At 42.4% G+C, this 72,089-nt stretch overlaps 3 protein-coding genes and 2 long non-coding RNA genes across 7 annotated transcripts; 2 read left to right on the top strand and 3 right to left on the bottom strand.

The window, feature by feature from the left end:
• On the top strand, positions 27,937-29,554 carry LOC8079751 (senescence-specific cysteine protease SAG39). The gene is made up of 2 exons (XM_002450398.2): positions 27,937-28,515; positions 28,638-29,554. Exons 1-2 carry the CDS (start codon positions 28,029-28,031, stop codon positions 29,204-29,206), a joined length of 1,056 nt encoding a protein of 351 aa, XP_002450443.1. The 5' UTR covers positions 27,937-28,028; the 3' UTR covers positions 29,207-29,554.
• LOC110435434 lies at positions 43,273-47,111 on the bottom strand. 3 transcript variants are annotated; one of them, XR_002453096.1, is made up of 5 exons: positions 46,700-47,107; positions 46,396-46,626; positions 46,160-46,327; positions 45,496-45,635; positions 43,273-44,394 (listed from the first exon to the last, which is right to left on the bottom strand). It is a non-coding gene; the product is annotated as an uncharacterized LOC110435434 (long non-coding RNA). The 3 variants fall into 3 exon arrangements; XR_002453097.1 differs by having other exon boundaries at positions 45,496-46,347; positions 46,520-46,626; positions 46,700-47,111; XR_002453095.1 differs by having other exon boundaries at positions 45,496-46,327; positions 46,700-47,110.
• LOC8079749 (probable methyltransferase PMT26) lies at positions 51,664-55,400 on the bottom strand. The gene is made up of 5 exons (XM_002449081.2): positions 55,113-55,400; positions 53,161-55,031; positions 52,906-53,080; positions 52,334-52,801; positions 51,664-52,234 (listed from the first exon to the last, which is right to left on the bottom strand). Exons 2-5 carry the CDS (start codon positions 54,986-54,988, stop codon positions 52,021-52,023), a joined length of 2,685 nt encoding a protein of 894 aa, XP_002449126.1. The 5' UTR covers positions 54,989-55,031; positions 55,113-55,400; the 3' UTR covers positions 51,664-52,020.
• LOC110435510 lies at positions 59,908-60,842 on the bottom strand. Its single transcript, XR_002453230.1, has 2 exons — positions 60,460-60,842; positions 59,908-60,173 (listed from the first exon to the last, which is right to left on the bottom strand). It is a non-coding gene; the product is annotated as an uncharacterized LOC110435510 (long non-coding RNA).
• On the top strand, positions 62,919-66,117 carry LOC8072785. The gene is made up of 4 exons (XM_021461930.1): positions 62,919-63,461; positions 63,530-63,886; positions 65,902-65,915; positions 66,030-66,117. Exons 1-4 carry the CDS (start codon positions 62,919-62,921, stop codon positions 66,115-66,117), a joined length of 1,002 nt encoding a protein of 333 aa, XP_021317605.1.

Raw genomic sequence — 72,089 nt, 5'->3', positions numbered from 1 at the left:
TTAGGTTCAACACACATGCAGTGTACATTTTTCTCAAAAAAGAAAACATGTAGTGCGCATGGACCCTAGATTAAAATTTAAAGCTCGGACGCGGGCTACGCTGAAACCTTCTCCATCATTGGGATGCTGTGGACCAAATTATGCTTCGTGGGAGCGAGCGACCCTCCGGCAGGCGGCCTGGTATGCGCCATGCAGCTTGGCCCACCGGGGAACGAGTCCCTCTACCAATTGGCCACGCCATGCGCCTACTTTTTTTTTTTCTTTTGCGGCAACTTATTCTTTTTTTGTTTTTTGTTTTTTGTTTTTGGTTTTTTCAGTTATTTGAGGTTTGGGTTTCATTATTTCAGTTTTTCCATTATTGTTTCTTATAGTTTGAGTTAAATGAGTTATGATTTTTCAATTTTTTTATTTTTAGTTTCCAGTTTTTTCTGGTATTTTTTCAGTTTCAATTTTCAGTAAATGTTTTTTAGTTTCATTATTTAGTCATCCTTTTAGGAAATACCTTTCAAAATCCTGCATATTAGTTACCCCCACCTACAATGCATAAGTTAATTATCACAAAAGGATAGCCATTTGTCACACCCAATTTCAAGGAAGAAATTAAATGCATAAACTTATGTGCGTCCAGAGATCAATCACACACATAAGTCACAAATTAAATACCATCATCGCAGTGTTTACAACAAACATAGTTATTACATCACAAAGTCTGGCATAACAGCGGAAATGTAAATATGATAATCTAAGATAACTATCTCATGGCCCTCACACAGGGAAGGTCGACTGGTGAAGCACAAGCCTAATAGTCCTCCGGGTAGTCCTCATAGCTACCACCATCTGTTACCCATCTGGGATTTTTATCCAAAGAAAAGAAATGTACAAGCGTGAGTACATCTCGTACTCCACAAGCATAGCATGAGGATTTATGAGGCTCAAACAGGCTAGACTAGGTTTACTGCATCAGCTTTTAGTAGGTCAGTGTTTTATCATTAATTATTATAGTTTATGCTTAAGCTCCCAAATATCCCATATGATCAGTTATTAGAACCATATTAAGTCATTAAGTCACATTAAAGCATAATTATACATCATCATATACCATATAGCCATCAGTAACCAGTTATTCTGTGAGTTTTCCTGGCCGCTCGTGACCGTGAGCACGGCTGTTATAACAGTTATACACTCTGCAGAGGTTGTGCACTTTCACCGTGAGTCGTGTTGCCCATATGCCCGGGGTCCGTCGACCCCCAAACACTACGAAGGTGAGCGGGCAGGGTACACTATGAAGCCTTCCATAGGCCTATTCTAACCAGTTAGGGCCGCGAGGTTTCCTCGGCAGGTAGATGTAGAAAACCCCCCTTTTCTATGGCACATTTCCATCGCGGCTATACTCATAGAAACAGGGGCAACACTACACCCAAAGTGGAAAGCCCCTCTTGCGCCCTTTCGGGTAACCTCTAACGAGTTAGAAAAGATCCTATTACTGAGCTAAAGTCAGAGCCATGTGACTCTCCCGGTTGCACTGTAAGTCTCAGCTTTTGCCGACAGATAAGTCCTTACGGAGGGTCTAGTACAACATGACCAACCATCATTTGTACCATAGCCCTATGTTTCATTTATCATAATCATGTTTAATCAATTAACCATGGTTCCATCACTGATTTCAGATCATATATAATTGGAGTTAGAGCACTAGCACTTCTACCCATATGCAATAAAAACCCTTGGGAACAAGGTAATTGTCATCAACAGCTAGGATGTCCTTATAGTTTGCAATATTATACACATGCAGGGTGAAATGCTTAAAAATGAGTAGGACAACAAGGTAGGCCCATGCTATACTTGCCTTGGTTCACGTACTCCTGCTGGTCTTGCTGGTCCCCAAAGAGCTCCGGACTCCCGAAATACTCCTCACCGTCTAGGCTCGATCAATACATCACAATCATCACGCATACCAAGACAAACATGCAAGAGAACAATTCCTAAAGTTAGAACAGTACACCAGCAGTAAATAAATTAAATAAAAGTTTTCCAAAATCATCTACGTGCTGCTACGATCACGTCAACGCGAAATTCACGAAAAACGGACTTACGACGCGAAAATTACGCTTTTGATGGGATTTCAACAGCAATCTACGGACTTGTAATTAACTAGGAAATCTAACAGTGGTAAACCTAAACAACAGTGGTACCAACGCGAAGCTTACGAAATTACAAAACTAACGCAACTTGAATGGATCGATTCGGAGTTCAAATGACGATTTTATAGCTAAAACAATGTGGTGGCAATTCTGTAAATAAAGCAGAGTTTAAACAAATTTAAATAAATAAATTAAATCCTGGAAATTCCTCTGGCCGAGGACTGCGCGCGCAAAAATGGGATTCCTAGGGGGCTCTTTAACAAAAATGCCCTCGAAGGGGTACGGGGCATTGTAGGCCGTTGGATCACAAATGAACGCGCTGGATTAAAAGAAAAATAAAGAAAATAAAAAAATAAAAAAATAAGAGAGAGAGAGAGGAAGTGGACGGCGCACAGGCCAGCTCCAGCAAGAACACGGTGGCCACCGGCCGGCCAGGAAGCTCGTCGGAGCAAGAGAATAAGGACCTACGGTGCATGGTTTTCGATTCCGAACGCACTGGGAGAAAGAGGAGAGCGATGCGAGTCCATTCCAACCCATAAACGCGGTCGAGGAGGCGGTTTTCGAGAAGGTTCACGGCGGCGCCATGAACGTCCCTGTCGGAGCTCGCGGAACAGGGACTCTGGGCCACGATTCACTCGGCAACAGGACGGGGAGGGAGCGGGGAAGAAGACGGAGCTCACCACAGCGCGAAATCGGGGCGAAAACGGCTCGGAACGGCGGCCTACGCGCGGCCGACGAAGAACTTCCCGGCGACGGTTCTCTGCGCAGAAACGAGCGGGGCACGGGCAAGGAGAAGAGAGAATGGGGGAGGGGGAGAGAAAACTCGGGCGCACGGGAGCTATCCAACTAAAAGACCGAGGCGCGGGGAGAATAGAGGGTATCGTGGGCGCGGGGCTTCGGCCTGGGCGGTTAGCAGAGAGAGGAGCTGGGGCTTCGGTTGGGGAAGGGGAAAGACCGACGGGTGGGCCCCACCCGTCAGCCGCCAGAGAGAGAGAGGGGGAGCCGGCTGGGCCGCGGGGTTTTGGGCCAAAATGGCCGAAAAGGGGAGAGAGAAAAGTTTTTCCTTTTTATTTTCCAACAAATTTTTCAAACTATTTTCCAAATGAATTTTTGAATTCAAATTCCTTTCTTCAAAACCACTCATCACATAAAAGAAATGCACCAGCATGTATGCAACAAAATATTAGCCTGACTTATATTTAATTTTAATTTCTCCAAATTTATTTATTTTCCTATATTGAAAATGCTCACAAAATTATTTAATAAAGTCAAATTCATCTATTTTTAAAAGAGCCAAATTTTGGGTGTTACAATTCTACCCCCCTTAAAAATAATCTCGTCCTCGAGATTGGGTGATGCTTACTCAAACAGTTGTGGATACGACTTTCTCAAATCCTCTTCTCTTTCCCAGGTGGCTTCATCTTCGGTATAACGGTTCCATTGTACTTTACACATCTTTATAGTTCTGCTTCTTGTAACTCTGTCTGCAGTTTCTAAGATCTTTATCGGGTACTCTTCATATGTGAGATCTTCTTTAACGGTCAACTCTTCTATAGGAATCTGCTCTTCAGGTACCCGCAAACACTTCTTCAACTGAGAAACATGGAATACATCATGTACACCTGACAAGCTCTCAGGAAGTTCTAACTGATAGGCTACTTCTCCACGTCTTGCAAGAATCCTGAAAGGTCCGACGTATCTCGGTGCTAGCTTACCCTTCACATTGAATCTCTTCACACTCCTCATTGGAGATACCTTCAGATATACAAAATCACCCTCTTTGAAGCTCAAATCCCTTCTTCGGGTGTCGACATAACTTTTCTGCCTCGACTGTGCCACTCTTAGATTGTCCCTAATCATCCTCACATGTTCTTCAGCACTTCTTAGGACGTCTGGTCCAAACACCTATGTCTCACCAGTTTGATTCCAGAATAAAGGTGTCCTACACTTGCGACCATACAAAGCTTCAAATGGTGCCATCTTGAGACTCTTCTGGTAGCTGTTGTTATAGGAAAACTCGGCATACGACAGACTTTTGTCCCAACTAGTGCCATACTGCAGAGCACAAGCTCTCAGCATGTCCTCCAAGATTTGATTAATTCTCTCTGTTTGTCCATCAGTCTGGGGATGATAAGCAGAACTGAAGTTCAGCTTAGTTCCCAAGGATCTATGTACTTTGTGCCAAAAGTGCAATGTAAACTGAGTTCCTCGGTCGGACACGATCTTCTTTGGAACTCCGTGTAAGCACACAATCCTTTCCATGTATAGCTCGGCTAACCTTGCCCTTTGTAGTTGGTTTTGACTGGTAAGAAATGTGCAACCTTAGTGAGTCGGTCTACTATTACCCAAATCGAGTCATACCCACGTTGAGTACGTGGCAACCCGGTAATGAAGTCCATACCGACTTCTTCCCATTTCCATTCAGGTATCTGCATTGGTTGCAACAACCCTGCAGGTCTTTGGTGCTCAGCTTTCACCCTCTGACAGGTGTCACATAAAGCAACATACTCTGCTACATCTCTTTTCAATCCATACCACCAATATCTCTCCTTTAGATCCAAATACATCTTGGTACTCCCAGGGTGTATTGAATAAGCAGAGTCATGCGCCTCACGCAGAATTGTGTCTCGGATAGCCTTCACTTCAGGCACACATATCCTTTTCCCAAACCATAGGGTACCATTCTCATCTATCCTGAAGCCTGGTGCCTTTCCAAGCACTACATTATCTGCTATCTCTTTTAATTTCTCATCCTCCAACTGACTCTTACGTATCTCTTGTTCCAATGTTGGCTCTACCTCTAGACCCATGGTATGATTCACAAAGCCTATGTTGAGGTGTTCTATTTCGGCTCGCAACTCAGCTGGAATAAATGTCAGCTGAAGTCTGTTGACATAGCTTTTCCTACTAAGTGCATCCGCAACTACATTTGCTTTCCCAGGGTGATAATGCACTTCCAGGTCGTAATCCTTGATCAGCTCTAACCAACGACGTTGCCTCAGATTCAGGTCTGACTGGGTGAAGATATACTTTAGGCTCTTATGGTCTGTGTAAATATCACACTTATGACCAATTAAGTAATGCCTCCAAATTTTTAAAGCATGGACCACTGTGGCTAGCTCCAGATCATGAGTAGGGTAATTCAACTCATGTTTCCTCAACTGCCTAGATGCATAGGCCACTACTCTTCCTTCTTGCATGAGCACACAACCTAAACCTAAGCGAGAAGCATCACAATAGATGGAGAAGCTCTTGCTTAAGTCAGGTAAGGTCAACACTGGAGCTGTGGTCAACCTCTTCTTTAACTCCTCAAAGTTAGTCTGGCATTTGTCTGACCAAACAAACTTAGCACTCTTCTCTAATAAGGCCGTCATGGGCTTAGCAAGTTTAGAGAATCCTTCAATGAATCTCCTATAATATCCGGCCAATCCCAGAAAGCTATGGATTTCACTCACATTGGTCGGGGGTTTCCAATTCAACACATCTTGCACCTTGCTGGGGTCCATGGCTATCCCTCCATTAGAGACCACGTGTCCCAGAAAGGAGACCTCCTTTAGCCAAAACTCACACTTGCTTCTTTTGGCATATAGCTTATGTTCTCTAAGCTTTTGCAAGACTAGCCTCAGATGCTCCGCATGTTCCTCTTTAGTTTTGGAAATGAGAGATAACTTCAGTCTAGTTTCCTCCACAAAAATTTCAGAGTTTTTGGACTTACCATTTCAGAGATAAAAGTTAAACATCACAGGCTGCTCCAGAAAAACAGCACAGCAACAGCAGAATATACCAACCCAACTAAGCATTCGATAATTAAACTTAAGGTAATGGAAGTTTGTAGATAAATCCACATCCTTCCAGCAGTCATTACAAAGATTCGAATCATGCAAATACATAAACAAATTCAACAGACACATCAATTGTTCACAAGCACTCCAAACTCAACTGACACAACGGGACTACGAAATAAAACAACTATGGCATCCTAGGCCTATGGTGCGTCGCCGGAGATGCTAGGAGGTGCGGTCTTCTTCTTGTAGAGCGGTAGCAACTCAAGCTGCTCTCTAAGGCTGTCAACCATCTCCTGGAAGCGATCTATGGAATCCTGCTGATCACGTAGCTCCTCCTGTAGATCATCATTGGCCATCTGCAGGACATGCATATGCCTAACAGTTGCATCCAATGGCGTGTCAACCTTTTGTGGGTTCTCAATAGACCAAGTACCAATAGTAGAATCATGGCGAGGGAGGAACTTGTACTGGTCTGCTCTCATGGCCTCATAGCGAAGGCCATGGTAGTGAGTGTAAGCCATCTGGGCGGCGTCCTCCATGTTGTCCTGTGCCTCAGCTCGCCTAGCAACGTGACCATGGATGCTTTCTACCATATAGCTGTCATGTGCCTCATTCCCCACTGTGATGGTAAGATCCGACCTCCAGTATGTGGCTTCATAGGGGTGTATGTACTCTGCACAGCAGTACCTGATGCCAATCTCCTTATCAGCATAGTAAGTATCCAACATCTCCCTAAGCAAGTTGTGGAAGTAGGCTGTCAGTGAAGGATACTTGTAGTGGATGGTGGTAGTCCATCCTGGGTTTTCTTCCTCAGGACCATCTGGAGACACCACCTCTGGTACAGCAGGAGCAGTAGGTGCAACTGGTGAAGCTGGTGGTGTAGGTGCAGCAGGTGCCATTGGAACAGCTGGTGGCGTGGGTGCAGTGGGTGGAACAGGTGCAGCTGGTACAGGAGAGTCCATCCAGTTCTCATCATCATCATCCACCTCTGTCATCATCGCCGGATCCTCTTCCTCTATAGGGACAGTCTCGTCGTCGGAGATGTCCACCACTGGCTGGGACGACTGGGGCGTGAACTGAGAGATGTAGCTCCTGGTGCTGGCGCGGCGAGACCTCGTGACAGGCGGCGTCTATAAATTTTTATTTTAAGATTAGATCAACATTTTGGCAATAGAATAAGTGATATAAGCATAATAAATTTTATAAAATAACAAAAAGTAAGATAGAAAGCATTAAATAAATAAAACAAAGACACTATATCGACCATTGCTACCTAGGCTTACGTCCTACAGTCAACACGGCTCTGATACCAATTTGTCACACCCAATTTTAAGGAAGAAATTGAATGCATAAACTTATGTTCACCCAGAGATCAATCACACACATAAGTCACAAATTAAATACCATCATCGTAGTGTTTACAACAAACGTAGTTATTACATCACAAAGTCTGGCATAACAGCGGAAATGTAAATATGATAATCTAAGATAACTATCTCATGGCCCTCACACAGGGAAGGTCGACTGGTGAAGCACAAGCCTAATAGTCCTCCGGGTAGTCCTCATAGCTACCACCATCTGTTACCCATCTGGGATTTTTATCCAAAGAAAAGAAATATACAAGCGTGAGTACATCTCGTACTCCACAAGCATAGCATGAGGATTTATGAGGCTCAAACAGGCTAGACTAGGTTTACTGCATCAGCTTTTAGTAGGTCAGTGTTTTATCATTAATTATTATAGTTTATGCTTAAGCTCCCAAATATCGCATATGATCAGTTATTAGAACCATATTAAGTCATTAAGTCACAGTAAAGCATAATTATACATCATCATGTACCATATAGCCATCAGTAACCAGTTATTCTGTGAGTTTTCCGGGCCGCTCGTGACCATGAGCACGGCTATTATAACAGTTATACACTCTGCAGAGGTTGTGCACTTTCACCGTGAGTCGTGTTGCCCATATGCTCGGGGTCCGTCGACCCCCAAACACTACCAAGGTGAGCGGGCAGGGTACACTATGAAGCCTTCCATAGGCCTATTCTAACCAGTTAGGGCCGCGTGGTTTCCTCGGCAGGCAGATGTAGAAAACCTCCCTTTTCTGTGGCACATTTCCATCGCGGCTATACTCATAGAAACAGGGGCAGCACTACACCCAAAGTGGCAAGACCCTCTTGCGCCCTTTCGGGTAACCTCTAATGAGTTAGAAAAGATCCTATTACTGAGCTAAAGTCAGAGCCATGTGACTCTCCCGGTTGCACTGTAAGTCTCAGCTTTTGCCGACAGATAAGTCCTTACGGAGGGTCTAGGACAACATGACCAACGATCATTTGTACCATAGCCCTATGTTCCATTTATCATAATCATGTTTAATCAATTAACCATGGTTCCATCACTGATTTCAGATCATATATAATTGGAGTTAGAGCACTAGCACTTCTACCCATATGCAATAAAAACCCTCGGGAACAAGGTAATTGTCAATCATCCACCCTAGGAATTACACAACTACCACAAGCATCACTTCACAACATAAGCACACTTTAATTCCCTAAGCACATTCAACCAAATTAAACTTGTTTTAAGTTGGTGCATCAAGTTGTGCTTAATCAATATTCTATGCAATGCTCATGATGACATGGTCCAGTTTTAGTAACCGTAACATCGGGGATGTTACAACCCTTCCCCCTTAAAGAAGTCTCGTCCCCGAGATTTAAAGCCTTAGGGTATGTAATGGAAAAGGAAATTTGTCAAACTATTTCATTTTCAACCTTTTCATAATACAAGAAGCTGGGGAAGACTACTTAATCATGAACACATATGTACATTAAGTACATTGTTTTGGCTACTCTTTTCCTTCACTAGAGTACACTTCCTATTTATCGGATGTTGTCTTGAAGAGAAGCATGGAGCTCCGGAAAATTCTCCATTAGATAATCTTCAGATTCCCATGTGGCTTCCTCTTCAGAGTGCTGGCTCCATTGCACCTTGTACCATTTGGTAGTTGTTCTTCGAGTAACTCTATTCCTTTGGTCCAACACTCGGATAGGATATTCCGCATAAGTCAGATCCGGTTCAAGTTCCACATCTTCAATATCTTGAACCTGGTCCGGTACTCGAAGACACTTTTTCAGTTGAGACACATGAAATATATTGTGTATCCCGGATAATCGTTCGGGTAGTTTAAGGCGGTAAGCTACCTGTCCACATCGGTCAATGATTGGAAATGGACCAATGTAACGGGGCGCTAACTTGCCTTTAACGCCAAAACGATTTACTCCTTTCATTGGGGATACTTTCAGATACACATGGTCACCCTTGGCGAACCTTAATGGTCGACGTCTTTTATCGGCATAGCTTTTCTGTCGGGACTGAGCAATCTTCAAGTTATTTTGGATTTGCCTAACTTTGTTCTTAGTTTCTTTCACTAAGTCAACCCCGAAGAACCATCTTTCTCTGGGTTCCGACCAGTGTAACGGAGTTCGACATCGACGGCCATACAGTGCCTCGAAGGGAGCCATCTTAATACTTTCTTGGTAGCTATTGTTGTAGGAAAACTCTAATAGAGGAAAGCAGTCATCCCACTTATCCGGAAAATTTAGGGCACAAGATCCTAATAGATCTTCTAGAGTTTGATTCACCCTTTCAGTTTGCCCACCTGTTTGAGGGTGGTAGGTTGTGCTGTATAAAAGCTTGGTGCCCAAGGATTCATGTAAACATTTCCAGAACTGGGAGACAAATTGTGTGCCTCTATCTGACACTATTGTCTTTGGCACCCCATGCAGACTTAGTATACGATCAAAATAAATCTTAGCATAAGTGGAGGCAGGATATAATATCTTTACAGGCAAGAAGTGTGCTGTTTTGGTGAGACGATCCATAATGACCCAAATAGAATCAAAGCCTTTGGCCGTCTTGGGCAATCCTACTATGAAATCCATGCTAATATCATCCCATTTCCATGCTGGAATAGGCAAAGGTTGCAACTCTCCAGCGGATTTGAGATGAATAGCTTTGACCTTTCGGCATGTGTCGCATTGGGCCACATAGCGAGCTATTTCTATCTTCATTTTCGTCCACCAAAACCTTTGCTTCAGGTCCTGATACATTTTATTGCTTCCCGGATGAATAGAATATCTCGTGGTATGAGCTTCATCCAGGATTTGCTGACGTAGCCCACGTATCTTTGGAACCACTAACCGGTTTTTGAACAAGATTACGCCTGCATCATCCACTTTAAAGTCTGTGGGTGCTCGGTTAGAAATTTTCTCTTTAAGATATTTCATGCCTTTGTCTTCTTTTTGTGCCTCTATGATTTGAGCTTCGAGATTAAAATCAATCGTTAGATTGGCAAGGCTTCCTTGGGAAATCATTTCTATTCCCATGTTCTCTAGCTCTTGGCACAAAGTTATATCTTTAGGCGTCACTGTTAAGCAATTACAGTGAGCCTTACGACTGAGGGCATCAGCTACTACATTCGCCTTGCCAGGGTGATAATGCACCTCAAGGTCGTAATCTTTGATTAATTCTAGCCACCTTCGCTGGCGCATATTCAGTTCAGCTTGAGTGAAGATGTACTTCAAGCTCTTGTGATCCGTGTATAGATGACAAGTGTTCCCCAACAGATAATGGCGCCAGATCTTTAATGCATGTACTACGGCGGCTAGTTCCAGATCATGGGTCGGGTAATTCTCTTCATGTGGTTTAAGCTGTCTGGAAGCATATGCAATTACTCGACCCTCCTGCATTAGCACACAGCCTATCCCTATTCCTGATGCGTCACAATACACATCAAAGGGTTTTTCAATATCTGGTTGGGCTAAGACAGGCGCAGTTGTCAATAACCTTTTCAGAGTCTGGAAGGCTTGCTCACATTGAGGTGACCAAACAAATTTTGTTTGACTCTTGAGCAAGGTCGTGATTAGTTTAGCGACTCTTGAAAAGTCTGGGATAAAGCGACGGTAATATCCCGCCATACCCAGAAAACTACGGACCTCATGTACCGTAGTTGGGGGCTTTCAATTTAAAACACCTTCTACTTTACCTGGGTCTACAGCGACTCCCTCCGCTGATAATACATGATCCAGGAAATGAACTTTGTCCAGCCAGAACTCACATTTGCTGAACTTGGCATATAGCTGATGCTCCCTGAGGTGGGTCAGCACAATTGTTAGATGTTCAGCATGTTCTTTCTTAGTTTTGGAATAGATCAAAATGTCATCAATGAAGACGACCACGAATTTGTCCAGCTCTGGCGTGAAGACAGAGTTCATCAAGTACATGAAATGGGCCGGTGCATTGGTCAACCCAAAAGACATCACCAAGTATTTATACAGCCCATAACGGGTTGTAAAAGCTGTCTTGGGTACATCTTCCGGCCTAATTTTAATTTGGTGGTACCCTGATCTCAAATCAATTTTTGAGAATACTTTGGCCCCGGCTAACTGGTCAAATAACAAGTCAACACGGGGCAATGGGTACTTGTTTTTAATCGTCACCTCATTCAGGGGACGATAATCGACACACAGCCTTAATGTTTGATCTTTCTTTTTCACAAATAAGGCTGGGCAACCCCATGGAGAGGAACTGGGCTGAATAAAACCTTTCTGCAACAACTCTTGTAGTTGGGTTTTTAATTCGGCCAGTTCTTTCGGTGCCATTCGGTAAGCCCTTCGAGATATTGGGGCTGTTCCTGGTTTCAATTCTATACTGAACTGGACATCCCGGTCCGGTGGCAGACCTGGTAGGTCTTCAGGAAATACATCCGGAAAATCCCGAACTACCGGGATATTTTTGACTGCAGACACATTAGTGGCATGAACTTGCCCAATTGCCCGTTTGGGAGTAATTAATTGGATTAAAAGATAAGAATTCTCATTGGGCAAGGGTATTTTAATGGTTCGATGCAAAGTGTCTAGCACAACCTCTCGTTGTGCTATCCAGTTCATGCCTAGTATGACGTCAATCTCCTGATCTTTAAGAACAATCATGCTAGTGGGAAAACTATGCCCACCAAACTCGATGGGTATCTGGTGAACCATTTCTTTAGAACTCAGCCATCCTCCTGGCGACTGTATATAAAAGTGATCTTGTGTTTCCCCAATAGGTATGCCATGCTTCACCACAAAGGTGCGGTTGATGAATGTATGAGATGCACCAGAATCGAAAAGCATTAAAGCAGGATGTTTCGCAACAGGAAACGTACCCATCATTACTGGTTCTCCCTCCGGTATTGTCTCTACCTCTGTATGGAAGACTTGTCCCACTTTCTTTGCTGGTTTACCCCTTTGCACATTTTGTCCTTTCTGAGCCCCAATTTTGAATTGGCTCGGCTGGGGTTGGCCAATGGGTGGCCTTTGGAAAGTGGGGTTGGTTTGGCGAGGGTAGGGGCACTCTTTAGAAAAGTGCCCAGGCTTACCACAATTGAAACAAGGATAATTGTGGTTGGGCGGAGCAGTGGGACGAACACCTGGGGCGTTCGGCTGGCGTGGTGCAGTAGCGATGGCAGTAGGTCGAGGATATACCTGCTGCCCTGGTCTATATTGTGGAGGGGGAAAAGGACCACGATAAGGTGGCGGCGCTGAAAAGCGTCCGTGTCCTTGTGGATGATAAATGATTCTCTGGCGCTTTTGACCGCGACCATAGAAGGAGGAAGAAGCGGCCTTCTTCTTGGCTTCTTTGTGTTTTCTATTCTTTTCTTCTGAGGCGATGGCAATATTTACCACCTCGTAGAAAGTCGCATTTTGACATGTGGTCATCATGGTTTGAAGTTTGGTATTGAGACCACGCATGAAACAGGCCTTCTTCTTTTTGTCCGTGTTCACATGGTCCGTGGCGTACTGAGAAAGATGATTAAATTTTGCCACGTATTCCATGACACTCTTATCACCTTGCTGCAAGGCGAGAAATTCCTCGGCCTTCATGGCCATAAGCCCTTCTGGAATATAGTGGGCGCGGAACGCGTCCTTAAATTCTGTCCAGGTGACCTGGTGTCCTGGACCTTGGATAGCTAGGAAGTTCTCCCACCAGGCACCCGCAGCTCCCCGAAGCTGTTGAGCTGCGAACAGGGGCTTCTGAGTTTCTGAACATCGGATCAGACTGAACTTGTGCTCCATTGTTCGGAGCCAGTCATCAGCTTCTAAACGCTCATTAGCCTTAGTGAATAGTGGGGGTCTTGTCTCGGTAAAGTCCACGTACCGAGTTTCTCTCTCCCCATTGTGCTGTGCTCTGAAGTTTGGGGCGGGGTGTGGTTGGCGTTGTGCTAACTCGCGCAGCAAGCGAGTATTGTCGGTAGTGGCACTCAAAAGAACAGCAATGGCATCTGCCAGGGAAGGTGGAGCAGGTGGAGGGTTGGGGATATCATCCCCTCCCTGAGAGGACCCGGCTCCATCAGATCCACGGGTGCGCATCGGCATCTGCTACAGAATCATATGTACTTTTTACCACATGGAATCCATAACTGAAAACATATCTTACATACTTCCATTTATTTATCAAACAGCAGTTCAGCACACTGGAAATAAACCAGTACAACTTTTAAAAGAAAAGACACTATACTACAAACCCGACCCCACTACGGTAGACTAGGAATCCTACAACGACGTTGCCCGCGACTTCACAGAACTAGTCGGTGTGGTCAGAGCCGTAGCCCGGGTCGTCATTGTCATCACCATGATTACCCCCCGGGTTATCGTCACCGGAGTCGGATTCCTCCTCGTCACTGAGGCCTTGGTCGGGCTCCCCATCATCCGCCAACTCTCCGTCCTTATCCATCTCCCCTTCACCTGGAGGTGGATGGAGCTGATGGTACAGGTCGAATGCAATATCACGGTACTGCATTGCCAAGTCGTTGACGGTGTCTAGATGATGTGCCAGCTCAAGCTTCTCCACCTGTAGCTGGTCCTCCCGCTGCCACGCGACATCCCTCTGCGCGGTGACAGTGGCCGCCATCTTCACGTACAGATCTTTAAGGTACTTGGTTTTATCTAGCTTTGCCTTCATTCTAGTCAGCTCATGCCTGTGTGCGCTCCTGGCCTCCTCTTCTCGGGCAATAGCGGCATTCCTTTCTTCCACCATACGGGACAGCATCGCCTTGCAGTTCTCGGTGGCTTGTTTTTGTTTTGATAGTTGAGCTTTAAGTTCGCCAATCTCCATGACGTTGTACATCCTTTCTCTCGTCACTTCGGTCAGCTCGGCGGATAACCTTTCCACCTCCTGCTGAGATGGAGAATGGCTACTGCTTGCTTGATCGCTTCGCGGGGCCAACTGGTGTCTGGGGACCCCTTTTGGACCAGTTCTCTTGCGCGGGGTCTGCTTCCAACGGCCAATCCTGTAGAGGGTAAGTTTGGATTAGTAAGGGAGACCTTGAAGGTTAGCAAGAATGGGATCGATTCTATACAACCCAACCCAAATAAAGAGGAAGGAATTTAACCAAGTGATATATCATGATGCATGCACGTACTTACGATTCCTACTAGCAATTCATAACGATATAACTTAAAATTTTTACAACATAGGGCAATACTTTATGTTGCTCCTCCACATGACCTCAAAAATTCTAGTAAAGCCTACAGACAAGGGTAAGATAGGACTAAAGCACTTGGACTCAAAGTAGACAAGTTTATAGTATTGGATCCAAATGAGTTTTGAAGTTTTTCAAAGGATACAGCAGTCATCTTAGCAACGAATGCTCCGATACCAGCAGTGGCAGAACCTCTTAAGTGTTTGGGCCCACCGACACCTGTCATTGTCCTAAGGACCTCTGACGGTGATGCCGGGGATCCTCCCACTCTAGAAGTCCGATGAGCATCGCTGGACGCTCATTCCACCGCTACCTGTGGCGTATCGGCAAGCTCGTCCTGACCACTAGTGATGGTCAATTAACAAGAACTTCTTCTTCTCGCCCTTACAGGATAGCAAGTGGCCACCTTAACACCAGGATCACTCGTTGCGAAGACATTGCAGTATCAAAAACGACATAAGACCAAAATAATGTTTCAGAGTAAAACAGCAGAAGTATTACATAACTTAATTTACAAAAGTAGTTCTTCCAAATAGTAGAGTGTTATTACAAGCCAGGTCCAACGGAGCAAGTTAAACTTTAGTACACAGATTACACATTTACAGACCCTGCCCATGGGTCACGCTCACTCTTCCTCGTCGTCAACCTCGACGACGGTCACACAACAGGGTCCGAAACATGTCGGCTCCTGAGCTTCACCTGCAACAGGGGTTATAAAACCCTGAGTACGGGAGTACTCAACAAGACTTACCCGGCGGAAAAAGAGGGGAAAGTAGGAATGCAGGCTTAGAGTAGACAAGGAGTGGCTGAGCAAGGAGTCAAAATGTTTTGCTAAAAGCTTACTAATAGTGCATCCTTACTTTCAAGTTTTACCCGCGAATTCCTCTCCTCAAGAGGCCGAGGAGTTCGATGACAGTCTATCTAGTTGCTTCTCACAGACAAGTCTGTAAGTTCCTAGTCCTTAATCAAAGTATTATCTATCCAACGGCCATAGCTTCATGTCACTCTGAGTCCGGGAATTGGGATCCGAACCTCATGAGACATTTCCCCCTTTCTCATTTTATCACTCAGTTGCATATTTATCTACGATGAGGGTCGAAGGAATTGAGTCTCCCAATCGGGGAGCAACGACGATTCGAACCGCTTAGCAATCCAGCTGGAGTTCCTAACCACCCGACATATGTAGAACCAAATCTTGCATATATCAACCCAAATCTAGCTCTCCCCAAATTTGACCGGGTTCGCGGCACCCGAGAGCACAGTACCCCACCATCCAGCCCATTTGCCACGAGGGTACACGCTACTCTCGCCATCGCTCCACGCCCAGTGCGCGAGTAGCCGTTCGCGTTGAGGGATCACAAGACCGGGCTTACCGAGGGCAAGTGGCTAGTACTATAAGTTCTCAACCCAGCAGGCCATCAACGGACCGGTCCTTAACCGACACAGTTGGAGACACTACTTTGAGACTCCATTCTTAAAGCAAGTCCACCGACCGGTCTCAAGTTGAAACATCATTGACCATAAGAGTATTCCACAACAACCCTTCAAACTTTCTTGTTTGAAAACCTATCTAGTAGCAGGGCTAAGCATCACTACGCAGTTTTAGAATAAAACAGGTGCCAAGGACAAGATAACAAATATCAAGGTAGTAAATGCAGCAAGTAGGTTAACCCAATTCTCAACTACCTAATGCAGCATTTTTCATTCATAAGTGATAAAAGATTTAAAACATTCAAGGAGGGGTTAATGCATCCGGGGCTTGCCTTGGTTGCAGAGCTGAGAGGGACCCTCGGAGACTTCCCAAGTCTCGGATCCTACTTCTTCGAACGGAGCACCGACCTCGGGGTTCGGTTCAACGGTCGCTCCTTCGGGCACGTGCACTATACGCAAAATGATGAATGCTCATGATATGCGTATGACAAACATTTAAGAAGGATCGAGTTAAGTACAAGTGGCCTTCTTGGTGTAACACAGACTAAACAATAATTAAGGTTGTTTATCATTTTAGTGTCTTTACCCAAGAGGTTGCATCAGTAAATTAAGATTCCTCTTAATTCATAATTATTCTTAATTAACTAACTATTAATCCTTTTATCTTAATTAACCCCTAATTAAGTATTAATGACAGTAATTAAACATTAATGCCAAACCATAATTAAATGCCAAAGGTCATTAAGGTTAAGGACCTTAGGTCATCACACAATTCCAAAATCACTCAAACCCTAATTTTGAGAATTTAAACTGATTATTATCTAATTATTCTAGAATTATTATTTAATTACTAATTAAGGGTTTAATAATATTTTATTCAAACACCATCCAAATGCCACCAAATTTTGTGTGAAGCCAGGGAATAATATTCAGAGACTCCCTAGAAATTTTGGTGATTTTTGGATATATAATTAAATTATTAAAATTCATGGAAGTTTCATTCACTAACTAAAAGAGGCAATTTTTATATACATGCAAACTACCAGAAAATAGCATCCAATATTTTTCCTGTGTTCTACTTAATTCATAGGACCTGCACAAAAATTTCCATGATTTTTGAATCAGTAAACAATTTTCTACATAATTTCACATATCAAGCATTTTTAAACAAAAAGGAAAAAGAAAAAGCGCACTGTGCTACGCAGCCGGCCCACTTGGTCACGGCCCAAGTCGGCCCGAGAGCCTCCCGCGTCGCGCGCGGGCGCTGCCCTCCTCACGCGGCCACTGACGGGCGGGTCCCGCCCGTCAGAAGCTTCTCCTTCCTCCCGCCACCACTCCGGTGAGCTCAAGCTCAGCGCCGGTGAGCCCTCGGCCTCCGCAGTAGGGTGGGCTAGCTTCCCCGACCCCACGCGCATCCACTAAGGCGTTCAAAGCACGTGCTACTCCCTCCTACTCTCCTGCCCGCGTCCATGGCGGACGGTGAGACTAACGACGCGAGCACCGGCCACTGCAAGCGGATAGAACGCGAACCAACCAGCGCATAAGCTTCAGGGGCTCACCGCGACTTCAACGAAACAAAGAGCGGCGGTGGAGAAGCTTGGAGAAGAGCTGGGCGCGGTGAGGCACCCACAGCGACGACTTCGGCCGGAATCGGAGGGAAACAGCTCGGTTGCGGGCTAGGACAGGTTAGAGCTTGCGCTCGAGGGCGCAAACGGTTGCGGGGTTCTTGGCGGAGTTGCTGGGGGTTCTCTGGTGGCTTGGAACGGAGCGAGGAGGACGAATTCGGGGAGCGTAGTGAGCTCGTCGGCGTCGGGGTTCAGAGGGAAAGGAGGTTTTCCACGGCGGCTCGGGGTTTATCCTCGCAGCGTCGTGCTTGCTGTGGATGAGGACGTACAAGCGAGGCCCAGCAAGCAAGCAGCTGCGTGGCCAGGCGCGTGGCGGCACTGGACGCAGCGGCTCTGCCCCGGCGGCAGAGCATCCCCCCTGCTCGGGCACTGTAGCGAGCTCTATCCAACCAATTTTGTGGTTTTGCAAAATTCGCCTAAATTTTGAACTGAAGACAAAATTCTGCCAGAACAAAAGTTATTCAGAATTTCAAAAGCTACAAAACATCTGTTGGTGACCAAAGCTAATTCTAAGTGGAAAATGGTGAATTTGACAAAACAGTTTGAAATTCAAATCTCAATTTAGGGAAATTCCAATTTTTGAATTGGGGCAGATCAGAATTTCCAAAATTACTTTTAATTTTCCATAACAACTTGAAAAACTCCCAACATGAAAGTTGTTCAAGTTTTTTAGCTCTACAACTTTCATGTTGGTCACTTTTCAAAATTCCAAATAGATTTTGAATTGGGGATTCAACTTGGAAAAGGGGACACTTTTTGGAAATCTGTATTTTCAAAATTACTTTGAATTTTGTATTGAAACTTCAAAAACTCAAAACACCAAAGTTGCACATCTTGACAAGATCTATAACTTTGCTTTTGAACTCAACCTCAAATTTTGCTTGGTTTTTAAATTGCACAAAAGGGGGCAAATCCAGGGTTTTAAAATCAGGGTTTCCCGCCCCCCCCCCAATTTCCTCGGAAATTATCCACCCTAGGAATTACACAACCACCACAAGCATCACTTCACAACATAACCACACTTTAATTCCCTAAGCACATTCAACCAAATTAAACTTGTTTTAAGTTGGTGCATCAAGTTGTGCTTAATCAATATGCTATGCAATGCTCATGATGACATGGTCCAGTTTTAGTAACCGTAACATCGGGGATGTTACAGCCGGCCGCAAGGAAGCTCGCCGGAGCAAGAGAATAAGGACCTACGGTGCATGGTTTTCGATTCTGAATGAACTGGGAGAAAGAGGAGAGCGATGCGAGTCCATTCCAACCCATAAACGCGGTCGAGGAGGCGGTTTCCGAGAAGGTTCACGGCGGCGCCATGAACGTCCCTGTCGGAGCTCGCGGAACAGGGACTCCGGGCCACGATTCACTCGGCAACAGGACGGGGAGGGAGCGGGGAAGAAGACGGAGCTCACCACAGCGCGAAATCGGGGCGAAAACGGCTCGGAACGGCGGCCTACGCGCGGCCGACGAAGAACTTCCCGGCGACGGTTCTCTGCGCAGAAACGAGCGGGGCACGGGCAAGGAGAAGAGAGAATGGGGGAGGGGGAGAGAAAACTCGGGCGCACGGGAGCTATCCAACTAAAAGACCGAGGCGCGGGGGGAATAGAGGGTATCGTGGGCGCGGGGCTTCGGCCTGGGCGGTTAGCAGAGAGAGGAGCTGGGGCTTCAGTTGGGGAAGGGGAAAGACCTGACGGGTGGGCCCCACCCGTCAGCCACCAGAGAGAGAGAGGGGGAGCCGGCTGGGCCGCGGGGTTTTGGGCCAAAATGGCCGAAAAGGGGAAAAGGGGAGAGAGAAAAGTTTTTCCTTTTTATTTTCCAACAAATTTTTCAAACTCTTTTCCAAATGAATTTTTGAATTCAAATTCCTTTCTTCAAAACCACTCATCACATAAAAGAAATGCACCAGCATGTACGCAACAAAATATTAGCCTGACTTATATTTAATTTTAATTTCTCCAAATTTATTTATTTTCCTATATTGAAAATGCTCACAAAATTATTTAATAATGTCAAATTCATCTATTTTTAAAAGAGCCAAATTTTGGGTGTTACACCATTGCACACATAAGTTATCACAAAAGAAAAGCACATACACATACAAAGGCAGATTAGGTAGGGATTTGGGGTCGCAACAAGTATTAGGATTAGAGGTTGCAACAAGTATTAGGATTAGTGTTGCAGATTGAGTTGTATATAACTTGTCCCCCAGTAATTTACCTCTCAACTTGTACAACTATAGTATTAATACATAGTAGCAACTTAGCATTACATAGAAGTAATTCTTTTTGATAGTTTGCCCTGAGGTTGCGCATCTATAAAACTCTTTAAATGTGGTGACCCGGCTCACTGTTCATCGCACACTATTCATCCCACTGTTTTAATCACCCAGTTCACTATTCATTCACAGTACCAACCTGTTAGACAACAGTAACGGGTCTGTCACCACAAAGTACCAACCCATTAACTAACAGTAATGGTCCATCACTGCACATTACTATCCGTTAGCCTGCACAGGACCCATTATAGAACGGTACCGGGTCCACTATTGTACAGTACCAAGTCCACTAATCTGCATTACCGGGTGGGTCATTGTCACACACACCCATATCCTATAGTACCGGATTCTAAAAAACCTGCCCGTGCGAAGCACGCGATCGAGTTTAGTATATACTATGTACGTTGAAGAATTGATTTAGGTTCAATTTCAGTTCCAGATTAGTTGGGTTTGACTATGGCATATAAATTGAAACATTTTCGCGACACGAATTCTAGACTTTGTTCATTTTAATATGTTGTATTGTAAAGCCTATTAGATTTTTCCGTATTGTATTTGGATAATTCTATACTTATATGTTGGCATCATGTTAATATGTTTGTAGCATAGCCTTGTATTATATATTTTTGGAGTAGCAACTTTTGTATTATATAGTATATAGTAACTCTTCTATAAATCTTCTACCATGTATTACATATAAATTGATATGAAAATAAAATTCTTCGAAACATATACATGTGGGTCTAATTTTGTTTGCCTCATCATATAGAATACATCGGAATTGAAAATAAATATACCATTAAAAAATTATGACAATTCAAAAAAAAAACTATTTTGCTTTTTTTCCCTTTGTGTCAGCTTGCATGCATTGGAAAAAGGAGCATGGGATCATGGATACATGAAGGAACACAAAAAAAAAGTACAGGCCAGGCAGTCTCAATGATAATCCACAATTACCAGGGAGCGCAACCAACACAGGAGAAAGAGCCAACGGAGGCCACCAACGGGCAGAGACTCCGATGCGAAAGTGCGCGAGTATCTTTTGTACAATTCGCATTTTTGCAAAATAATTTTCTGGATATAAATCTATGTATATATACTCTACTGCTCTCGCTGTTCCAAGTTTTTAGATTTAAATCTAGACTTTCATTAAGCTAGATATATTTCCATTTCTGCAAAGGTGAACCTTTTTCAGAAAGTGGTCTAGTCGGCTTTTAATTTGTTTTTTCTTTTCCAAACATCGGCCGACCAGCTACCTAATAACAATTAAAAGCAAGGTTATTATTGTGTTGTTCCCAGAAAAACAAGATTATTATTGTGTTTCCAAAAGCATTCCCCTATTCCTTTCTGTAGGCATTTGTTACGAATATTTGGAAAATAAAGCAAACAGTGTAAACCAAGTGTATCAGAGATAGTATGTTTGGATGGATAAATTAAATAATAAAAAATCATTTTGAACAAAGTTTGGGTTAAACATAGGGAATACAAATCATGAATAACTTTTAAGTTATTGGGTTTAGAAATGTGAAAACCATACGGGTAGTTTTGTCTTGAAAAATACTTTGACAAAAATATACATATATCAATTTTCTATAAATATTTTTATAGAAATAAGAGGTTAGAGTTATACTTTAGAGGCCCTGTCATTCTCTAAACTTCTTTTACCAACCTCAATGGAGTAATAAAATAATGTGTGCGTTCAAGGGATATCAAAATCCAGAAAAAAATTAAAATTATTATTCAATACAATGCCGTCTTATACGGAATATTTTTGGCGGAGACATTTCTAGTCTTAAAACTTTGAGGTTACCGTGTGGAAAGATCCAAATCCTCAGTCATCAACTAATCAATGCACGCGCTCGGAAGTAAAAGTCTCGACTCAATCTGGTCATGTATGTAGGCAACAGTCAACACGGCAAGACGCACACTGAAGGTTTCTTTATGAAAACTAGCAAATATACCCATGCGTTATAACGGAAGAAAAATATTAAATAAATATTATATATCTATATATATTTATTCTTTTTATAAAACCTAAAGTCTATAATTTATTTTATTGACCATGACATCTAGATAATTAATATTTACAATAATATATAGTCGAAGACATACTTATTTAATAATAAAAATAGAAATTAGTCAAACCTTATCTTACTCTAGAATACCTTAGTATTATATTAAAACATAAGAAGTTTGTTGCTAGCTTTAATTTTTATTTAGATTAGGATTCCTATAAAATATGATATATCAGTTAAATGTATGTAAATTATGAACACATGGGCTTTTAAAGTGTTCATATAACATAACAACATATTGTGTAAAGGTAGTGGAAGCATCCTCAAGCACAAAATTAGGTAAATTAGTAAATTAGTGAGATATGCATGAATGGTTCTAAAACTTATACGACAAATCAAGCATCACATTAAATAGGCTACCATAAAATTTTTATAATAATTGGAGCAGATAACTATTTTTGTTTACTACATGGATCTACATATGTGGAGCTGAACAAAATTTGTTTTGTAATTTGTAGATTTTTCTATGAATTACTACGCATTTATCAATTTTCAACAGATCAATTTTAGACTAAAAAGCATAGGCAAGTATCTCTAGCAAATTTGTGATATTTTTGTTTACTGCATGGATATACATATGTGGAGTTGAACAAAATTTATTTTATAATTTTTAGATTTTTTAATTACTATACATTTATCAATTTTCAACTGATCAATTTTACACTAAAAAGCATAGGCAAGCATCTCCAGCAAAAAAATGTATTAAAATTTGTGATATTTTTTGTTTAGTGCATGGATCTACATATGTGGAGCTTAACAAAGTTTGTTTTATAATTTTTAGATTTTTCTATGAATTACTACGTATTTATTAATTTTCAAACCATTTAAAGAATAAAAGAAAAGTAAACTAATATGACAAACACTTTGTACATAGGCTCCTATATTTTTCTTATTCTCAACGTGTTTTGATGCGTATAGAAGATTTTGCATTGGGAACTCTAGAAAAGTTTCTATTTTGTTTTCGTGGACCACCGGTTCTGGATTAACTCGACGGAGGCGGATTGGGACGGGAGGCGGATAGATTTTTGTGGACTAAAATTTTTATGATTAAGTATTAGGGAAAGATATAGGAATTGTTTTGGGTTTGGGCTCACACACACCCAATATTAAATAATAACAAAGTCAGTACATAAAATTGTGTTAAGTTAAACCTTTATATAATTATCAACTAGATTTATATAAAATAAAAAAGGAAAAACGTTTCTGACACCACACGCGCATATTATAAAAATATATTTTATGATATATTTAATGATACTAATTTGATTTTCTAAATAATTTTGACATTTTTTCTATAAGCTTATTAGTTGAAGTTAAGGTTTTAAGTTGTTGGCTGTGACATATTTAGCAGAAGCATCCTCCAGAAGATATAAAACAACTATAGCGGAACATATATATTGAAAGTTATTTCAATTAGCGATTATGTCAAAAACATTATTAAATATGCATTGAAACATGTTGTGAAAAAAAAATTGTGAACACAAGTGCGTGTACAAGGATATGGGAACATATTTCTAGCTCCGCATTATTTAACATTCATTATAATAATCAACGTACTCAGCTAATAATCAACATTCATACTCTTTCAAAACACTCAAAATAATTCAAAAATTATTCCCATTACATCATTATTAATTAGGGTAGCAATATAGATGCATAGATTATAGCCATCAAGAGCAAGGAATGAATAATACCTAGAACAATATCATTACTAGTGCTAAACATATTTTGATGCTAAGCCCAACAGCTATTTTTAGCAGAGCTCTAGTGTCATTAACTACAATAGTAGTAGAATAATTGGCGATATCATAGCGGTAGAGCCTATGAAAAAGCTATAGTAGTGTCAGGGGCGAATCTAGCCAGATTACTCATCGGCTCATCGGGGTCAGCATGAGAGAAGCTACCGCGATATGATGTTTTATTGAGAATTTTAATAGAACAAATCTAATATATAAAGGATTAGCTAAAAATTATCGCGGTCGGCGGAGTAGTGCTATAGTAGATCCGCCCCTGAGTAGTGCTATAGTAGGCTAGTTAGAACATTAGTTGAACTTAAAAAATTGACTTAAACCAACTCTAATAATTGCTTTATTCACGTACATAGAGAGTAGCACCTGCTATAGGCATACAAGAAAATTAGTAAAACTTGATTTGAAGGACAACATTTATTGAGCAATCCTCTACAAAATGAATGGCCTTCATCTCTCTGGAGCTCCGCTCGCTTGGATCAGTAAGCCCTTAAGTTTCTCACTGCACCCTGAAACATAATCAGCCAACGTGTGCTACGAATAAGTCATGCAAAATCTTTTTTGGTTGGCTTTTTAGTAGATACATGTACACAATTAGTTTCTTACGAGCCAAAATGCCCGATGGTGCCCCTTTCAATGTATATATATATATATATATATATATATATATATATATATATATATATATATATATATATATATATATATATATATATATATATGTGCTAGTTATGCTTCCTCTCCCTACCCTAACGGTTAAATAAATCATCAAGATTCATAAAAATAGCAAATTCTGAACACTATGCACGACACGCCATAAAAGTTTAGCATAGCTACAATTAAAAACAGGTGTCGTTTGATTATCTCTTGGCTATTACAAAAATAGCAAGTTTTGGTGCCACCACTACCAGGATCTTGTATTACCTTGAGTGTCAAAAATCACCAAGGAGAATGCCAAAAATGCGAAGAAAATAGTCCTTATTAGCTATTAAGCTTCAAGCAAATTTCCTCAAGGATATAAGATGTGGGAAATTGACTTCCTTGACAGTTCTATTTTGGTGGTTCTATTTTGGCTCTCAAGGAATTTCTTAGCACTCAAGGTAACTCAAAATTGTGGTAATGCACTCCGACTCATCTTAAAAACGTTGGTTTTACTTATGAAGATGACTCACCCCTTAATGTACCACATAACAAATCTTAATCTTTTCTAGCAACTTCATATGCCAAAATTTCTTGTGTATAATAATTGTAATTTGTAAAAGATGCCTTCTTATGCAAGTGCTCCTGTAATTTTATACCAACAATCCTCACAACTAGGTTGTACAATCTGAATCAACTTCTATATACACCCAGTCCTCTCATAAAGGACATATTAAGGTAAGTTGTACTGAATTTAGTGTTTAGTGTTTATTTGGACTATATCTACATCTAATGTTAAAAGCAGTAGTGATTCTTCCATACATCAGCCCTTGCGCCTAATAAACAGGTGGATCTGAGATACAATGTTAAAAGCAGTAGTAATAATAAAAGCAGTACTCCTGCGTCTCTCCCATAGTGAACCCTAACAACATTTTTAGATTTTAATTATGATCATGTATGTAGGATCAACTAATTGTTCATGCACATAGCATGCCTAGCTTAATAGACTAACTTTACTAAATAACTAAAACCACTACTTCTGTTAGCTGCAGTGACCGCTACTTGTTGGTCACTTTAGCTTTGCAGAAATGACATTTTTTTGAATGAAAAGAAGGAAAGATGTTCTTCCTGTGCATGTCGTCTATTTAGTTATACACTGGCTACATACATACATGGGCTGTTCTGCAGAAGGTGGCTAAGACTTGGTTGTGGTGGTCTCGCAATAGTTGTCATAGGTGATATTTTATCCTAGGCAGTCACTAGAATGTGTTGGTACGTCCTTGTAGTCTTCTGGGCTTGTAGACGTGGCTCTTGTATGCAGAGGTCGAAAGTATGTTTTCAAGGCCTTGTATCATCCTGATATCTCGAAGATTCCTTTAAAAAAAGATACACTTGTTGTGCCACAGAACTAGCTTTTTAGAAGGAAAATTTTTGCATTGTCAAGTAATTGATCTTCCAACTTGATGTACTGACGATCGACTCTTGACTGGCCTAACATTAACCGACGTATAATCTAGGACTTTGCTTGCATGCATCCTAACAACCTGCGCATCGAATGAAGAACACGTAACCATAAAAGTTGTTTAATTGTTTCTTGGCTATTACAAAAATAGCAAGCTTTGATGCCACTCCAATCCATCTTAGACGGCCACTCCTTAAAGTACCAAATTAAATTCTTATTCTTTTGTTGTAACATCTCATATGCCAAAATTTCTTGTATAAGAATAACTCTATTACTGAAAAGAAATCTATATGATGCTCCCTATGTCCATGAAAGAATCAATTTCTAGAGTTTTTATAAGTCAAAATTTTAAACTTTGACCAAATTTCTAGAAAAAATGCTAGGATTTATGGTATGAAATTAGTATCATTAGATTTATCATAGAATATATTTTTATAGGTTGTACATTTTATGTTATATATATTATTACTCTTTTCTATAAAGTTAGTCAAACTTAAAAATGTTTGACTCTCACAGATTCTAGGAATTGATTCTTCGTGGACGGAGGGAGTATGTAGAAATACGGTAAAAGAAGCCTTCTTATGTGAGCCTCCTATAAGTTTATATCAATAATGCTCACAATTAGGTTGTACACCTAATCAACTTAATATTTACACCCAATGTTATCCTAAAGGACATATTAAGAAAAAAAATCCATGGAAACCGAATAGGTACAAACACAAGCACTAGCTACTCCCTTTATCCCAAACTATAAGTCATTCCAAGAATCTTGGAGAGTCAAATCATATCAAATTTTAATAAATTTATAGGATAAGATAATAACATTTGTGATATCAACTAAGTATCGCTAGTTTTTTTTATTAATTCTATTTTCATAGTATATCTATTTGATGTCATAAATATTTCTAATTTTTTCTATAATTTTTGTAAAATTTGAGATACCTTGACTTTTCAAGATTCTTGTAATGACTTATAATTTGAGATAAAGGTAGTACAATAAAAACGACACTTGCATCAAGCCATAACCCCACCCTAGAGCATGAACTCAGATGACCTGCGCTTCAAACCCTGCCTTGCCCCATCGCTTGTGGCGCCAAAGGAAAGAGCTTGTGCATGGCCGCCACCTTCGAGGATGAGAGCAGCGATGTGCAAGTCTCCTAAAACTCGGCAAACGAAACGTTGTCCGCCACCTGAGTCTCCGCCGACAGGCCACAATATTTCATGAGCATATTAGGCCAGTCTCAATGGGATTTCATCAAAGTTTCATGAGCATTAAATATGCTGATGTGACATCATATTGATTAAGACACAGATGATAAGAGTTTTACGGTAGTAGAGATATAGTTTCATTAGGATGAAACTCGTCTGCACTGTTTTCAAAATATAGACGCGTTGGAAATTGACCTATAAAACTCTCATTGGGACTGGCATTATGTGCCTAGACCTCTGGTTTAGATGATTGAAAAAATAAAAAATATTATTCAATTAACGTCGTCATATATACGGAATATTTTTGGGGTAGAGGTTTAGTCCTAAAATTTGACGTTATTACCGTGTGCGAAGATCCAAGAATCCGTCATCAGCTAATCAATGCACGCGCTCCGAAGTATACTAGAAGTTAACAGTCAACACGGCTTGACCCATATGGAAGGAAAGCTTAGGCTCAATGTATAGTTTCATGACACAGTTACCAAAACTATAAACTAGGTAACCGAGCCACAGGAGTTTCATGAGGATGAAACTCCTCTCTCATCTGATGAAACTCCTTCATTTAATGACTCTGCCAAATCAGCAATTTTGCTTATGTGGCACCCTATTTAATGTGTATGACACTCTCATGAAACATGCATTGAGACTGGCCTTAATTATTTTTTTTCATGGAAATAATGGAATTGTTTTGGGCTTGGGTTTCACACACCCGTTATTAAATAACGAAGTCCGTACATAAATTGTTAACCGACGTATAATCTAGGACTTGCTTGCATGCATTGTCGATCGAGTGATTGCTCTTCCAGCTTGATGTACTGACGACTCTTGACTGGCCTAACATTAACCGACGTATAATCTAGGACTTGCTTGCATGCATCCTAACGACCAGCTGGGCATCGAATGAAGAACGTAACCCGTCCAACAATCTAGGGAGATCGAGAGGCTTTTCTTGACTCGTTACACGAGGCTGTCCTCTATATAGACCACCTGGCATGCATCCTGCTTAATGGACTCAGACCAAGAAGGCAAGAACACACAATCCAGCTACCTACCTTCATTTTACACACACACACACACAAACAAACAAACACATTCCACCACAGCAGCTACCATGGCGTCCTACATTGCCAACAACAAGCCTCTGATCACAGCGGCAGTAGCCCTGCTCACAGTCCTAGCCATTGCCAACTGCATCGGCTGTGCCGTCGCTGCCAGGGATCTGTCCAGCAGCACCGGCTATGGCGAGGAGGCAATGACGGCGAGGCATGAGAAATGGATGGTGGAGCACGGCCGCACCTACAAGGATGAGGCTGAGAAGGCACGCCGGTTCCAGGTATTCAAGGCGAACGCCGCCTTTGTTGACACGTCCAATGCCGCCGCAGGCGGCAAGAAGTACCACCTGGCCATCAACCGGTTCGCCGACATGACTCACGACGAGTTCATGGCGAGGTACACCGGGTTCAAGCCTTTGCCGGCCACGGGCAAGAAGATGCCTGGTTTTAAGTACGCGAATGTTACACTGTCGTCAGAGGACCAGCAGGCGGTTGACTGGAGGAAGAAAGGTGCCGTCACCGATGTCAAGAACCAGCAGAAATGCGGTAAGCAGATCATAATAAGGAATTGCTACACATGTCTGTCAACTGTCATCACATATTCATATTCACTAACTAGTAGACTTTTCTGAACATATGTGAAACACACCGTATTACTCACGTCACAGGTTGTTGCTGGGCGTTCTCGGCGGTGGCGGCCATCGAGGGTATGCACCAGATCAACACCGGCGAGCTAGTATCGCTGTCAGAGCAGCAACTGGTGGATTGCTCCACCAACGGGAACAACAACGGCTGCGGCGGCGGCACCATGGAGGACGCCTTCCAGTACGTCATCGGCAACAACGGCATCGCCACCGAGGCCGCCTACCCGTACACCGCCATGCAGGGCATGTGCCAGAACGTCCAGCCGGCGGTCGCCGTCAGAAGCTACCAGCAAGTGCCCAGAGACGACGAGGACGCGCTCGCCGCGGCTGTCGCCGGCCAGCCCGTGTCCGTGGCCGTCGACGCCAATAACTTCCAGTTCTACAAAGGCGGCGTCATGACCGCGGACAGCTGCGGCACCAATTTGAACCACGCGGTGACGGCGGTTGGGTACGGCACGGCGGAGGATGGCACCCCGTACTGGCTGCTCAAGAACCAGTGGGGGAGCACCTGGGGAGAGGAAGGGTACCTCAGGCTTCAGAGGGGTGTTGGCGCCTGTGGTGTCGCCAAGGACGCCTCCTATCCCGTTGCATGAACTAGGAGAACGCACAATCTATATACATACATTATGACATGCAGCATATATACAACATATAATAAAAACAGTAATAAAGAATAAAGCATGCACACAAAATAGATACCTTATTAGCGTGGGTATATCTTAAGTACAACTGTCATACGGTTGTTAGATATAGTGGAATCCCAATTAATCCGGCCTCTGCACTCACGAATGAACAGTAGAAATGCCATTCAGCAATCAGCACTCTGAATATTATACAATCTATATACATGTATAACATTGTTGTTGTTGTTGTTGTTGTTGTTGTTGTTGTTGTTTCTGTAATAACATAGGAGTACAATATATTCACGTTATGAGAACAGGACATATAAGTCAAAATGCTTTGACATCTGTCTAATCATCTCTTATAAAGGTATTCCTCGCTATAAATTCTATCTTAACGTGCAAGCGATTCACGTCACCTTCCCCTAATGATCTACATCATCTCCGATCTCACTAACAATAGCCATGTCATCCCACTAACTTTCAACTTCTTAAGTCAACTAGTTTTAATTAGAATGGGTGTAAGAATCAGTAGATGATTTACCTCATATATAAAACAATTTTATTTATAAGAGAGCTCCACATCAATACGGAGAATATCCTTCTAGTTTAGTATAATATAACTTCCTTTTTTTTGCATTGCGGACGAATGCATGCCTATTGTTATTTTTTCTTAGTCATGCTAGAGATTAAGATGAAGTAAACACATTACTCACAAAGTAAGCCTATGCCTACCAGCCATAGATAGATAGAGAAAAGAAAAAAGTGAACAAAATTCGATGGAAACCAAATTGGCACAAACACAAGTATTAACTACAAACGACACTTGCAACCGGCCACAACCCCTAGAGCATGAACTGACATGACCTGCGCTTCAAACCCTGCCTTGCCCCATCGGTTGCGTGGCACCAAGGAAAGAGCTTGTGCATGGTTGCCACCTTTGAGGACGAGAGCAGCGATGCGAAAGTCTCCTGGAACTCGGCAAATGAAGCGTTGTGCAACATTTAGTATAAAGTTGAATTGCTCCAAGGGTAGCATGAGGTGCTTTATAAATTCATCCTTGATGTCAACCCCGTGGTCTCTTTTAAAAGCTATTTAGCAACTCCTAGCAACGCTAAGCCACCATCCAAGAGTGTTCAAGCTTCCTCGAACTGAGCTCTGATCTCCGTGGGTCATCAACCTCGCTACCAGTAATGGCTTCATCGTGATGGTTTTGCCACCTCCCAAACTGTAACGCCCTAAACATTCCCTTGTTTTAAATAGTTGAATTTGATTTATTGAGTCAATTTTGTGAGCATCAAAATATAGGAAAAATAATAATTTTTAGGAAATTAAAATTTACTGTAAGATTAGAAATATATTGATGCATACATGCTGCAACATTCATTTTTGTGATGTGTGAAGTTTTGCAAAGAGAATTTATTCAAATTCAAATTTAAAAAAATGAGCTTTGAAAATTTATTGAAAAATAAAAAGAAAAATCCTATTCCCTCCCTCTCTCTCATTCCAACCCGGCCCAACTCGTGCAGCAACTGCCAGCCCGCCTCCTCCTTTCCCTTTCTCTCTCTGCCATGTGGGACCCACCCGTCAGCAACTTCTTCTTCCTCCAACCGCCCCCTCCCTCTCCCCTTTCTCTGCTGCGCAACCGCCCGAGCCGAAGCCGCTCCCACGTTCTCCACTCGCTAGCCCCCGCGCCTTGGCGATTTGAGTTGCGTGCGAGCCCGAGCCCCATCCTCTCTCCATTCCCCTCTCTCCCTGCCCCTACCTTCGCCTTGGAGCGCGCAGCAGCCGTAGCGAAGGACGCCGCCGGCGACATCCGTGCTCAACTCGAAAACCGAGCCGTCCTGCTGAAATTGGTCGCGCTGGTGAGCTCCTCTTCTTCCCCGAGTTCTTCCCAACCAATTTTCGCGTGAATTGGTGCCCTCTAGCGCTCTAGCCGCGTGCTCCGGCGAGCTCCATGGCCGCCGGCCATGGAGCATGCCTCGCGGGCGCTCCCCGGCCGCGCAGTAGGCAGGGGTGGGTTCGCGTCGTCCTTCTCTCTCTCCCGGTGCTTTCGGAATCGAAAACCGTGCACCGTAGCTCCCGATCCTTTTGCGCCGGCGAGCTTTGGCCGGAATCCATGGCCACCGCCGTGTCTCTGCCCAGCTCTGGCCGGTGTGCCACCCCCTCCCTCCCTCTCTCTTTTTTTTTTCTTTCTTCTTTTTTTTTCTTTTAATCATGCGCATCCAAGCTTGATCCAACGGCCATGATTAGAACTTACCCCTTCACGGAGATTTTTATTAAAGAGCCCCTCGACTTCATAGATATAGAACCCGCAGTCCTCGGCCAACTCCAGATCCAGATTTAAATTTTATTTTCGACTTCAAATTAATTACAGAATTGCCACTGCAATGTTTTGGCCATAAAATATTCGTTTTAGCTCCGATCTACATGTTAGTAATCTTGGTTCATCAGTTTGAAATATTTTAATTTTGTGACCCATTTAATTAATTACTTTTCTAAAGAAAATCTTAGAAAATTCATATCTTCTCTGTTTTAGCTTCGATTCGATCCGTTCAAGTTGCTTTAGTTTTATAATTTCATAAGCTTCGCGTTGGTACCATTGTTGTCTAGGTTCACCACTGTTAGATTTCCTAGTTAAATACAAGTCCGTATATAGCCTTCGCAGTCCGGTTTAATGAGTAGATTCGCGTCGTAACTCCGTTTTCCATGAATTTTGCGTTGACGTGATCGTAGCAGCGTGTAGATGATTTTGGAAAACTTTTAATTAAATTTATTTACTGCTGGTGTAATGTTCTAATTCTAGTTTTCTTTGCTTTGTGTATGTGTGGCCTTGAATGCTTGTGTGTTGATGATTGGTGATCGAGTTGAGTCGGTGAGCATTACTTCGGTGATCAAGATCAGAGCCTTGGAAGCAAGTAAGTTCAGCAGGACCAGCAGGAGCAATTGGATCAAGGCAAGTATAACATTTGGGTTTAAATTCTGTGACCATGATCTTGTGACTAGATTAATATAAAGCAACAAATGATAATAATGACTTTTTAGCAACTTGAGGATTTATTCGTAAGTGATAATCGGGATGAAAGTGCAACCATGAGGGCTATAATGGCTCTGGCTTTAGTCAAGTATGAGTAATGTTTCTAGCTTGTTAGAGGTTACCCGTGTGGCGCAAATGGAGGATAGCAGACCGTGGATCCCCTGCGGGGTAGAATCACACGGACTGACTACCGAAACCAAGCGGCCCTAACCTGTTAGACGAACCTTTGAAAGACTTCATAGTGATCCCTGCCGACCTACCACTGGGTTACGAGGCTGATCACCTCAGGCGAAAAGGTAAATCATGACTCATGGGTAAAGATGTACAACCTCTGCAGAGTGTTAAAAACTGGTATACTAGCCGTGCTCACGGTCACGAGCGGCCTTGGGAACTCTTACATTAAGGGTGATGAATCTTGTGTTAAGAAACTCATTGATTATTGTTTAATGCTCTATATTATTTATGTCACATTGATCATGAGATTGTGGGATCTATACAATCTAGTTGTTATACTTGCGGAGTTCGACTTGAACTCACTCTTGCTATCTCCCCCACACCTCAGGAGAAGTTTTGGGCTTGTGATCAACCAGTCAGTTGGATCCTGTAGAGTGAAGTTAACACCCGAAGTTTGGAGTTCTCTTCCGTGGTTTGCTGTCAAAGGTTGTTTCTGATTTATTATGTATTCTATATAATTTATGCGTTGTCCTTTGATATTACCCCTTATTTGTAGCTATATGTGAGGTTTGTCTTCTAAAACTCACATATGGTGCATATCTGATTTTGTCCTTAAAATCGGGTGTTACACAAACCTAGATCATACGACACGAGAAACAACGACTATGCCATGCTGGATTTATCGTAGTAGCTTGATTTCTTATAAGAAAAATAATTTCAGTACAATTTCATTCCTTCATGATACATGCTAGTACAAAATGTACTAAAGTTTGTTGAAATGGGTAAGGAGCTTGACTATGACTTTGAAAATGATAGCTGGGACAAGTGATTGGCTTCGTCCTACACCAAGGTTGCTTAAGGAGATGACATTTTCTATGGCATGCTTTGCTAAGGTTTCGCTCTAATGTTTTGTGTGTGATTTGTTCTAGTTGGATCCTTGTAGTAACAAGGAAACTATGTTATATGTAAAGTAGATATTCATGATGTATGACAATGGTATCAGCTAGATAATGAGCAAATGATGTTGTTTTCTCTTGGGAATATCAAAATTATGCTTATTTTCGGTGGATTTCCCTCTATGGGAATCAAAGTTCGCTTCTGTTATGAGGTTATTTATAGTTTGTGGTGGAGTGTAGTAGCAAACTCCAATGTCCACCAGGTTTTGGAAGAGTTCAAGTGGTGACAGTTGGCCCAGTGGTGGTGGCGGTTTGTCTAGTGGAGGCGCTGTCAAGCATGCCATGGGAGAAAACTGAATGGGAATGGTCAGGACTAGGGTAAGGAGTGCCATCGAATCCTCTCCGATTAGGATTAGGCAAGGGTGGCGTAGAGTCAGCGGCGATGGTACGTGAGTGTTGAGGTCACCAAATAGATCTCCAATGGCCAAACTATCGGCCGAGGCGGTGGCAATTAGGTAGGATGGTGAGGAAGGGGGATAGAAGAAAGAACATAGGCTGCGAGACGACGACTATGAGCGGGCTAGCAATAGAGGGCAGCAGGGTGGTCTAATGTAGATGTACCCAGAGAATGAGCATCGGTCTCCACGCTAGCATGTGAGGACCAATTTTTCTAGAGAGTCCCCCATTCTTATTCCACTCCTTTCCTACCACTTAGACAAGTAAATAATCATGTTTTTCTATTTTCTTTTGTAATGGAGTTATCATTGTTTGGATGCAATTGTGTGCTCCATAACCAAATAGCTATAGTGCTGGGATTAACTTGAGAAAACTAGTCAAACTTTCATAATATCAAGTTACTTTGTTTTGGCACATTTCTAACAAAAATCTAAAAGAAACTCGTCATGGAGGTGCACCTAGTGTTACTATAAGTGAGCAAGCCTCGGGAACACAAACACTGGTGTATTCCTTGTAGAACAGCAAGTGTAGAGGTTGGACAAGCTAGAGTTTGCAAAAGGGTAAACATGTCTATAAAGATCTTTAGATGTGGTGAAAGGTACTATGGTTCAATTGTGTCTCTCTCACTATGTCCTATAGATCTACATCTACAATTCTCCATCATTTTTCTAGTACCTCAGGCTCATCACCAAAAAACGCACATGTTCTTAACACACAATCGAAGCCTTGACCCTTTCGCTAGCACCTTGGGCCGAATTTCGCCCACGACATCCAAATCAAGGTCTATGATGCAGAAGGTTTTAGCGCATTAGTATCTTGCGATCGAGTTTTAAATTTTCATCTAAGGTCCACAAGCACTGTATGTTTTTTTGGGAGAAAAACATGCACTTCATATGTGGTGAACCTAAGATTCAGCCTACACGGAAACAGACGGAATGGGCCCATCAGTGTAGGGTCATCCCACGCTCGTATCAAGAGAAGCATTTTTGGACTAGTATATAGACTGCTGGTGAATTGTACTTCCTCGATTCCAAACTATAAGTTATTTTAACTTTATTCGAGAGTTAAAACATCTTTAGTTTGACCAAATAAAATTTATGATACCAAATAAGTATCATTATATTCTTAATTAATTATATTTTTGTGGTATATATCAGTTGATATTATAAATCTTTAGAACTCTCTCTATAATTTTGATTAAACTTAAAATGCTTTAATTGTTCAAGAAATTTAGAATAACTTATAATTTGGAATGGAGAGAATAGTTTATTTATTATATATCTTTTATAATTCATATTGTTGCAAAATAATTGTCTAGATATAAATCTGGTGAATTCCCCGTGGGTTGCTGCGGGATTTTCTTAAAAATAAATTATTAATATATATAGTATTGCTATATGGTATTTAGTATATTATGTACGTGTATATGCCATTGCCTAACCATCAACAGTACCTCTATAACTCATATTTTATTTATTTTTTTGGAATATGCACAGTTGTAGTTGTGGTTTATGGCTAATTAATTATATGGAATATTGGACCGGAATTGCTTTATCTGACCATGTCACTCAGGTAATTCTATGAGAATTTGTTTCTAGAATAATCATTTCTATCGGATTGGTTAATATATATCAAAACTTGCTCAAATTTTCAGAAAGATATAAGTAACTTCAGGTTCAAACTCCCTGCAATCTTGTATAACTCCCCATTAAATGAAACAAGAGGGTTACGATGGGCAGCAGTATGAGACCCACAATGACTTAGATGGTGATGTCACAGAGCTCGATGAGTTGGATATTATAATGTCAGGTGAAATTAAGTTGACACGTACAATAAAGTGGAAAAGTAGGAAACACATATTGGACGCAATATGCACAAACATCCATTTCATTGGCACCGACGAAACTTTGGCTCAGTAAGTCATTCTAAAGAAAATTGTTTTGTTTTAATTTAGAAATTTTAGTTATCCATTCTATAATTCCTACAAAAAGTAATTGTTTTTAACCTTGTTTTATAGCAAAGAGTGGGTACGAAGTACACAACCATACCTGATTTCTTTGAATCTTAGCAAGATTAAAAATATCTTAGATGAGGATCTAGAGATGGATCATGAATGCTTAAATATGGTTATTCGGATGGCTGCGTGCAACCAACATATGATGTTGAAGAAACAAAAATACCACTTCATGGACCTCAAGTTTGTTGTAAGTTGATATATAAATTTATTGTTTACCAAAGGCTGACAACAATTGTATAATTAATTAAAAAGATATTTTTTGCACAAATGTCAGAAAATAACTGGGTTTGGACGAGATCCAAGATGTTGTTGCATAATCGACAAGGTATACCATGGGAAATTAAAAAAGTACTAGAGTGTTGGCCCGACATGGAGTACAAATTTAAAGATTGTAACAACGCAAGTTATGTTATATGTACTACTATATAAAATTAATTTATTTTGTTTAGCATTTATATTCTTTATATTTGTTTTTAGATTCTACTACCATATTATCAAAGCGGACTGTACACTTTATTCATAATGTACATGGAAAACAAAACCGTGTACATTATGGACCCCTTAAAGATGGTGTATGTTTTAAAGGTTATGATCAAAGAATGGCATGCGTACCTACGTTCCACACTATTGCTAGAATGTTCAGTCTCGCTATGGGACTATCTAATTCTAAATAGAACGGCAATATTTATAATTGAAGGAAAGAATACCCTATATGTGTAACAAAGGTTACACATAATAAATACTGGTAACCAGTTATAATACATATCACCTATTAAATCACAAAAAATAGTTATTTCATTTATGTACATTGAATAAATAATTGATCTTATCTAGGAAACTGGGAGGCTTTCTTATAATTTTATGAAGTTGTGGGACGACGAAAGATTTCCACCGATCAACATCGTAAGCATATATGGTCTCTTAATATATATTATACACTACATAGAAAAAATAATAACTTCTTATTAATTATCTATACCATGCACAGCTCTCAAATTCACTGAGGATGGAATTTTTGGCAGACGTTTTGACGAGTCGTGCAAACAAATGTTTCGACAATATCCCTGAATATCTCCAATACATGATTAAGGAGTTAGACAGAATATAATTTAGATTGTTATAATATTAGAAAGAGTAAATTGCACTCACCATACAACAACTAATTAAGTGGGTGCATGTTAGTCCAACATCTTCTAATTTGTCCAATTTAAAACGACAACTATCTAGGTGGGTGCTTATTGGTCCAACATTTGAAGTAAGAACTTAGTTCATTGATGCGTGTATGTTCCAAGCAGTGTCTTTGTACACTCTGAATCCCTGTCATCAGAAGGTACACACCCTAGCATGCTCATCTTGTCCATCACTCAACTTGAATCATTTACTGTATTATGATATCATTTCTCCGACTTTGGCCAAATAAAAGCTTACATTCAATTTATATTTTAAATTTGAGTATAAGAAAAGTAATACCATTAAGAGAGACATAAAGTGGTAAGCTTACGCGGAATCAAATGCTCACTACCTATCCTTCTAAAACTTCCGCGAGAATCTGTGGAACCTCCGCATTATGCTAATCCGCTGAATCGAGTTTTAAGATTTTACAAGCCAATTAACCTCCTACTCCCTAGGCCTTTCCCATCCTTTCGACGGCTGCATCGTCTTCTTTTTTGTGTCTATTACACCATCTTTTTTTATGTGTCTACTACATCCTTTAAACGGTGACAACTGCTTTTTTTTCTTAGCTTGGTAAACCTATATAAGAACTTGGTTATAGGAAAAAACCAAAACCAAATTTTGTTGATTCTCGTTTTTTTTTTTAAAAAAAACCTCTTGGTTCTTGATTTTTATGAGATGGACAACTCACGTATCAGTTCAAGCCAACCATGAATGACAATAGTTTAGGATGAAAACACCGATGAAAACAATATTATGGTATAGAAAGAAAAATAACCGGTTTGGAATTTTTCATATTTATGAAATCAATGACAGCTTTTTATATTTGGCCAGATTCATAAATGATATAGTATAGTAAACGATTCAAGCCGATTGATGGATGAGATGAGCATGCTAGGGTCTATAGCTTGCAATGACAGTCGTTCAGAGTGTACAGAGATGCGTTGTTACAATACTTGGACCGTATATGCACGAATAAGCAAGTTCTTGTATCAAATTAAACTTATGAGAAGATTGTCGATCAATATGCACCCACCTATATTGCTGTTGTTTTAAATTGGATAAATTACAAGATGTTGGACTAACATGCACCCACTTAGATACTTGTCCTATGGTGAGTGTAATTTACTCTATTAGAAATAACATTACTACGCATTCTTATGTGCAAAACTATTTCCAAATTATATATAGACCCAAATACAATTGTATAAAAATTAGACTATGCAAATATAATTTTATTGTTTTAAGATACATTCACAAGATAAAGCTGTAGTGTTAGCACGGGTATTATACTAGTATAACAAGGAAGACCGTCGTTATGGCACCCGCAGCCGAGGCCCGCCACAAGCGACGACAAAGAGAGAAAAAAAAAAGAAGGTGTCTATAAATTTGAAAACAGTTTAGGATTCCCCGATTCAAAATTATGTACTAGCTTTTTATTATTTTTTAATATGATCAAACCAGCTTAAAATTGTAAAATACATAATAAGTCACACTATTATTATTAGAAAAAATGAAACCAATTTTGTTCGGTTTCTATAAACTAGATCTACGATGAGAAACCAATATTTTCTACATAATTAGATTTTGTAAATTTCTTAATATTTTCATCTAATCCGCAAGCCTCATGGGTCGTCGTATATGTGGATAAAAATTAATTGCTCTGTGCAATATACACGCATATATCTAGTAATCTATATATTCTAAGAATAAAGTGGTAAAATTTCAGTTCACCTTAGATTTTCATCCATCTTAGATTTTCATCCACCCTATAATCATAAATTGACTCGGTTTTGGCGAATTCACTTGAGATTGGAGTAGGATTGGCAGCGCCGCAGCGGGTCCTCCTCGATAATTGTCAAAAATCTTAGTCCCCCAAGTAAATTTTGTCCACCACAAAAATAGAAACGTTTTTCAGCAGATTTTTTTTATTTCACACAACATAATATTCATGTTTGGTTCGTTCCCTCTTCTCTACGTGCATGCGTCGTATGTATATCGGCCACGTCTTAGAACTAGGAGTGTCCAGATTGAATGTCATGATCTATCCAATATTAATCCAAAAGTGAACCTATAAGACTCCTTAAGATATCTACCTATTGCACAAAATTCAATTCATTAATGGAATTAAAATTTATTTTAAATCCATATGTTTGTTTGACCAAGGGTACAACACCAACGTTTTGGGGCGGTGCTTTTTCTGATCATCAGGCATACAAGTCGAGCCCTTGCTACCACTGCGAGTTTGCCGCCAAGATTAATTGTTTGGCCTTTTGGCTTCTTCACGCATGTGCATCAACTGATGGCGCTAGGATGGCAAGGCCGTGATTTGTGTCGTGTATCCTTGCGGCTGCAAGGAAGGTTTGAGCTTTTATTGAGAAGAAGGGAAGGCTTAGGCCTAGTGGGGCTTGCAGCAAGGTTCGGGGTTTGCCATTGGGAGAATTTGTCAAAGGGTTGTGTTTGGTAAACTCATCGTCGTGTCATCCCCAATTAATGGCCGTAGGTGCTGGGCTGTGGCGAGCAAGTGCTGGGAGTCTAGGATGGCTTGCAGCCCCTAGCCCCAGCACGACGAAAGACGACATGCGCTAAAGTTGAGGCAACGAAGGTGGGCGACGACATATGAGTTTGTTAATTATAGTTTTTAATATTTTTACATAAAAAAAGATAAATGTAAATAAATATATAGAATTTCCGTAATCTTGTTTCTATGAACATTTGATGGAATTTTTTCTGAATGCAACGCACGGACATATTTGATAGTCGTATCAAAAAAAACCTAATCTATACCATGTCTATATTTACATACATATATATAATTATGTATTGAGTTCCATTACAACGCATAGATATTTTTCCTAGTATAAAATTAAAAAGCACAAACATTTATAATACCACACGAGTATATGAGCCCACCAACGATAGATACATCTAACGCCTTTCTCATAGACGCCTCGGCCTTCCAAGCCATCGTAGTGAGTCATTGAGATTCCCCCTCATACTTTCATTTTTTCCAGACCCCTATGCCTCCGCCCTTCCTCCCACCGGTACCTGCAGCAGCAGCAAGGCCGCAATGCCGTCCACTCCTGCCGTGCTCGCTGATGTCTATAGTGGGAGGAGGTGTCGCTGCTCAATGCACCCCTCGCCGATGGCTAAGGAACACGGGGACCGGTCGATCGGTGAGGCGCTCGTGGCACGCGACCGGGACTGCGATGGCAGGCAGAGCGTGGCGCCCTCGCGCATGATCCCACAGCGGTGTTGGGGCGGCGTCCATGGTGCTTCCTCTCACCGGCATCCATGGCGTACGTTTCCTCTCGCCCAGCGTCCATGGCGCCTCAGTGAGCTCCCTCTCTTTTAATCCATCAAACTAAATAAGGGTGACTAAAGTTTAACGGCTAGTTTAGCTAGCTGACTAAAACTTAGCAGATTTGAAACAACGAGGCCCTCAACCATCGACTAAATCCCGTGACACCAGAAGCATAACCGCCCAGATCCAGTGTCCGGAGCAAGTGGCGTTGAGCAGCGGCACAAGATGGAGGACGCCGTGTCCTACTCCTACGACTCTGGAGCCGCACGCCAACCAGAAGCTCTCGAGAACGAGGACGCCGGGCCCTGCGACTACGACCGGAGCCGTGCACCACCGGGGCCGCACCGTACGTCGAGCTAGGCCGCGAATTTGTTTTTGCAATTTAATTATCAGGATTAATTCAGGACGCACATCGACTAGGATGATCTAGGAGAGGTACGGTACTGTGTTTCCAAATAGCTAGGTAGAGACTAGCGAGGATATATACAAATGGAAAAAAATTGACGATCCAGATTAATCTGTAATTGTAATTGTTTTTTTGCTTTTGCTTAATAAATTTCAGTAGGGGCCAATGCGCCTCCTGTTTCCTAAAAAAAAAATAAATTCTTCCAAAGTCCGAAACCGAACCTCTTTTCGGTTCGAAGCCACGGATATATATCCTCCTCCGTTTCAACTTCTTCCGACGGCCCGACGCCACCGATAGAAAAACCTCGACACACCGACCTGCAGTCCTGCACCCCACGGAGAAACACAGATGTCCGGCCACCGGCGGCATTATAGTCGTAGTCGACGATCCTCCGAGAGTTCGTCACCAGGCAGCAGGTCCACCTCCCGTTGCTCCATGCGGCCCCCGACAACTACGGAGGAAGACGACTACGATGCGCCCGGCGGCGGCCACCGGCGGCGTAAAAGACGGCCGTCCGCTTCGTTGCCCGAGCGGCGTAGGCGTTCGCATCGCAGTCACAGTCACAGCTGGGTGCTCCTGAACCGAGCCGGTGCCCAGCGGGATGATGATTTCCGCCGCGACGACCGCACGACGTCGTCGTCGTCAGCGATGTCCTGCACATCCAGAGGCGAGGACATCTCCGTCTCTTTCGACATCGTGGAACCGCCCGGAACTTCCGTCCTCACCGTCGACTGTCCGCTGGCGTCGACGACAACGACGACATCGAGCAAGTCCACGGGGAGCGTCATCGCCGCGCACCGCGACGTCGTGCTACTCGAGATCACGTCCCATGAGAACAAGCACCCGTCCGATAGTTACGTCGACTTGTTCGTCTACCAGGCGGCGAGCTGCGACCCCGACCCGGCCGACCCCTCCCGGCGCCGGCGCCGCCGCCGGCGGCCGTCCTTGGTGCTGCTACCTTCTGCAGGCGGTCCTTTGATTAATCCGCACCTTAAGCGTACCAAATATATGGGTATAATGTCCTGCACAAGCAACGACGACGACGACTCGCCGCCGTCGTCGTCGTCGTTTGTCGTGGCTTACCTTGAGATGAGTCCGACCATCAACGAAGTCCGGCTGTTCCGGCCTGGGTCCGGCCAGTGGGAGGCCTTCAAGAACTTGCACGTCCACGGCGCCAATGGCGGCCTTGACCTGCGCTGGTGGTCGACGGACGCGGTGGTGACGTACGGACGCCGGTACATGATCTTGGTAGACTACTACCATGGGATGGTTCTCATAGACCTCATGTCCTCCACCCCCTCGCACTCGCAGTCGTCGTCGTCGTCGGAGACAAACCCACCGTCGCCTTCATCGCCGCCGCCAAGGCTCCGGTACGTGCCGCTTCCGGTGGACAAGGTTGGGGACCCCGTGGACATGGAATGGGGCGGCCGAGGAAGCCCTAAAGCTTGCCGGCGCGTGTGTGTCACGCGCCACGGCGTCAAGTTCGTCAGCATCGACAGCCAGCACTGGAGCAACTTTGGAGTTGGGCATCGCCACGTGCTGACATGGAGCCACAGGTTCCGAATCACCACGTGGTCGCTGCGCGAACACGACTACACGTGGAGGAGAGACGCGACGATGCACGAGCAAGAGTTCTGGGACGCCGTCGATGGCGGAGACGACCGCCGCCGCCGTTTCCCGGTGCTGCCACACGTCCAGCCGAGGTTCCCCGTCGTCGACGTGGACAATCCTGACGTCGTCGTCTTCCGGCTAGAGAAGAAGCCTGACTACCGTCATGGCGACGAGCCGAAATGGATGATCGAGGTCGACTTGAGGAAGAAGGCTCTGCTGGCAGCCACTGCTTACTCCAAGGAAACTGATGGCAGATCTGGTGATGTGGAAACCATCAACTCTGCTAGAATGAAATCTGGTTTCCGTCCGATCCCTAGTGAGTTACCACAGTACTTGGATGGTGGTGGGCAAGCCTGCAAGACGAGGAGACGATGACGTCGTCTCATATATATACACCCATGCTTTTTTTTGGTCTTCTTTTCGAGTAAATACTAGATTTATGAGGCGGCTCTATATATACCTTGTAATAGTCATACATCTTTGTGATATAATATTACTTGTATTCTAGAACTAACATGAGTTTATTCATACAAGTTGCCCTTTCTATTACCAGCCAACTAACACTTACAAGTTATTAGGCCCGGCTTGATACCGCTCTTCAAGAATCTCATGGAGTTGAGATGTTTAAATAGCATTTGAAAAATAACAAAAACATTCTTTTTCATCTATTGTTGCCAAAATGTCGAGTGTGCAGTGTAAATACCAAGTGTCATCTACCCTGTACTATAAATTGAGTGTAGCTTAGCTAGTTAGGGCCACTTTGGTAGAGCTTCACTTATTGATTCTAGTATAATGCCTGTGCTAACGCTACGGTGACATTTGGTAATACAAATCAAACAATAAAAAATGTTTTACTTGCACAATACTTAGTTTCAAAAGATTTGGAACCAGCATTACTATGGGAGCACCTACCTCTTTGCCAAAGAAAGCTTATCAATATCATTATAAAACAAGCCTCTTGACACAAAAAAAAAAGAATACTACGTCTTTGACATTGACAAGACTCATGCACAAATTTATTTCGCTCCACTTCAAACTTCTCAATTCTTGAGCTTTGCAGCTACCAGCCTTCCTACTGAGCACATGGGCAATTGATGCCACCAAGGAGCGATCAGCTTTTGTTTCTGCTTCTAACGAATCCCCTCCAAGCGTGCTACAGCTTCTGCTTACCCAACTTCCCTACGATGTTAGACAAGATCACAGCACCAAGATATTTTCGGTAGCAATTCTTTTCACCTCTTCCAAAAGTTTGGAAAATTTGGAATCAAAATTGCCTTAATATGTTATAATTCCTTCTAAGATTGAAGTTGGGCACATCTAATCTGAGCCATACATGTTGACAGAAAAAATTATAAAAAAAAAAAGAACAAACGCTCAATCTATGTTTAATCCATCTAGGCGCTAGGATTTAGAATCTTCTGGGACAGCAGCAAAGATATGCAATTCTTAACAGCTGCTGCAAACACTGGAGACAGAAAACTATTGCTTTTTCGCAAATAAAATCTTGGAAAGAAATGGATAGAAAGGGGAAACATAATAGGATCCAAATGAAACCGAAACACATCAATTGAATCCTCATATTACCAGCTCTACATCTCCATGGCGCTGCGCTTTGATTCACCCCAGACCATCACTGCCCTAGCTGAGCTCTAGCCACCTGCGCAAGAAGTCACGAACCCACCCGCGCAAGAAGACATGACTAAACCTGTAGAGCTGTTAACTTGATAGCTAACATAAATTCTTAATGCAGAGTAGTGAAATGACCGCTAGAAAGGCTAACAATTTAGTTCTTTCTACCAAAACATAGGAATAGATTATATACAAAAGGCAAATCCTGCAGGCGAACATAAGCCTGGATAATGCAGGATTTAGCTTACCAAACAAAGGCATGAACCTCTCATTCCCTTACCTCTATGGCATGTAGAAAAACAAATAACATATAAAAGGAAAAACATCTTGAATTTTATTGCTCACATTCATGAGATCCATCATCTCATTCTGCATGTTTAGTAGATAAGCTATGGTGTCTTCTCCTGAGAAATCTTCTTTTGCAACACCGCCTCTTCCGCCTTGAAGACATCGCGTGCCTGCAAAGCCAGCAGATACTATAAATAAGTGATAAATTTAGGCATTCAGCAGCAAGAAAGGGAATACAACAATCAGATTCAGATCAGATCACACTCCTTTAATTTAATTCGGTAATTCTTGAGTGCGAAACAAGGGATGCAATTTGTCCTCAAGTTCAGTGACCACAAGGGATGCAATTTGTCCTAGTTAGATAATGTAGAAGGGTGCGAAACAACATTCTAGAAGAAAACAAAGTGTTTGCAATGTTTTTTCGTCTATACAGAGAGATACAAAAAATTGCATCTCAAACTCATTGATCCAGCCATCCAGGTAACAGCAGAAAACCCAAACATTGATCCACCAGCATTTTACATGACAAAATAACAGACCATAAAAGAAGACTAATTTCTCTGCTTATTATTATATCATCGAAGTGCAGCCAGGAAGTGAAATAAAACAGGAAAGCAAAGGGAAGCACACTGGCACAACCAGTCCCAGAATGAGACATCACACGAACAACAAAGGGGAGCACACATTAGCTGCTCTAGTTCTCTGAATAAAAAAGATACTGGTGAGATTCAATTTGAGTTTGCAAGAGGCGCTGATTAGTGAAAGAATGGGTTGGTAAGTAACTGAAAATTTCCACACTACATGTATATGCAGCAGCATAAGGCACTGAATCACAACAAAGATCCATATAACACATCCGGTCTCTCTCTGTTGTTCTCATTTTAGTTCCCTACAGATCTAACAAAGAGTATAAGTAATTCCATGTCAGTCTACTCATCCATTTTTTTAGCAATCAAATTATGTGGACAGTTTCATGAGAAAAATAGTAAATTAAATAATTAGAAAAAATATTTATTGGAATATAATCACCTTTATTAGATCAAGCAATGTCAGATTTGTTAATTCTCAAAGCAATTTCTACAAACTCTACATCCGTTTTCATAAGATGCACATGCAAGCTGTCAACAAGCCAGTCCTGGAAAGGAAATATTTATTATTCCTGATATAAACAGCAGAAGTTTTTAGAATGTAGGAGTGATCCTTAATGAGAATATCAGAAGTCATAATTTTAAACTATACCAAAGTGCCAAACACCATATGCCAAAGCTTACTTCAACTATATGTCTCTGCCCTTAGCCACAACTCTCCTAATCAACACATCACATGAGCTGTAGCCCAATGGCTACAACGATTATTCTTTGATAAATGTTCCACTAATGTTCAGGTGTTGCAGAGAATTAGCCCTTGAAACCTGCAGGGATGTTTGACAAAACCACAATTGTTATGATGGCAATTAGCACCTTATGAAAGAAGTAGTTTGGATAGAATTGTCAGGCAACTTTTGTCTTACAGACGACATATGGTTCATAAGTGATGTGTGGATCATTCTAACGTGTCATTCAGAAAAGTCTAATACACAGGCACATGACAAAGAAATAAGTTAAGAAAGTTAAAATGGCAACTACCGCCTCAAAGGACATGGCTGAAAGCAATTGGCAAACTTGCATCATTCTGAATATTTTATCATTCTGAATGGCCAACTTGTATCCGCGGCGGCAGTGACTGCTCCACCACATATTTCTTTGAAAAAGCCAATTCGAGGCAGCCAGGCTAAAAGTTAATGATTTGTCGTCCAGGCCATATATTTCTTTGAAAAAATAGCGATCTTGAATACAAAAGCAATTAGAAAAAGTAAAGCTCAGAAGCATTCAAAAAATAAGCTAAAGCTATTTTTATGAGTGAAAAAGTTGCAGCATTCAGCTCAAACTAAAAGACCTTTTGCATTCAGAACTTGCGTCTGAGCCAATTAGTTGGGAAGCGACCACAAGAATGCAAGATGAGCAGAGCCAGCTAAGAAAGACAGCCAAATTCATTGCCGATGTTGTAGTCGGCCAGGGTGCGCTCATCCAACAACTGCTTCCCGGTCCCGGAGAAGATGAATTGCTGTTTATACAACATCATGCCTGAGCACAAGAAAACATAACAAAGTGGGTAAACAAAAAAGTTGTCACCTGGGTCCATCCCAGAAAGCAAGAGCGGAGGGCCGTCGGGGTCAGAGATGGCGATGGCCGCAGTGGAGGCAGGGAAGCAGCCAAGGGCACGGGTGAGATTGAGCTGGCGGATGTAGAGCGTGACCTGTTGGGGGCTGGTGACCGTGAGCACGCCGGGTCATACGCAGATAGCCGCAGCCGGCACCATGCCTTCCACAGCATTGTCGGCTTCTCCTCCACCGTGCGCGCCCTCTGTCGCCACAAGCACGAATCCATCACATCTCATCGCAGCTCCTCCCACCCGTACTCAGTGGAATGAACTCACCTTGGCTGACGCCTAGGACGGTGCCACGGCCTTGTCTGCCATCACCGTCGGGGCGGGGGCGTCTCCAGATCCGGGCGACGCTGCGTCCTCGGTGGGGCAGTGGAGGAGAGGAGAGGAGGAGTCGGCATGGGAGGGGAGAGGAGAGGAGGAGTCGGATGGGAGGGGAGGGGAGAGAAGGAGCCGGCAACCACTGCGATAGGGCAGGGAGGGAGAGGAGGGGGGCCTCTTACAGTCCGGCTGTTCGGACGGGATTCACTGTCCGCTAGTTTCCCGCGTTACCTCCGAAAATTTTCAGACGGGATTCACTATCCGTCAGTTTGCGCGTTGCCTCCGAAAATTTTATTTATTTCTGCAGCCGCGTGTCTTTGTTTTTTTAGTACACTGTTTCTGGATTGATTGAATGTTTGCTGTACTTTTTTTGGCCCGTGCTTATATTCTCACCTTGTACACTAATTAATTTTGGCACGCAATAGTTTTCAACGAAAAAAAGTCATAACTCTTAAATATAATATCTAAATTAATTTCCGATTACACCATTAGATTTTTTGTAATAAATTCTTCAAAACAAGATCCCACATGGATATGTTTAGATAAAATTTTAATAACAAATATTTATCATATAAAAATAGAATATTTTTGTATTGAGCTAATACGATGTTTTAGGTTTAAAAACAATGATCTGTCTTCATAAAAAAATATTCTAATAACCATATTGGTATTATAATTATAATATACATACAGAATAATAAATAAATAAATAAATGCATACATAGCCTAAATAAAAACAAATAAAATCTAGAGCAATGCAAAAGGATAAAACATAATAGAGAAAAAATTAAAAGAATATCACCTGAATACTCTTCAAATATCTTAAAATACTAATATACAATAGAATAGCACATGCATACTAAGTAAATATCACTAAATACGCTATAGAACATCATTCAATATGTTATAGAACATAATTGAATATGTTATAGAACATCACATATATATTAAGTGAACATCATTAAATACATGATAGAACATCACATGTATATTGTGCGGACATCACAAAAAACATCATAAAATGTCACATGTATAACACAAGAACATCACATATATATTACGTGAACATAGTAAACATATATGTATTCCATGTGAACATAAAAGATATCACAGAACATCACATATATATTACAAGAACACCACTAATACATCATCGAACATCACATATATACTTTGAGAACATCACATGTATATTACGAGAACATCGCAAAAAAACATCATATAACATTATATATATATATATATATATATATATATATATGAAAAAACATCACACACATGGGACATCTGAAGAGTAATAAGGAAATAAAAAATAAATGATGTATGAAGAGAAAAAAAAATAAAATAAAAATAAATGTATCATGTTATTTTTCTTTGTTTCTTTTTAAACACTAGGTAGCGTGCCCATGCGTTGCTACGGGATAGCTAAAATTTTTTATTAAAAATACACGTATCGCATAATAAGATAATAATATTATAATAAAAATTAAATACCAGCTATAAAGTTACATTTAACTTAAAGAAACAAAGTTCGTGAAATCAAACACGGTCACGGAGAGCACAACGTTATAGGCTCACAAATTGTACTTTATAGATCTTTCCGTGATACGACCAAGATAATGTTTAATATCGGCAGGAAGAAATCTTCGATATCCATTTCTTTCGTGCGCTAGTAAATCCACAAATAAGTTCCGCCGCATCTCCGTGCCATCCTATCACACATAGCAAGTTTGTGTTTCACAATACATATTTTATAATTTATTCTACAATTAAGAATCTGATCTCTCAATAATACGATCACAAAAATATATGCTTTACGACCAAGTTAGAAAGACCAAAGATTTGTGCATCGTTCCCAAGACAAAAACCTTTATTTTGAAATTTAAATCGTTCCCCACAAGACAAAAACCTTTATTTTGAAATTTAAAAAAATCTATTCATGTTGGAAATGAAAGATATTTTTTCACCATAGAGAATTATTTTACCCCTATTTATACGATTTAAGTATACGTAAACAAATTTTCTACTTTTATTTAAAGTTTGACCAGAGAACGGATTTTGTAATTGTTTTTTTCTTAATATATCCATCCGAGTTCCTTTCTCACTGTACTCTCTCTCAGCAAAAGAAGAAACACACGATACTCTCTCTCTCTCTCTCAAAAAAGCAACGCACGGGAGCCCAAGCGTCTGCTCTTCTTCCTCCTCGGCCGCTGCTCCACGCCCCAAGGACCGGCGGAGCTGCCTCCACGAGCTGGCCAACGCAGATCGAAATCATGCCTAAACAACCAACGTTTAAACAAGACACATATATATAGAACTTTTCCTAAAAAAAGACACATATACAGAACTCGAATATAGGAAAAGTCAATAGCAGCGCAGATAAACAATGCAATCGATCACAAAAATTGAAGTGGAGCAATGCGATCTATCAATCACAAAAATTATAGTAGAACAGGCGATCTATCGCAAAAGTTTGAGCGGAGCAATATGGATTCGTGCTTCTAGTAGGCTGTCACGCCGTGCCGCATCAGGCATAGTACCAATGGGTGCTTGCTGTCGTCAGGCTGATCGATGGATCGTGATTGAAGAGGACGAAGCTGAGCGCGAGTGAGGGATAGAAGCGCGGTCACGCCGTGTCAGGATACCGATGGATGGATGCTTGCTGCCGTCGGGCCGGTTGACCAATGAATGATCAAGCAAGATGGAGCTGAGGCCGAGCGAGGGAAGGATAGAGAGACGATGGCAAAAAAAAAATGGCGTGCCTGGTTTCTTTCCATGGGTGAGATGAATTTTTTTCTACCTTCTATGCGTTGATTACGTCTAGCGAATACGGAGGCACGTGGAGTCGGGTGCTAGCGATTTGCTCCCTTCCGGTGATTACGGTGGCGCGCGTATGGAATTGGAAGCCAATAGGATGGACGTGGCTTTCCTTCCATCCAGGGACAGCCAGCGAGCTTCCTTCGGTGCAGTTTTCCTTCCTGCCGACGGATTGGAAATTTTATATCAGGAATCTTTTATTTTTCCTTATTTCATTTTACACCCTTCCACATCCCTGATTATATATTATTCTCTGTCGTAAATTTGCAACAGGAATCCTTTTCTGTTTTTATTTCAATTTTCACCCTTCCACCTCTTAGACGGCTACGCAGGTATCGCAGGTACGGGCGGGAGGAGCGACCCAAAAAAAGTCGCACCATGTGGTGGTCTTACTTTTGTTCTTTTTAGTTGTAGGAGATATGGACATTTAAAAAATAACATGAACACTATAAGAGGATAAAAGAAAATAAAAATAATAAGAAAAGAAAAGAAAAAGAAAAAAGAAAACACATAAAACATAATTAGAAAAGAAACAAAACAAACAAACAATAAGAAATCACATAAAACATAAAAATTACATATAAAAATGAATCATGAAAAGAAAAGAAAAAGAAAACTAAAGAAAACAAAAGAAAAGAAAGAAAAATAAAAATATGCGTAACTACCTACTGGACGCTGCCAAAAAAAAGAAACAATAAAAGAAAATAAAGAAAGAAAAAGAAAACATACGTAACTACCGGAAAATAAAAAAATGAAGCATGAGAAGAAAAAGAGAAAGGAAAAAAATATAAATAAAAAAATATAAGAAATAGAATAGAAAAGAAAAATTCAGAATAATAAGAAAGAAGAAAAGTAATAAAGGAGAAACTAACGTACACATCTGGGTGAGATCTGAAGCCTGAAAAAAATTAGAAGAAAACAAAAAATAAAATGAAAAGGAAAAGAAAATAAAATAAAAGAAAAAGAAAAAGAAAGGAAAGGAAAAGAGAAGAATAAGACATAGAAACCAAAAAAATAGAAAAAAAAAGAAATAAAACAAAAATAGAAAAAAAGCTCGCAAAAAAGGAAAAACAAAAGAAGAAAAAAATAAGAACAGAAAAAAAAAATAGAAAACTGTGACACCAACTATCATTCTACGATATAGAGAACGTATGGTTGTGAGCTGACCATGTTGTGGGCCATCCTCGCATGCGGCGATAGTGGCTACTGGCTCACAGAATCAGGTGCTCCCGTTCACAGAATCGATCGCGCGGCAAACTTGCGCGGGAATCATCGGCGCGAGGTTTGGGTCCGAACGTTCGGACCCGAAGAATCCTGGAGAGGAGGAGTCGCATGTCAGCATGTGGGAGAGAGGGCGTCAGGGTCGGGGGAGAGGGAGAGCCCGCATGCGGTGGGAGCAGGATTAGCCGAGATGAGTGATGAGTTTGATCCGAGCGTTTATGCCCGTAGGATGTGATTGAGTTAGGAGAATGAGAGATTGGAGTTAATTAATCTTGTCCCTTAATTTTGGAAGATAGATTTTTCTGGGTGTAATTTTCTGTGTATACTTAGTGTAGCTTATGACTGTAATAGTAGTTTATGGGGTACATTTAGTTAAGTTCACAACTGGTGGATTATATAGTAGTGGAGACTTGAGCTTCACTTCTTGATCCTCTGAATGAGTGATTTTGGTGGGGAGCAAGGTGAGGAGTAGGTGAGAACAATTCTAAATTGATTCGTGTGTCAAATGAATGGGAGGCAACGAGAAGCGGTGGAGAGTGGGTTCTTTTTTAGCTCCTAGCTTGTAATGTAAATGAAAAAGTAATTCTCGTCAGCTCCTCACTAGAATCTAATTGCATTTTAAGTGTTTGGTATGGCTCCTCATCAAAATTTTCTTGTATCACTATAATCTATTTTCAATATTTCTGTTTATCACTAATAACTGGTATTTAAAAAATAGGATAGTGTAACTTGTTTTACCGGCCGTGACCGAATGAGAGTACATTGCAAATATGCTTACTGCTGGTCAAATTCTAAAACCTTCTACGTACATTGACACTGACTGACGGTTCGCACGTCTTAATTGGTAACATTTTTGCTACCAATGAATATAATTCTGATTTCCTTATAGATACATAGGCATTATTCAATGGTTAATGCGATAAGCCAATAACTGCACAAATTATATATCTATGTACTCGATTTGAAGTACCAGGTACAAGCATGACCTCCAAAAAAATAGCCATCGAAACCCTCTCAAAAAACAACATGACACACAATATGTACCCTACAAAATGTTTTCCCATCATCTACATATCACTCTGGTTTTCCTTTCTCTTTTCTCTGTGATATAAGGACACCCCTAGCTCACTCAGTTATTGCAATGCGCTGCAGCACCAAGTGTGTATAGATCGAGATCAACCTGTTCTGTACGTGTACGTACGTGCTCCCGAAACAACTACGTACGGGCTAGTAGGTCATCTGCTCTCGATCTCCGTGGGCCGCCACGTCGTCTTCCTCGCGCACAGCATCGCCTCCTTGTTCTTGGAGACGGTCATCCTGACCTCCCACTGCAACGACCTCACCACCCCCTGGATCTCGTCCACCGTCTCCTTGTCGTCCCGCACGATCAGCTTCCCGTTCGGCCTCAGGATCCGGTCCACCTCCACGATCACCGGCAACACCTTGCACCTGCCAATAATTCATGTAAATCAGGTCGATCGATCGGAGAGAGGTAGCTAGCAGCTAGCCGCCATGGCCGGCCGGCCTCCGCCGCCGTTCTCTACCTACCTGGGCTTGAGCTTGGAGAAGAGGTGGTCGGCATGGAGGAGGTCGTAGGACCTCGGGTAGGTGCTGAAGGACTCGCACCAGTCATGGTAGATCCCGAACAGGCCGCGCTCGTAGATCACCGGCAGCGTGTCCGGCGAGTCGATGGTGACCACGTTCATGACCCACACCTTCATCTCCCGCAGCGCCGCCGCGAACCCGCCGTAGACGGCCCTCATGTCCATGACGTTCCGGATGGTCTTCCAGTCGATGCCCATGCCGGCGAGGTACGAGCTCCGGACCACTTTCCTCCAGTGCTGCAGGTCCGCCGCGAAGTCGTCCGGCGCCGGCTTGCCGTACACTCCCACCTGGCTCCGGTCCAGCCAGTACGGCGCCTTCCGCACCCTCTCCGGCCACAGCTCCGGCCACCGGGCGCCCCGCACTTTCTGGTCCTCGGGAACACGGTGCATACACGCCCGGAACTTTATGTTCCTGCATGCATCCATGCCCATGCATGTCAAGCTCACCGTCGTTGGCACCAACTAGTAGCTCAGTTCAGACTTCAGACAGTGGTCTTTGTGTTGTTAACTTGTTACCATGCGGCGTTGGGATCGTCGGAGAGCTCGCACAACGCCGGCTCCTTCTCCGGCCTCTTGTCATAGCAGACGTTGTCCACTGGCTTCTGGAAGATGACGAGCCCGACCAGGTCGACGGTGTCCCTGGTCTTCGCCACCATCTCCCAGCACATCGCCTTGGTCAGCTTCACCATTTCTGCAACAACGTCGTGACCAACTCATGATCGATCTTGTTTGTCTCGATCGGCAATGGGGGAAAAACGAGCGAGAGCTGACCGTCCCAGATCTCCACGTCCTCCGGGAGCTTCTGGTACACCGGCGTGGCGGACCAGACGAAGAAGCCGCCGGGGCGGAGCAGGCGGTTGAGCTCCAGGAGGAGCATGCCGCCGTCGATGTGCCACGGCACGCGGCACCGCGCGCAGTGCACGACGTCGAAGACGTTGGCCGGGAACGGGAGGCGCTGCGTGCCCATCACGGCGGAGATGGCCGGGATGCCGCGCTCCAGCGCGAACTGCACCTGCGCCTCGTGCTCGTCCTTGGGCGCCAGCGACATGGTCAGCGTGTCGCGGTCGAACAGGTACCCGCCGAAGCTCGCCACGCCGCAGCCGACGTCGAGCACGACGCGGCTTCGCCTTCCCCACGCCACGTCCGGGAACGAGTTCTGGATCAGCTCGATGTAGTGCAGCGCGCCGTGCTTGAACTGCGTGCCGCCGCCGGGGAACGTCAGGTACTCGCCGGAGACCTTCACCCAGTTCTGGTGCCCCTTGTACTCGGCCAGCTTGGTGTGCGGCACGTTGTAGTACCAGATCTTGTCGCGGCTGTGCGGCCACCGGATCGGCTCTCGGTACTCCGGCGGCGCCGGGACCAGGCACGTCGGCGCCTCCTCGGGGCAGTGCCGCTCCCGGTGCTCGTAGTGCTTGTCCGTCTTGAGCTTCTTGATGGCCGCCACGTTGTCCAGGCACGGGATGTAGTCCGCGCCGGCGCTCGAGTTGCACAGCTTCCACGCCACCGTGGCGCCGGCGACGGCGACGGCCGCCTTCTTCTTTCCTCTCTCTTTCTTCCCCTTCTTCTCGGCGCGCTTCTTCTTCTCCTCGGTGGACTCCGCCGCCTGCGTCGTGAACGACCCGTTCTGCGCCGCGCGCTCCGTCAGGAGCTCTGCCTGGACGTTCGGCTGCGCCTCCGCTGCTGCAGGCAGCTGCTGCTCGGCGCCGTCCTGTTTCTTCTCGTCTTCGGAGGTCGTCGTCGATGCGGCGGTGGTGTCGTCAGTGGCGACCGCCGACGCCTCGTCCTGCTTGTCACTGTCGGTGGCCGTCGCCGTCGCTGCTTTGGCGGACGGCTTCACCGTCAGCGCGGCGCCTTCGACCTTGGCACTCTCCTCCGAGATGCGAGTCTTGTTGCCGTCGTCCTTGACAAGATCGACGCCGTCCATCTTGCCGTTCTCGTCATCGAACGTGAGTTTCTTGGCCGAGCCGCCGCCGCCTGCCTCGGCGCTGCTCTCCTTGACGACGCCAGTCGCCGCCGCCTGCTCTGCAGCGCTCGCCTTCGTCGTGTCCGTGGCCGTCTGCTCGGCGGCGCTCTGATCCAGACCGCCGGCATCCTTGGTGGCGGCATCGACCTTCGCATCGTTGTCAAGCGCCGCGTCATCGCCGGCGCCCTTGTCCTGGCCCGCGGCGGCGTCCGTCTCGCCGCCGCCGCCCGGCTTGACGAGGTCCCCGCCCTCGGTCCGGCCGTTCTCGTCGTCAAACGACTGGTCCTTGGACGACGAGGACGCCGCCTTCCCGCCGTCGCCTTCTGCCGCTTCGCCGCCACCGGTCTTTCCGGGGATGTCGACATCCTCAGCGGCGGCACCGGCCGTGGCCGCCTCCGCGACGACGTTGGCGCTGTCCTGCTTGACGGTGTTGGTGGCGTCGATGGAGCTGTCCTCCTCCTTGACGACGTCGGCCTTCACGGCCGCCTTCTCCGAGGACATGGAAATGGCCGCCGGGACGGTCTCGGGAGATGACATGATCCACAGGCCGAGGAGGCAGAGCGCGACGAACACGACGAAGGTCGCCGTGGAGTAGAACGACGACCGCTGCCTCTGGTTCCGATCGAACAGGGCCATCGTCGTCTCCCTCTGTTCTCTGGATCAGCTCATGCAAATCTCCCTGAATTGGAGACTAGTGATGAAATCTGGTTTCAGAAGTAGTAAACCAAATCAAGAAATTCAGGCATCTATCCATTGTTACCTGTATGTATCTGCCTCTCGTCAGTTAATTTCGGATCAATCCCTGAAAAAATGTCTCAAATCCATTCAAACCTGCAGCAGTGGTGTGTGATTCCGGGGATTCTCCCGAAGGAGAGTGTGCATGCGCGTTCTTAAGGGCGCCGGTGGGTGGCAAGTTTGGACGAAGGGAAGGGAGCGTAAAGCGGGGGAGTGAGCGAGAGACAGGCGGGGTCAACACACAGGCCACTCGCCGGCTTTGGTGCGGCCATGCCCATGCATGCATGCACAACTGCAGATACAGTACGAGGAAGACGACGACCCATCTGCCCAGCTCAAGGTCCGTGCCAAATATACACTCTCCATTACAAACTATAAGTCATTCTTTTCTTATATACTCTCTCCATTACAAACTATAAATCATTCTAATAATCTTGGAGAGTTAAAACATCTTTAAATTTGACTGAAATTATAGAAAAAAATTTATGACCTTAAATAGATATACTATAAAAATATATTAATAAAACATAATGATATTTAATTAATTAACAAGAATAAAGCTAAATAAATCTATAACTAAATTTTACTTGATCCAATGGATACGAAACTTTTACCATAGTTCAAGCATACAATAATGAGTCCACCATAAAAAATTTACCACAATTGAACCATTGGAACTACATATATGAATTATTCTTTTTAATTATAGAAAAACATAGATTTAAATCTACAACCAAAACTTTGTACTAAAGTATACCATATTATATATTCATTGTGTAGATCTACTCATCAGAAGTCCAACAAAATTGAACTTTTCATTTTATGATTTTTCTGTGATTTATTATGATTTTTCAAAGATTCAGCGGAAATAAATAAAAAAGAAAAATACAAAACCACCCTCTAAAACCACTCGAGGGGGTTATTTGACCAGTTTTGAAAGTTCAGGGGGTAAAATATCCGGTTTTATACTTTGGGGGGTAAAATATTCCACCTTAGATAGTTTGGGGGGTTACGTAGACTTTTTTCTATTTAGAACCTAGTGAGCTAACTTAACTCCTTCGAAGAAAATGTTTGTGAAATTGCTAACACACGTGCACATGTTGGTTTACACTTTGTGGTGTTGGCACACTTTGAGAAGGAGGTGGAGTTTGAAGGGTTGAGGGAGGATGGGTTCGGCGCTTTTCAAGAAAATAAAGTGCATATCTTCTATTGCGCCGGTGGGAAACTGGGAGAAGTCGCGGGAGTGTTTCTCGCAACCGGACACTGACTGTTGAGGCACCGGACGCAGAGGCTGTGCGTCCGGTGTGCTGTGGTGCTAGGGTTAAGCACCGGACGCTGGGTGACTCCCGTTCACGCGTCCGGTGCTATCTGACTTCGGCCGAAGTGTCTGTCTGGAAGCACCGGACGTTTAGGGAGCGTCCGGTGACCTGCGCGTTTTGCAGACCTCTCTGTGTTTAAGACCGGTGTGCACCGAACGCGTCCGGTGGTAACTTGCTCAGCGTCCGGTGCTTTGTAGGTTACCGTTAGACTCTGACACGTGACTGTTTCCAGAGCACCGGACGCAGGAGTTGAGCGTCCGGTGCCCCTTTAAGAGCGACCGGTGACCCCATGTTAAGCCCAGCGAAAGAGCCAACGATTCTATTTGCTTGAGGAGCTTATAAGTACGTGTTTGGCCGGCTTAGGGCTCACTCTCTTGGCATTCTTGACTACTAGACATCCTTGTGAGCCTAAGCAAACACCTCCCACTCATCTCCTTCATAGATTATATATCTTTGTGAGATTGGGAGTGATTCCAAGTGCATTTGCTTGAGTGATTGCATCTAGTGGCACTTGGGGATCGATTTGGCTGCGGTTTTCTTGTTACTCTTGGTGGTTGCCGCCACCTAGACGGCTTGGAGCAGCGGAGGAGCATTGGCACGAGTTGGTGATTGTTCGTGGCCATCTCCCGTGATTGTGAGGGGTCTTGTACCTTTCTCGGCGGAGAGCTGAAAGGTAACTATAGTAAAGTGCTTGTGTCATTGAGCTACCTACAAGTGAGTAGGTTCTTGTGGTGTCCTAGTGAGGACGAGGTTCGTGCTACACCTCTTATCCACCGAACCACCAAGTGTTGGTCGACACAACGGGGACGTAGCGTGCCGGCAAGCACGTGAACCTCGGGAAAAAATTGTGTGTCTCCATTGTGATTGTTCTTTGGATTTCTCCCGGTGATTGGACTTTATATTATAGATTGGTTCATCCCCTCTACGCAGTGGTATAAAGATCAAATCATCTCTTTTTACATTCCCGCAAACTAGAGTAGCTTACTTACTTGTATAAAAACTTTAGGTAGCTCTCTAGTGTAAGTAGTGACATAGCTCTTGTGTGTCTAGAGATTATATCAACTAGAATTGTTGGATAGGTGGCTTGCAAACACCCTTTTAGAGCTAGAGCAAAAAGTTTCGCATTGTTATTTACTAACCTCTTGCTCTAGTGAGTTTTGTATAATTTTTAAATAGGCTATTCACCCCCCCTCTAGCCATATTAGGACCTTTTACCAGGGTGCAGTTGAGTGGAGTTTTTTGGATTCCTTTTTTGTTCCCTCGTTTAATAAAATCACAGCAAAAGCTTTTTGCCGCCTTAAAAAAAAAGCGGCAAACTCCAAAAGTACTGGTTCGCCATTAGGATGGAGGTTGTATTGTTTAGGCCTTGTTTATTTGGATCTAAAAACTTTTAAAGATTTCTTGTCATATTGAATCTTGAAACACATGCATGGAATATTAAATATAGACAAAAATAAAAACTAATTATACAGTTTATCTATAAATCACAAGATGAATTTTTTGAGCCTAGTTACTTCATGATTAGACAATAATTATCAAATACAAATGAAAGTGCTATAGGACCCAAAACCAAAAAAAAATAGAACTAAACAAGGCCTTAGTTTCCCCCAAAAGCTATTTTTTAAAAAGATTTTCCGTCACATTGAATCTTGCGGCACATGCATAGAGCAGTAAATATAGGTAAAAAATAACTAATTGCAGAATTTGCCTGTAATTTGCGATGATTAAACAATAACTGCCAAATACAAACGAAAGTGCTATAGTACTCCAAGCGAAAAAAATTTGTGAACTAAACAAATGCCTTAGTTGATGGGCTCTTAGCTCTTTCACCTGTTGCTAGGGTTCTTTTGATAAGCCTCCCGCAGAAGGCTTTAATGCAGAGTGGAAGCTGCTTGTGTTTTTACACTCTTTGAAGGATATGCATTGCCTGTTGAGAGACACTTCTTTATTTGTTTTTATCTTTGGCCTCCACAAGTGATGCCTCAACACTATAACAAAATAGGATCGGTGCCCATTTCAAAGAAACTAGGTAAACTGTACGATTAGTTTTATTTCATCTATATTTAATACTCCATCACTACAAGAAATATGTTATCTTTTGACATTAGATATATGTCATAATAACTAAAAAATATGTCATAGGTCACCATTTGTGACACTAAATTGACAAAAAATGAAATGTCAAAAGATGAGCGTCTTTAATGAGACCTTTTGACATTTTTGTGTTAATGTCATAGATTTATGACTTTGATTTTGATGTCATAAAGATTTATGACCTTTGGTTCTATGTCATAAGTTCTATGCATATTGCCATATCAGCAAATGGCACGTAGGAATACATGATGTGGCGCTGAGGTGGCAAATTCTATAAATGTCATAAAATTAATAGGTTTAGCCAATTGTGGTCCATTTCATTTTTTCAGCCCAATTACCAATGTTTTCATGAAAAAGTCTACTTTACGTCCCTCAACTTTCACAAAAGTCTGATTTTCGTCCCTGAACTTTAAAATCGGACAAAATACATCCCTCAACTTTTAAACTGTACACATTACATCTTTGACCTGGTTATGAAAGCGGTTTTACCTTTTTCTTTATTTATTTTGGCTGAATTTTTTGAAAAATCACAGTAAATCACATAAAAATCATAAAATAAAAAACTCAATTTTGTTGGACTTCAGATCAACACATTGAATATATAATATAGTATGTTCTAGTACAAATTTTTTTATGCATCTTTAGATCTATGTTTTTTTGTAATTAATTAGACTAATTATAGCTACATTTTGTGTGGTCCAATTGTGATGAAATCTATATGGTGAGCTAATTATTCTATGTTTGAGTTATAGTAAAAATTTTATACTCACTGAATCACGTATTACTTAGTTATAGATTTATTTAGGTTTATGCTTGTTAAATTAGAATAAATATATAACTAAGTTATACATGACCTAATGAGTATGAAATTTTTACCATAGTTTAAACAAATAGTAATTAGTCCAACATAAAAAAATCACCACAAGTGTACCATACAAACCATAGCTATGAATTATTCTAATTAATTATAGAAAAACACAGATCTAAAGCTACAATAAAAATTTTGTACTAAAGTGTACTATATTATATGTTCATTATGTAGATCTACTTATTTGGAGTCCAATAAAATCAAATTTACTATTTTATAAATTTTATGTGATTTACTATAATTTTATAAATATTCAGCCAAAATAAATAAAAATAAAAAAGACAAAACTGCCTTCAAAACCGCTTATAACATGTCGGGGACATAATATGCATGGTTTCAAAAATTGAGGGATGTATTTTAACCAGTTTTAGAGTTCAGGGATGAAAAACAGACTTTTGCGAAACTTGAGGGACTTTCTTCCATGTTTTCAGCCCACACAAGTTTAATTGGGCTCACAACTATTTTTAGGCCAGCCCACACATGAATATTTTTTTTGGGCCAGCCAAACTTTTTTTCCTAGGCTTTTCACTAAGTGCCCATTATTTGACGAGCCCAAGCCAAAAAGCCCTATTTCATTCCCAAATATGCATTCTAACAACACAACCAATATCATAGAATATTACATTTATTGATCTCTAAAACCATAGAACATTAGAATATCACAAAATACCATCTAGATCCAAAATCAGCAAATCTAGAATCGGCATCCATCAACATTTAATTTCGCATCCATAATCGGCATCCATCAACCTTTAATTTGGATCAGCTTGATGCTTATAGTCTGCTACCTCGCATCTCCCACTTTCTAAAAATCAAAATTTGCACACAATTAGCATGATTTTGTAAAAGTGGCACAATACTGACATATCATGACAACGGTGAAGCAATAAAATGGCAAGTAATCTCGGTCATCTAACCACAACTAAGAAAATGTGCAGTCTGAATATCTGTACTGTACTCTCTCTAGAATGATACATACTTATCCATTTATTCCAGATATCAATACCAAATTGACATACGTACGAGTGTTGATAACAGAAAACAAATGGAGCTTATTTACCGCATCCTACAGAGAAGAGTCCAGAGAGTACCTGAAACCATCAGACAATCTCGGACTGGGATGGCCACATCTGCTTGGAGCAGAGCACTACCCTTGGCTAGCCGTCCGATAGCTTTGTCTGCACCGCCAGGCCGCCTCCACCCGGATCCGCAGCGGCCACGGTTGGATCTGCCGAGCCACTATAGCGAGCCTAGACTACACATACCTCGCCGATGCTGTGAACGCATCGGCACCATCTTCAGCCAAGGAGCAGGGCAAAGGAAGGGAGAGGGCACCAGCAAGAAAGGCAGAGAAGGGCTGGGCATTGCTGGAGGAGAGGGTTGGGGATCTTGGAGGGAAGCTCCCAGCGCCATACTCGTATGAGTTGAAATAGGGAAGAGACTGACTGCGCGCGGCGGTAAGGAATGGGAAGGGAATTAGCTAGGGTTTTTGCTAGTTTTATACAAGTGTGGGAACATTTCTAGCCGTTCGCTGGCAAATCAAGGGTAAAATGATCACGGGCCGAATAGTCCTTTGCTACTGGGCTGCAAATGGATGTTACTCAGCCCATTATTTTTATATTTTTTCTTCTTTCTATAAGTAAAGCTTGCTGTTAAGTTTTCATACAGTCTATGTGAACGTGGCGTGCCCTAACATAATTTTAAGATTAACTATAATACCTAGTATGTTTGTTGCTTAGGATTTTCAATAATTTCCAAAATAATTTTCTATTTTCTATGGTTTAACTGATTTTCAGTGTAGTTTTAGAAAATAATTTCATCTTGAATAACACATCATGTCCAATGACAACAAAAAATTAGACAACAATACAAATATGTTTGTAGCCTCTACAAAAAATATAATATAAAATGAACTGCGCTTGATAATAGAAATATCTTTGTAGCTATAAATGGTAAGGCCCATTTTTAGTTTGTTTGATCTCTAGTTCGAGAGCCCTTGAACATAATTTTTTATGTTTTTTTATAGTTTTGACTAAACCGACTATATGCCAATGAGTAGGCCCACTTCAAAGGAATGCTTAGCGACAAATGGAGGAGCCAGATGCCAACCTGGATAACAATGTTTAAAAAAAGCAAGAAAATAATCTATGACACATCATCCTTGTCAAAGATTTATGACCTTCGCAAATTAGTCTGTATGACATGATAAATATTGTCACAATATACAACTAGACAAGCTCCAAGACGTTATTTGTGACGTATATTTACATATGTCACTAAGCTGAGATGCCATCCAAAACAATGTCATAAACTAACTAATTTAGTGACATTTTGATCAGATGTCATGCCATAAATGTCATAAGATAGCACATTTCTTGTAGTGCATGCATATGTCGCAAGATTCGATGTGACGGATAATCTTAAAATTTGTTAGAACTAAGCAAGGCCCTAGTTTCTTTTATGGCATCACCTCAACAATGTGGAGGAAGACCTTAGGGTGTCATTGGTTATGGGTCTAGTGAAGCCTGGCTTGAACAATGATAACACATTAAGATTATTACCAATGCATGGAACTAAATAAATTTGCAAGTGAACCATGATTTCAATTTTATCTGCTTAGTTCCGACATATGATATTCCTCAATCTACTTCTAACCATAGATGTACTCATAAGTTATGATGAACCATGATTATTAAAGATTAAGAAAAAGCTGAAATTTTAAAAAGTTATTATATGACTATTAGATCAACCCATTTTAAACTTTGCGGCCAATCCATATGATCCATCGGTCTTACTTTTATAAGTCAGGTTAGCTATACAATGGGTTAATCCGGTCCGTTCCCATCTCTACTATGCTCTACTCTCTCTCTCTCATCCCGCTAGGATTCTTCCACTCGTCTTTTTATGTCCCACGATGCCATGTATCTCATTATCTCATTTGGGACCTGACTCATGATGAACATTGCTTATATGAGTCAGGATCGTGAGTATTTGTGCGTCCAGCAATAATATAAAGTGTAATTCATTTCTCGGTCTTGTTTAATTCGTGAAAAGAAAAGTTTTTAGGTACTGTAGCACATTTATAACTATAGCAATTAGTATTCAATCATAGATTAATTATACTTAAAAGATTCATTTCTTAAAATACATACAAACTGTATAATTAGTTATTTTTTTTAAATTTAATGCTTTATACATGTGTCCAAATATTCATCAGGATGAGATGAAAAGTTTTTGGTATTTTTCAGCAAGAGGCAGGAGCAAAAAAAAAAGAAAAAGGCGAGTGTCTTCTTTTTTTTGAAAAAAATGCTTAAATCTAAAGTAATTATATATGTATTTAAATATTCGACGAGATAAGATGAAAAGTTTAAAGTATTTTTCAGCAAGAGACAGGAGAAAAAAAAAGAAAAAAGCGGGTGTCTTTTTTTTTAAGAGACAAAGACGTTACAGTGGGAATCCGAGGTTCAGTCTCCCACGGGCCACGGGCCGCTGTTCATCTCCTTCCCCCAATTCAATTCGCCGCCAGAACCAGAACCAAATCCTCACCGGCATGGCGCCACCACGCTCGCTGCCGGAGCTAATCGAAGACACCGCCGCCGAGGTCCTCCTCCGTGTCCCCGCGGACGAGCCCGCGCACCTCGTCCGCGCCTCCCTAGTCTGCAAGCTCTGGCGCCGCATCCTCCTCAACCCGGCCTTCCTCCGCCGCTACCGCGAGTTCCACCGGATACCACCGCTGCTCGGCTTCCTCCGCAACTCAATCACCGCGGGCCTCTTCCAGTCATTCCGCTTCGTTCCCACAACATCAGCATCCCCCATGTCCCAGCCGCCGCCGTTCGATGGCGCTAGATGGCGAGCGCTCAGTTGCCGCCATGGGCGGGTCCTCCTTGACACGGGCTTATACGGCGTCGACCTTGTTGTCTGGGATCCCATCACAGGCGATCTGCAGAGGCTGCCTAAGTCCAGCATCCCCATCTCCTTTTTCATCTCCGCCGCGGTTCTCTGCCCCGCGGGTAGCTGCAGCTGCAACCACCTCGATTGCCATGGCGGCCCCTTCCTCGTGGTCTCCGTGAGCTCCCTTGATGGCTGTGCTAAGGTGGGTGTGTATTCGTCAGAAACAGGAGTGGTGCTCTTATCGGAGATAGCATCTATTTCTCCCTTCAGCTTGGTGAAAAAATTCTGAAATTTGATTTGGGCAATAATTCCTTATCTATGATGAATCCGCCGGACTTGTACAACTGTGATGTTCTCCTCATGCCAACAGAGGAGGGTTCGCTTGGGCTTGCTGCCATTAGGGGTTCAAGGCTTTACCTGTGGTCAAGAGAGGTTGATCCAAAGGGAGATGCCGGCTGGGTACCACGAAGGGTCATCAAGATTCAGAAACTGTTCCCCAATAACAACCCCCGTTACAGACGTAGTGTGATTGGTTTTGCTGATGGTGTTGGTGCCATATTCGTGAAGACAGATGTTGGTATCTTCATGATGGAGCTCAAGTCAGGTCGGAAGAGGAAGGCGAGGAAGGTAAGCGAGCCTGAGGATTGCTGTGGTGTCATCCCAGTTATGAGCTTTTCTACACTCCAGGTACAGTGCTAGCCCATTGCCAAGATGTAATCCTGCACAAGGGCTTCATGTATCGTTGCAGTTAATGTTTATCTATAAAACTGAATATTGATGACGATGTTAGTCAGTTCAAAACTGAATACATGGCACTATCTGAAGATCTCGCTTGATTTTGGTTATCTGAAGATCTCGCTTGATTTTGGTTAGGTCTGAATTTTATGCTATTACTGAAATCGGCACCACCTGATCTAGAAGTTTTTTTATTTTTTCCTTTTTTCACAAACCAGAATGTTTTGATTGTTGTGTTGAATATGGCTGTTCTGAAGTTCACATGCCGATACCCAAAACTTTTTCCTTACCTTTGGGATTGCACCAATAAATCATGAACTAATGTTTGATCACATTTTGGATTGTTTGTTATTTCACAGAGTGTGCTATCAGAAAACTACAATAATCATCAGAGACAAATTAATCACTGTTGAACCAAGCTATGACAGTGCCTGCCCATTGTACAGATTCACCGAGTTGAATCTGCTGCAGCTATGGTGCTTTGGAATATTTTCTTGGGTAGTTTAATTTATGGTTGTGTGAACCATTATTGGACCTATGATGTTATGTTCATGGCTGTGGCAACTATATTTCAATTTTAGTTAGTCTTGTATGCGATGGTGTTTCATTAATGTTTAATATTTTCATTTGAATCAGAAGCTATATTGTGGTTGTTTTGACTGGAAAATGTAGCTGGGTACTTCAGTTTATTATTCATTTCTGTAACAAGGGTAGCAGTTATTGGCTTTTCTGGAATCCACTCAAAACTGGAAAGAAGTTAGGATTTTGAGTTCAGTGTCTGTCTGAAATATTGGTTATCTCTCTGGTTGCATACATTTTTTAACTTCGTTTAGTGGACTGCATGACCCAGAGCATATTCTAGCTTTTGTTATTAGAACGCTAGAATTCATCTGCAGATTGGAGCTTGCTTGTTCTGTTGCAAGAGTGCGAGAATGCAGTGGAAAAGGATGGTAAACAACCTTTTCTAGCAGTGACATGTGAGCGGAACCCTGTGTTGTAGCTCAGTTAATGGCCATATCCTTTGTCGGGATATCAACTTTTTTGCTTCAAAGGCCGTCCTGATTACCTGAATCGCTCATAGTCAGACACCAAATCCAGGGTAACATTCTGTAAATGTTCTGAGTTAATCACATGTTTTACACATGCTTATTTTCTGGCAGTGGTGGTTTGTCATCAGTAGAGAGGACTAATTTCAAGTTCCATGCCCGAAGTTGTACAGTTTTAGTGTCTATTAAGGTCAGGCAGACTGCTACCTGTATCTAGTATTTGAGTGTTGGTTTGGTTTTGGTACGCTCTGCTACCTGAATTGCTCATAGTGAATGAAGTCAACACTGTCCTGAAGACCTAAATAAACATCGAAGATGGAATTGAAGGCTATGTTTCATGTCTGTAGTTAAACACTTAAACTTATTTATGTTTGTGTTCATGATTGAAAACTCCAACTGGAGCAGAACATGTATTCGGTCATCCTTTTGTAATGAAACCTGAGTTTGCTTTACTTATCTTTTTATCAGAATTTCCGCTCTCTAAGGAATATACCAGGAAGTGAAATTACACAATTTTTTTTGTTTAGTTTCTATTTTTATGTACGTAAAGTTGCTTGTTTGTCGCACTGCTTGCAGTTTGAAGCTTTATTTGTGGACTATGTCTTTGCTTGATGGACTGCTTGAGCTCAAAGTTGCATGTTTGCTGTCTAGCAAGATATAGCTAGTTTGCAAATTTATTCAAGTATGGTCTGCTGCTATTGTAAATTGCTCCGCGTATTAACCTGAAATAATCTTTTTGAGGAAAAAGAAAACTATGTATCACACTGTCCATGGAATACAAACTGACACATCACGGAAACTATGTTGATTTCATTTCCTGAAACATAACTACGGGTAGATCTGTGCATGGTTTCTTTTCAGATTGCACCTGGAGAGTAATCTAACTACGGGTAAAACAATCAACTTGGGACATTGCTTTGAAGTGTTCTGTTTTCTGATGTAGGCCTAGCTTATGGGTCATAGCTGACTGAAAACTACTGTATGTTCAGGTTTGCAGTTGAGCATAAACTTCAGGTTCTGCACGAAAAGGAGACGGGAAAAAAATGTATAACTGATGAGATGCACGAAAAGTTCTAGTAGGCTTGCCCACCATCCATGTAACGGGGCAACTCACTGGGGATGGGATCATAATGAAACACTCTAGCGATGTTGATGGTTTCCGCGTCACCTGATAAGCCATCACTTCCCTTGGAGCAAGCAGTGGCTGCCAGCAGAACCTTCTTCCTCAAGTCGACCTCGATCATCCATGGATTCTCAGGGTTCTCCAGTCGGAAAACGACGACGTCAGGATTGTCCACGTCAATGACAGGGAACCCTGGCTGGACGTGTGGGAAAGGGAATCGGTCTCCACAATCGAAGGCGTCCCAGAACTCTTGCTGGTAGTCGTCTTCGTGCAGCCACCACTTGGAGATTCGGAACCTTCGCTTCCATTTGAGCAAGTCGTGATTCCCAACTCCAAAGTTGCTCCGGTGCTGGGTGTCGACGCTGATGAACTTGATGCCGTAGCGTGTGACCGACACGCCGCGGCAAGATTTAGGCCATACTTGAGACCCTCCTCGGCGGCTGTGTTTGTCCTGGGGTTCCCCAACACTGAGCACCGGAAACGGCCGTACCAGAGCTTTGGCGGTGGCGGGTTCGTTGTCGTCTCCGAGTCCGAGTGCAAGGAGAGGTCCATGATCACCATACCACGGTACTAATCTGCCCACATCATGTACCGGCGGTGTCCGTACAGCACCACCGCGTCCGACGACCACCAGCGTAGCTTGTCACGGCGGCCGACAATGGCGCCATGGACGTCCAAGTTCTCGAAGGCCTCCCACTGGCCGGACCCAGACCGGAACACGCGGACGTTGCTCCTCCCATGCGTCGTGATCCGAAGTTCAGCCACAACCACTACTGCAGACCGCGGTTTTGCCGAGCGCCTTGGACGCTCGGCAAAGGCTTTGCCGAGCGTGGTGCTCGGCAAAGAGCTCCCGGCAAAGAAACGCTCGGCAAAGGCTCCTTTGCCGAGCGCCACAAGGGCCTTCGGCAAAGAAAAGCGACGGGCATGACCGTTATGCACCGTGATATCTTCTTTGCCGAGTGTCTCCACTCTGCGCTCGGCAAAGAGCAAAACATTTTTTTTTTTTGAAAATTTCTTTGCCGAGCGCTTACAAGACAACGCTCGGCAAAGAGGAAACCAATTTTTTTAAAAAAAATTCTTTGCCGAGCGCCTCCAACAACGCGCTCGGCAAAGAGGAAAATTTGTTTGCCGAGGGCCCTGCGCTAGGCAAAGGTGGCCTTTGCCGAGCGCCCGATGAATAGCGCTCGGCAAATAACCAGGCGCTAGGCAAAGGCGCTGTCTGCCGTAGTGAACGAAGTCGTCGACGACGTCGTCGTTGCTTGCGCAGGACATTATACCAATTTCTTGGGGATACATGGTATTGCGAGGCTCAATCCTAGGCCCGCCGGCAGAAGGTAGCTGCAGCAAGGACGGCGGCCGCCGGCGCCGGGAGGGATCGTCGCAGCTCGCCTGGTAAACGAACAAGTCAACGGAAGTTTTGAACGGGATCGTGACGGCGAGCAGCACGACGTCGTGGTGCGCGGCGACGACGTTCCCTGGGGACTTGCCGACGGTGAGGACGGAAATTCCGGGAGGTTCCACGAGGTCGAAGGAGATGGAGATCTCCTTGCCTTTGGATGTCCGGGACATCGCTGACATGGTGCCGTCGCTGGGGAAATCGTCCAGCCGGGCACCAACTCGGTTCAGGAGCACCCAGCTCGGGTTTGAAGCCGGCGAACGCACGGGCAACGACACATCGTCGTCGTCAGCTGTCTGCGTAGTTGATGACGAACTCTCCGAGTCGATGCGTGTCCTGATGAATGAACTAATTATACTTTTTGGTTGCCAAGCTATGTAACCACATTTGATCGCCAGGTTACGTAACCACATTTTGTGGTCCCTTTGGATGGGAATAGAACGAACTTCGTATTGTTTAGCTGGTTAGATTCCTTTATTAAATGGATGTAAATTCTCGACTTAAAGTAGGTGATTGTACTTCTATTCCAATATGTATTTGAATTAGAATTAGACTTTATATCATTGTTGGACGCACAAATACGCACGATTATGACTCATATTAGCAATGTTCATGAGGCAGGTTCCAAATGAGATATAAAGGAGGCATTGTGGCGCGTGTGTAGTTACTCCCATATCTATATATCTAGATTTAAGATGTATATAACCGGACGAAGTATATATATACAAAGTATATGATCATACTAGAACATCTAGGGTGATATGTATGTTAAGTATGCATGCATACATAGAGTATGTGCTTAAACTTATTGCATATAATATAGTAGTGGCATTTTAGTAATATATTAAAAATACGAATTCCTTTGAAAATTTTTCGCGTGGTAAGATCTAGAGTATTTTAATATGAGTATATAACACACCCAAACTAATAAACAAGTATAAACACATACACAATGTGGTTTATTGAAGATTAGAGTAACTACACGTACATGTAGAAAGGAATTTTCCTATATAAACATATACACAATGTGGTTTCTTGAAGCAAGCACAAAGAGCATGGTATGAGAGATTGAGAGACTTTCTCCTCTCTAAAGGGTTAAAAATGGGAAAGGTTGACACTACTCTCTACACCAAGAAGCTAGGCAATAACTTATTTGTGTTGCAAATCTATGTTGACGATATCATTTTTGGATCAACCAATCAAGATTTTTGTGAAGAGCTTGGAAAAATGATGGCAAATGAGTTTAAGATATCCATGATTGGAGAGCTTAGTTACTTCCTTGGACTTCAAATCAAGCAAATGAAGAATGACACTTTTGTAAGTCAAAGCAAGTACATCAAGGACTTGATCAAGAAGTTTGGGTTGCAAGAAGCTAAGTCAATGAGCACACCAATGGGCACAAATGATCAATTAGGTAATGATGCAAGTGGCAACATGGTAGATCAAAAAGCTATATCGGTCCATGATTGGAAGTTTGCTCTATGTCACCGCATCAAGGCCGGATGTGATGTTTAGTGTGTGCAAATGTGCAAGATACCAAGCTTCACCTAGGGAGAGTCACTTGAAAGCAACCAAAAGGATATTGAGGTATCTCAAGGGTACTCATGATGTTGGATTATGGTATCCCAAGGGGTCTAACTTTGAGTTGATTGGATATTCGGACTTCGACTATGGTGGATACAAGATTGATAGAATGAACACAAGTGGCACTTGTCAATCACTAGGAAGGTCTCTTGTTTCATGGTCATCAAAGAAACAAAATAGTGTTGTATTATCAACCGTCGAGGCCGAATACACTAGTGTCGATAGTTGTTGTGCACAATTGCTTTGGATGAAAGCCACATTGAACGACTTTGGAATCAAATTCAAGCATGTGCCTTTGCTATGTGACAATGAGAGTGCTATCAAGATGACCCAAAATCTGCTTCAACATTCAAGAACCAAGCACATTGACATAAGGTACCACTTTATAAGGGACCATCAACAAAAGCGTGATATTAGCATTGAAAGCATTGGCACCGAGGATCAACTAGCCGATATATTCACAAAGCCACTTGATGAGAAGAGATTTTGCAAGTTGAGGAATGAATTGAATATACTTGACTTCTCCAACTTGAGATGAGTGCACCCCCACATATCTCTATGACATGCCTCTCCTCCAACAAAGCAAGGTAAAGTTGGTTGACATAGCATTCATACCTTGCTAAGGATATGATTAGAACATATAGACATGTTTGCATGAAAATAGGCTCATTCATGAAAATTAAAAGAATTTGATGTATGTATGGTACCACTATTATTTCTATGATTGATTGATCTAGCAGTAGCATATGACATGTTTGTGAGCTTGCAAACCTAGTGTTGAATCTAGAATATGAGCTTATGATATGTAATTCAACATGGTCAAGATAACCCTCATACTTCATGAGGTGTGAAAAGGCTTGTCCTTGGATCAAACCGAATTACATGTTCTAGACAAGTGATCTAGATTGAACCATAATTTGACCCTCACATTGATTGACTTAATTCTTACTAAAATTTGAACCTTTGTGGTCATTGATGACAAAGGGGGAGAGAAACAAAGATAATTGATAAGTCACAAAGGGGGAGAAAAGATAAGTGCTTAAGGGGGAGAGAAAACCTTTTGAAAATAGAAAGGGATAAATTAAAACTTGAGCACACAAGTAGGGGAGCAAGATCATGAACTATTTTGTTGCATTTGTATGTGCATTAACATAATGAGGTGTTGCATTGCAAGTTTAAATTCACTACTCTTGTTTGATTGGTGCTTGCTAGAAATAGAACTTGAATGATGTTTTGAATTCTAGCATAGAGTATTATTTACATGTGGTATCTAGATATATAATGTGATCTCACAAGGTATCTTGAGTTTTTTATGTATGTCTAGCTACATTGGTGCTAAGGATGGTATACATTAGCAACTCTGATTGGTATCACGCTTCAAAGGTCCATTCTGTATACCTTAGCATCATTTTGGTAGTAATAACTCTCCCCAAAACTCCAAATTATGCATATGTGCAAACTTGAACCAAACTCATGGAAGCCCATATGTAGGGGGAGCTAGTACTACCAAAACCAAAATTGAAATGTTTGCCTAATCTTGTTTCATGATCAAAATGCTTTGGACAAGCAATTCAAGTTCATTATGATTTCATTTCATATCTTTGTGATGGTTGTCATCAATTACCAAAAAGGGAGAGATTGAAAGCCCAAGTTTGGTTTTGGTAAATAATGACACCAAGTTGCTAATGTCTTGTGTTTAAGTGATTTGAGTTAGGCATGACAACATATGTGATGAAGGAGAAATATAACATGGAGTGGTGGACATATGATCACAAAGAGATGAAGCATGAAGTGGAGATCATGGTGATAGACAAGGCGTAAAGTAATCAAAGCAAACATATAAACATAGGGTTTTGCCTTTGCCGGTCTAAGTTGTGTAGAGAAGTGATTGACTGGATTTAGGATAGATAGCCGACTATCAAGAGGGGAAATTACGGTTATCTCTCGAATCAAGTGCTACTAGATCCATATCTTGAGCATATGCATTAGGATCTAGTAAAGTGCTAACCTAACTCCTTTGATGCAAATGTTTATGAAATGCTAACACACATGTACAATGGTGGTGGACACTTGGTGGTGTTAGCACAATGATTCAGGTGTTTTTATGGAAATGAAACACATATTTTCTATTGCACCGGTGTAAAATTTGTAGATGTTATGGAAGTGTTTTTTATTGGAAAAACACTCACCAGACACTGGTCGCAGAAGCGTCGAACGCTGGCCCAGCATCCGATGCATTGTGGCTAAGCAGCGCTATTGAACTGTGCATCAGAACGTTCGACGTGTGAGCATCGGACGTGGGCCAAACACTGTTTCAGCGTCCGGTGCTTAGTGACGTCAACAGGGACACGAGCAAGGGTTTTCACCCATGAACGTGTTGGACGCTGAGGGTGTGTCCAATGACCCATCATCGAATGCATTTGACGCCCCTGCGCATTTGTAGTGCTCCCTGAGTAGTGTCTGGTGCTGAAGCTCTACGTCCGCGCCTGCCATCGGAGCATCTGACACTACTGTGTTAGGCACACACCCGAGTTAGCCATTGGCAGTAACGGTCAAGATCAAATGACTAGTGACACATGGCAGCTCGGTGATCGTCGGACGCTGGGGTCACACGTCCAACACCTAGCGTCGGCGCGTCCGACGCCCCCGCAGAAAGCCCTAATGGCTAGTTTTCGGGCTGACCTCTTTAAATAGAAGATGGCCGGCCTTGGGGGCTTCCCTCTTGCACCTTTGAACACTTGAGACATACTTTGAGCTAGATAACACTCCCTCCACTCATCTCATTGTTTGATTGCTAATCCTAGTGAGATTGAGTGAGATTCAAGTGCAATGCTTAGTGAGTTGCATCTAGTGGCACTTGATCCTTGAGTTTGCTGCGGATTTCTTGTTACTCTTGGGTGTTTCTCGACACCCTAAATGGCGTGGAGCAATGGAGGTGTTGAGCTC

This window comes from Sorghum bicolor, chromosome 5 (genome assembly GCF_000003195.3).
Source record: "Sorghum bicolor cultivar BTx623 chromosome 5, Sorghum_bicolor_NCBIv3, whole genome shotgun sequence".
In the NCBI taxonomy this organism is placed as follows: Eukaryota; Viridiplantae; Streptophyta; class Magnoliopsida; order Poales; family Poaceae; genus Sorghum; species Sorghum bicolor.
This window is presented reverse-complemented; position numbering and strand designations above follow the sequence as displayed.

Excerpts from the sequence above, each read along its gene's own strand:
- LOC8079749 (XM_002449081.2), bottom strand. The coding sequence starts at position 54,988 with ATGGCCCTGTTCGATCGGAACCAGAGGCAGCGGTCGTCGTTCTACTCC. Across the intron at positions 53,081-53,160 it reads GGACGTGGAGATCTGGGACG|AAATGGTGAAGCTGACCAAG; the intron begins GTCAGCTCTCGC and ends ACGTTGTTGCAG. Across the intron at positions 52,802-52,905 it reads GACGATCCCAACGCCGCATG|GAACATAAAGTTCCGGGCGT; the intron begins GTAACAAGTTAA and ends GGATGCATGCAG.
- LOC8072785 (XM_021461930.1), top strand. The coding sequence starts at position 62,919 with ATGGCGCCACCACGCTCGCTGCCGGAGCTAATCGAAGACACCGCCGCC. Across the intron at positions 63,462-63,529 it reads CCCTTGATGGCTGTGCTAAG|CTTGGTGAAAAAATTCTGAA; the intron begins GTGGGTGTGTAT and ends TTCTCCCTTCAG.
- LOC8079751 (XM_002450398.2), top strand. The coding sequence starts at position 28,029 with ATGGCGTCCTACATTGCCAACAACAAGCCTCTGATCACAGCGGCAGTA. Across the intron at positions 28,516-28,637 it reads CAAGAACCAGCAGAAATGCG|GTTGTTGCTGGGCGTTCTCG; the intron begins GTAAGCAGATCA and ends CTCACGTCACAG.